The following is a 60,948-nucleotide window of genomic DNA, read 5'->3' on the forward strand; positions in this document are numbered from 1 at the left end:
GATTTTCACCTAGTTAAGAAACACACACACAAATAACATTGCCAAGACATTGTTTTGTTTAAGGGGAAAGGTAGGGCCTTTCTGAACTACCCAGACAGGGGTCCATATGGTGCTGTTCCGCGTTCCCATAACAACTTAAAGGGAAACTTTCACAATATCTGAAGCCCTTGATGTCCTGCAAATAAAGGAGGAGGATGTCCTCAAATTCCTTGCAGCAGGAACCCACTTAGGTGTCACCAACCTCGACTTCCAAATGGAACAGCACACCTACAAAAGGAATCTACACGGCATCTATATCATAAATCTGGAGAGAACTTGGGAGAAGGTCCTGTCGGCAGCTTGCACGATTGTTGCCATTGAAAACCCGGCTGATGTCAGTGTCATATCCTCTGGCCAGTGAGTTGTGCCGAAGCTTGCTGCTGCCATCGGAGCCACTCCTATAGTGGGTGCTCCATTCCTGGAACCTTCACTAACCAGATCCAGGCAGCCTTTGGGGAGCCAAGACTTCCGGTGGTTACTGATCCCAGGGCCGACACCAGCCTCTCACAGAGGAGTCTTACGTTAACCTGTCTACCATCGCTCCCTGTAACACAGACTCTCCTCTGTGCTATGTGGACATTGCCATCCTGTGTAGCAATAAGAGAGCCCACCCAGTGGGTCTGATGTGCTGGGTGCTGGCCTGGGAAGTTCTGCACATGCGTGGCACCACCTCCCGTGAACACCCGTCAGAGATCATGCCTGATCTCTGCTTCTACAGGGATCCTGAAGAGATTGAAAAGGAAGAGCAGGCCTCAGCTGAAAAGGCTGTGACCAAGAAGGGATTTCAGAGTGAATGGACTGCTCCAGCTCCCATGTTCACTGCTACTCGACCTGAGGTCGCAAACTGGTCTGAAGGAATAGGCCGATGGAAAATAAACAGTTGCTAATAAATAAATAAATAAATGGAAAAGTAGAAGGAAAGAAAAGTGGTAGAGGATGGGGTAAGCAGGGATCATTAAATAGAGAAGGGAAGAGGGAATAAAGTAACAGCAAGAAGAAATCTGTCTTAATTATCTACAACCAGTGCAATGGGAAAGTCTGGCTGGAAACCAGAAAGCCTGTTTAGCTTCTGTGACCTTGGAAATGGCACTTAAATTATTTGAGTTTTTGTAAAAAAAAAAATCTACACTACAGTGTTACCAGGAAAATACTATTATATAATAGATTAAAAATGACTATTACAATGCCTGTCACATAATAAAAAACAGAATAAATATTAATTCCTTCTCTCTGCCTAATCATTTATATGGTTCACAAATGAGCAGCTTCAATAGAAACCCTGTTTTAAAATGTAGGTTTTATTATTATTCAGGTATGATAAGGCCAACAGATCAGGAGACAATTGCCTTTGAGAGGACAATTCCAAGAGGAGGGGGTACACTGCACCAGGCAGGGCCGCACAGAGAAGCACCAGGGTCAGTGAGGAGGCAGGGAGAGTGGAAGGAAAACATGGGCCAGAGCCTTTATTTTCCTGTGAGAGGGAACAAGTGAGGCAGGGTAAGCAAGCTTAAGCATTTCTGGTTTAAATAATTTCAGCAGGTTCTGGGGTGTAGGGCCTGTCTCTGCTTGTCCCATACCTGACCCTGGGGTGATTAGGGCAGATGGATAGTGGTCCAGAGTGTGAGAGTTGGATAGAGGAGAAGGATGGGGTATGGGCTCTGGATTGGTTGGTTTGCCTATGAAGAGCATCGCTTGTGAGTCTTTACCATGTCTAGGAATTAGCTAGCCCTGAGGGGGGCATTCTCTCCTGGGGCAGCAAGGCCCCCAGATGTCAAAGCATTAGAAACGCAGAAAATAAAAAGGTATAATTAACTCAAACCCTGATCACTAAGATGGATTAATGGTGCTGTCCTTCTATGCCCAGAACTTGGCCTTCCCCTTCTGCAGCAACCATGGACACTATTGGTGAATTGCGGTGAGTAGATCTGGCTGTGGGCCAGAAGCCGAGGCCTTCCTTCCACACCTGTGTCTGCTCCACAGCCCGGAGTCTGAGCCCAGGCCAGGAGTGCCAGAGGCTGGTTCACCCTTAGGAAATAATGCCACCTGGTGTTAGTCCAAGTAATTAGCTTAACGCAGTATGCAGGGTGTTATCCAAGTGTTTCTTATAAATAGGTAATGAATTACTGATGATGACTCCCCAGATTAAAAACAACATTAAAGAAGAAACTTCCAGTCCCCAGAAGGTATTATTAGCCCGTCCATCCCTGCCCATGACTGGCCCTGAGTGTGATCCTTTGCACAGCCCAGGCAAGTGGAATCACCTTGGGAACACCTAGAAGCCCCAGAGCCATGTGTTCTGACTGGTGTCTCCATCAGGTTCTCTGCCCCAGCTTCTCTCCTTTTCACTGATAACAAGTGAAAAGGAAGGGTTGACTGAAGCCTTGGCAGCATCCTGCTTCTGAGATCTGAGCTCTACCTGACATTGCGCTGCCTCCCAGCTCCCCTGGTAATGAGAGCCTCTGGGCGTGGGAGTCAGCTGCCCACCCAGGCCTGTGGACCAGCGCGGATGCCAGGGCCTGGCCCCACTGGGGCGTTAGTGCACTTGGTCCATGGGTCATGGCTGCGTGTTTAGGTTCCCCTTTACACACAGCACATTTGCTTTCTTGTCCATAGACTACACTCCCGAGCCCAGGAAAGCTGTGGTATAGAAAGTCTCATCATTTCCTCTGCTTTTTCATGTTTCTATTTGGGCATCCCACTCTCACCTCAAACTCAACTCATTAAAGATAACAATTCTTAGACATGGAAGAGGCTGTAGAAAGGACAATGTCTGGGGTCCCTTAGAGGCCTTGAGTCTGTGAGTCCATTCAAATAGTTTGCAAAAATAAAGGGGAATGTGCATATTCTGTGATTTCCATCCCCGCGGCATCAGATGTTCAAAGGGCCCCTGAGAAGCCATCAGATATACCTCCTCTCTCTGGACTCCATCTCCTGGCCTCCCAGGCTCTGTTAGAGCCTCTTGCTTCCTACTTCATGGAGAATACTGAGATGCCCTTGACTCTCCATGCTCACATTAGGCTCACCTCTGTCTGTACCTCTACAAGGCTAGTCCTTCCACCCATCCCCCAAGTTACCCCTCCCATCCTAAATTGTGAAATTTAAGATTTCTTCTCCCTGGTCTATAAACAGGCTTCAGGATTTCCTATTTCGAAACAAAACAACTATGACACCCGTCACCTCTGCATGTCCCTGTCATATCTCTCTGCCTCACACGTTCTGCAGTTTTCTACCCACCTCTTGCTCTTTTCTCTACTTCATTGTCAACCACATGTAATCTCTGAAAACTGTATTCATTGTCAGTAGCCCGTCTCCTCCTGAGTTCTAAATGTACACTGCCAAGAAGCCGCACAGCTGATGGATTAAAGGCGGGGAGTCTGTGGTCAGCAAAACTTGGGTCAAAGCCTGGCGCCACCTGTCAGCGGCTGCATGATCTCCTGCCGTTTATTTAACCTTGCTATGCCTCAGTTTCCTTCTCTGTAAAATGGATATAGATGATATAATACCTAAAACATGGGTTGCTGTGAAGGATGAGTAAGACCTATAAAATACTCAGAACAGTGCTGGCATATAATAAATGCTCAATAAATGTGACCTCTTATTGTTTGCACCCGCACCTCCCAAAGATACACTCAACATACCTAAAACTGAACTTCCCTTTTCTCTTTGAACTTCTTCTTCCTCTCTGTTCCCTGTTTGTGATTGATACTTGCCTCCAAAGGCTGCAGTAACTCAGGCCCATTCATCACTTCAGGCTCCCTATGTCTCTCCTATTCGGTCCCTCTGCCTTCACTCTTTCCTCAAGAAGCCACTCTCCAAACCGCAAAGTCAGCTCATCTTATTCCTCTCCGTAAAAATCTTCAACGGCTCTCTATTGCCTACCAGATAAAACACATACTTTTTTTTTTTCCCCCGTACGCGGGCCTCTCACTGTTGTGGCCTCTCCCGTTGCGGAGCACAGGCTCCGGATGCGCAGGCCCAGCGGCCATGGCTCACGGGCCCAGCCGCTCCGCGGCATGTGGGATCTTCCCGGACCGGGGCACGAACCCGTATCCCCTGCATCGGCAGGCGGACTCTCAACCACTGTGCCACCAGGGAAGCCCAAAACCCACACTTTTAAGCTCACCACATAGAGCCCTGCGAGCTCCGGACTCTACCCCCTTTTTCCAGGTCGTGCTGCCCCCTCCCACCCATCCCAGACCTGTTTCCTCCCGTATGCTCTCCCCAGGCCAAACTGCTGGCAGGCCCCCGAGGAGCCGTGCTGCTTCAGAGCTTCCTTCCTGTCCTTCCGGACACCAGCGGCATTTTGGGGCCTCATACTTCCAGACCTGCAGCTCTGCACGGCCTCCTGTGCCACCCCGCCCCCACTCTCCTCCAGCGCATCAGCGCGGCACACCGTCTGACATGGCTTCCTGGGCGTACTCTGCCACGCTTCTGTGCCTGTACCCAGAATGCTTCCTCCCGTTTCCTCTGTCAAATACTCATCCTTCAAGTTTTGCTCCCAGGGTCATGGTCGGGTGAAGCCATGCCGCTTCTTCAGGCTAAGCTGGCCCCTTTCTCTGTGCTGCTCTGGTCCCAGTGCTCTCCTCTTCCTCTGTGAGGCTCTGTTGAAGCTGCAGTAAGACATCCTCCAGGACAGCGAGGGGCACACCCCACCCCCACCCCTGTCTCCCATCCCGCTTTGTTCTCTCCTGAGCACTTGTTAAACCATCTGACATGCTGCTCATTTGCCCATCTCCCCTCACTAGAATATAAACTCCATGAGGGCAGAAGCTTTTGTCTATTTTGATGTATCCCCAGAGCCTAGAATAGTGACTGGCACTAATAAGTGCTCAACAGGGACTTCCCTGGTGGTGCAGCGGTTAAGAATCCGCCTGCCAATGGAGGAGACACGGGTTCGATCCCTGGTCCAGGAAGATCCCACATGCCGTGGAGCAACTAAGCCCATGCACCACAACTACTGAGTCCACGTGCCACAGCTACTGAAGCCTGAGCGCGTAGAGCCCGTGCTCCGCAACAGGAGAAGCCACCACAGTGAGAAGCCCACGCACCAAAACAGAGTAGCTCCCTCTTGCTGCAACTAGAGAAAAGCCCACGTGCAGCAACAAAGAACCAATGTAGCCAAATATAAATTAATTAATTAATTTAAAAAAATAAGTGCTCAATAAATATTTGTTGACTAACTTGTCAAATCACGGATCAATATTACATTATCTACTTTTGTTTCTCCGTAGCTCATACATTGCCTGCCTCTAGTAGGTACTAAGTATGTGTTTTTGAATGAATGGCTGGGTGGACGAATACTTTACCACATTGCTAGCCCATTTTAAAAAGTTCAGATACTAATATTGGATTCCAAGTTCTCCATCTTCTAATCCTAGCCACTCAACTTGGAATCCTCTAGGTCTCAGCATGAGCCCTTTTCTCGAGCTTAACCACTCTGCTCACTGCCCTTGACTCTATCTCAGACACTGTTCTCTCCACACCCCCGCCCAGACTCCAAACAGACATACTATTTACCCATTTATTCAACTCATATTGATTAAGCAAGTACTTGAGATAAGCCAGTAACTGTTCCAGCCGCTGTCCTCCACCTGTGCCCATTCCACTTCTTTCTTTCCTCTTTTCCTTCTTTCCTTTTCTTGTCCTCATGGACAAGTTGACCTTGACCATTCAGACCCGTGTGACTCTCCCTGTGGGCACTAATAACCCATATTTTAGCACCTCATCACTGGCATTATTAACCTATAAGCAGATATTACACATACGTAGATTTTACAGAAAATGGACTTTTAAAGAACCAGCACTTAACATTTCAAACATTTTGGATGGAAATCTAATTTTTTTTTCAACATCTTCCCTGTCTTCTTAAATAGGGTACTATCTATAGAATATCCATCTGACTTTTATAACTCAGAGTCAGCAGTATTCTGTGATGTGATAATGTACCAAGAGGCGTAACTGGTAAAAGGAAAGGGCATGAGTTTTGGAGTTAAACAGTCTTTGCAATGATCCCCCTTTGTGGTCCCTGGGATCTCCTGAGGTCACCTCCTGCTCTCTTTTAATGTGTTTCTAACCTACAGTGGGCTTAGGAATCAGACGACAAAGTTTATAGAAATATTTGTAAACTATATGTAAACAGTGTCTTAAGTGAGGGCATGAGAGATTCTCCTATGTATAAAGTCTATTTGTTTTGGATTTTTTAAATTTTTATTTATTTGTTTTTGGCCGCATTGGGTCTTCATTGCTGCGCGCAGGCTTTCTCTAGTTGCAGCGAGCTGGGGCTACTCTTCATTGCAGTGCATGGGCTTCTCATTGCAGTGGCTTCTCTTGTGGTGGAGCACGGGCACTAGGCGCTCAGGCTTCAGTAGCTATGGCACGTGGGCTCAGTAGTTGTGATTCGCGGGCTCTAGAGCGAAGGCTCAGTAGATGTGGCACACGGGCTTAGTTGCTCCGCAGCATGTGGGATCTTCCCGGGTTCAAACCCCTGTGCCCTGCATTGGCAGGTGGATTCTTAACCACTGCACCACCAGGGAAGTCCCAAAGTCTATCTGTTTTAAAGCATAAATTTATGCAATCTATTCAGTTGATCAGAGGCCTTTCTCACTTAACTCCTGTTTTTCAGGTGTATTCAGAATTCTTGAGGCTGGATAAGTGACTTCGTAAAAAGTGTGCCGATTTAGCATTTTATATATTCTTTTGTTGTTAACTATCTTTATGTGCACATGTCATAACTTGCCAATTAGATTACTTTCCAATTAGATTATTTCCTGATTAGATTATTAATTTCCCAGGACAAGTGGTATTTTATAGCCATTCATTCATTTGCTAAGTGGTTTTCAAAATGGCTACTATGTGGAAAGACCTGTGATAGAAAAGAGATAAAGATTTAGCATTTACACATTATTGAGGAGACAAAATAACCAATACACGGTAGAAGGTGAACATAAAAATCCAGAGAATTCAAATGAGGAGAAGAGAATGTTTTCTCGTTGGGAGAACTGGAGAAGGCTTTATAGAGACAGCATTTGTGTTGGACCTTGGTAGCAGGAAGAACTTTAGTGGGTAGCATTTCAGGGTTTGGGAAATCTGCAAGAATGGGCAGGAAGGGAGAGAGATATAGGCATGAATTTGTGGAATTACAGTCACGCTGTTGTCTTGAGAGCACCCAGTACATAGTACCCCCTTTCCCCAACTGACTTTGGCACAAATGATAAGACCAAGGAGTGGCAGATGGAGCCCCCAATATTACCCTTTTTACTGATTAAGGTTAAGCCAGAGTCTAGGCAAGAGTTTGGTAAGCCTGCTAACCGAACCCTAGGTTAAGGCTGACCCACTTTGTGACAGGTAACGGGAGCCGGGTTATACCATCATTCAGTTCCTGAGAAGTTTTCCAACTCATCTTTTAAACTCGAATACTTGAGATTGTCGGATAAAAACAAACAGTAGATGGCATTTAAAGTAGATGGAATTGATTATCTTAAAAAAGGGTTTATTTTGCACTACCTCTCTTTCCCACAAAAGCACCACATGGTAAGGTAGACATAATACACTAAAGGGTACTAAGATCACTTTTCATGGAAATCCACTGAGGATCTATAGATCTCATGGGAGCTATTCAGTAATATCATAACTACAATTGGAAAACCCTGGCCTGTTATAACTTTGAAGGGTCTACACTTTAAAGATGAAAGAGACATGTTTTTATAAAACTCTACATTTCTGCACCCGAGCACTGATTCAGGTGGACAGACAATGGGCTTTAACCTTAGGAAGCTGGCTGCCCTCAGGAGACAGGTAAGAGGCTGGCGAGGGGGAGGGTCAGACGCCTTACACGGCCAAGAGTGAGCAGTAAGCCTGGTGGCCAGATGGGGCTGCATGAAGATCACCTACATTGAACATATAATGTCCTCAAGAAATAATATATATGGGAGAGAGAATGGGGACTAGGGAGGATGGGGAAGAGGGGGTGAGGGAAGAGTGAGGGCTTTGGGGGCAAAACTTCCGTAACTAAGGCTAGTTCAGCGTGGGTATGTTTCCCCACCCCACTGCCCACACTACTTCATTATACACCACCTCTACTGGGCAGCGCGGCCATGTAAGCTGCTTTGGGTCCCAGCCAGACTCCAGACTCTCCACATGGACCCCTAACCGTATTCACCCACACCAGACAACGAAGTAAGAAGAGTGTAAATATTCATATGAATAGTTGGCAACTGTTCAGTGTCTACTGGGCACCAGCCACTTTTCATAATCCTCACCGCTGTCCTGCAAAGGCTGGCTTTATCTTCCTCTCTGCTTTTCAGACGGGGAAACAAAGACTTAGAAGCAGACCTGGTTGAATCAGGATTGGAACCTGGGGCTGCCTGCCTGGGGGTGTGCTCTTCCAGTAGCTTCTAGGATACTGGGGTTGGGGGGCAGTGACCACGCTGTTAAAGGGAGGAGGAGGGGTAGGGTCGGCTTTGGGGGCCTATAGGGGGTCTGGGTGTGCATGGTTATATGTGGGGTCATTTCCTGAGCTGCATGTGAGTTTAAGTGTGAGTGTGTATGTGGGTTGAGGTATGGGTATATATGGACATTTGTGGGCTGGTTCTTGGAATATGTGTATTTGAGTGTGTGAGTGTGTGTGTGTGTGTGTGTGTGTGTGTGTGTGTGTGTAGGGGGTTAGTCCCTGGGCTGCTGGGCAACTGTGTTTTGGGGCTCCATTGGGGGCAGACAGGCTTGAATTTTGTGCATGATTGTGAGTCTGTGTGTGCATGAGTGTGTAAGTTTGAGCGTGCAAGTATGTTGGGGTGCTGGGGGGGTTAATCCCTGACCATGTGTTTGTGATGTGTGGATGTGTGTGTGTGTGTGTGGTCAGCCCCTAGGGTCTGTGTGGGTACGAGTGTGCCTGAATGGGTGTGTGAGTCGGTGTGTGTGTTTGAGTGTGTGTGCGTGTGTGTCCGGGGCGCGTTGAGCCTGGGGGTTGGGGGGAGACGCCGGCGGGCCCCGCCCTGCGCTGCAGGTGGGCCGGGCCCTCGGCTGGGCCGGCCGCGCTCGCTGCTCTTGGCTCGCGGCCGCGCCGGGCTCGCAGGGCTGGGCTCGGGCTGCGGGGCGGCGCCGGGACAGGAAGCGGAAAGCAGCAGTGCAGCGGCGGCGGCGGCGGGGCTCTGCCTCTACAGGAGCCCAGTGCAGGCCGCAGAGTCGGGGCCGCTGCGAGCCGAGACCGCGGGCCGCGGAGCCCGCACGGCCGGCGCGGAGGTGAGTCCCGCCGCAGGCCGGGCGCGGCGGGGCGGCGGGCGCGGGGTGCAGACCTCCCGCGGGGAGACGCCCCCACCCGGACCCGCGACCCCGCGAGCCCCTGGGTCCTCCTCCCGCAGCCCCACCCCGGACTCAGACCCCGGTTCACTGCCCTTCTCCCGCCTCTGGCCGGGAGCCTCCTTCCCTCCCGCGGTCCATAGCCCGAGCCGTGCTTCCCGGGACCCCACTCTTCTCCCATCCCCGCGAGGTGCGCCCCTCCCGCCCCGGGGCCGCACTCCCCGCGCACCCCACTTCCTCGGTCCGGGCATTTCCTCCCCACGCCTCGGACGCTCGCTGCTACCGTGGCTGCACTTTGGGGTGCGCGCCCCGGCCGGCAGGGAGTGGCCGAGCGTTCCTGCAGGCACCCGCGCTGAGGCACCGGCCCTGCGGGGCTGGGGCCGGACCGCCCTGTGCACCCCGGGAGCCGGGCGAGCTCCGTGGTTCCCACCCCGCCGTGGGGCTCGACCCGGGAACAGCCCGCGCCCGGGGACCCGCCCGACCCTGGGCCAGAAACCGGCACAGAGCTGGCCTGTGTTCCCACCTCGCTTACAGAAGGGAGCTGGCCCTGGAGGCGGGCGGGGGGCGAGTCCGGTTGCGCATCGGAGAGCGCAACAGGCAGGTAGGAGTTTACTTTCAAAAACGCCGGGGTGGAGCAGCAGGCGTCCGGCTAGTCTCTGCCCGAGGCGTCCCGGTTGGAGGCAATCTCACCGCCTCGGGGCAGCCTTCGCCACGGGCAGGACCTCATTTCCTCCTGCAGGCTTTAAACTGCCCCAAGCAAACGTGTCCGGGGAAGTGTGAAGCTTTATAAAAATTTAAACGCGTCGGTGGCGGAGGCAGGAGTGGGGCGGAGCCGCGGCCTGGCGGCCCGGAGATGAGCTAGTGAGACTTGGAGCCGAGAAACCTGTGGCTCAGTTTTCACAGCTTCAAACCAGGTATAAAGCCCACCCCGCGAAGGTGTTGTGAGCTCGTTTAGCCGCTTGTTAAGAGATGTTAGAGCTCTTTATTATGATGATTTTTGTGGCTGGCACGTGCATTTTGTTAAACCCCTTTTGGGGGGCTGTGATTGGAAATACATGTATTTTTAGACATCTATTCCAAAAGCTAGCGAGCTGTAAAGAATCTGGCATTTTCACTGATGTGTTTATAAATTTTACAGGGTTGCTGGAAAAATATTATAACTTGTGTCACCAATCAACAATGCTAATTAGCGTTCTCCTTCCAGTGGGTGGGTTGTTTGATTACACAGCTCCTAGGCTCTTTAAGTGAGATGGCAGAAACTGTCTGAATCCAGGGAGATGTAATTAGTCATTTTATGTAACCACTAATTAGAGTTTTTAGAGTTGGATTAAATCAATGTGATATAGTTGGGGTTTGATTTCTGGGAGGAAACTGTTTATTCTCCAGTTCAAGTAAATAACACTCTTCACCTCTCCGTAAGCATTTAGCATTCCCAGACTTTGGTGTCTCTCAATATAATTACTGAAACAGCTAGGGTGAAATTTTCACTGTTACAGTGTTGGCAGTGTGACTTGGTTGCAACTTAATTTGTAAGTAAAATGGGAGAATTTTGAGAACGGCATGTTTGTAAGGACTGCTTGCCAGGCAATACATTTTCATTGCCTTGTGTACTTGAGCAAAAGGATGAAACCGTAAAGGAAGGTTTCCTGACCAAGAAGCAATGCCAGGTCACCCTGGTCCACTGGAGAATAAACAGATGTTGAGTGAGGAAGGTATTCTCCCCTCCAGCCCCCAACGCACACAAACACACACCCTGTTTGTTATCCCAGACCTCAGCAGCATTTGGGTTGAGTGGGCACTTATCACATTGCATTTTAATAGGCAGGTTCTACCTTTAAGCTGTGAGCTCCTTGGAGTTAGAACTATTTCAGATTCATTTCTTTTCTTTTGGACTCCCCACAATGCTTGGGACACTGAACCTGTGAGTAGGAGTTGAAATTGCAGAATTCTTTGTGGGTTCTGTGTGGTTTGGGACAATTTGTGATGGTTGCCTCCCCTCCTCCCTGTAAATAAACGAGTTTGGTAATTGCTACATTGTTATATAGTTTCCATAGTCAAGAGCACAGGTTCTGGAATTAGACTCTCAGAGTTCAAGGCCCAGCTCCAGCACTTACCAGGTTTGCCACCTTGGTTTTCTTAACTGTAGCATGAAATTCATATTTTTTCTCCCATATAAGGCGTGTTCTGAGGATTAAGTGAGATATTATATGCAAATGACTTAAAACAGTTCCTAATACATATGAAGCACTCGATTAACTGTGAGCCATTAGATTATTATGGTCCTTCTCTCTCTATAAAGTGAACTAGCTGTGGCTAGGGGACTAGCTGTGTATGGGCATCGTGCTGTGCCATTTTCCAGAAGGTGGACGAGGCAGGATTAGGTGGACGTGGGGTTGGACCATGTTTCTAGTAGTGGCTTTGGTCTCACCTGAAGCCTGATGAAAAGGTGCATGTATGTTTAGCTGAGGTCTGTCTCCATTGGTGTCCTTCTGAATACCACTTTATTGGACAGCAGTCATTGGACCCTGCATCATGGAATTTACAGGGGAGGTAGTATTTTCGAAATTACTTTTCCGAAGCTTAAAAATCTGGCAGGGGACAAGGGGCGGGGGTCACTTGAGAACAAATATACATCATAAGAACTCCAGACACATTAACCATTCACAGCTTTTGGAAATCTATACCCAGCTGTTAAGGGTGTTTCAGAGGTAATTGATGACTGGAACCAAGAGGAGATATTCTGGGAAGGTGAGTTGAAATCATTGGTAAAATGAGGTTGACATTTTCTTTTCTTGTGAATAGTGGCCCGGAATCACTCATTTAGAAGGGCACTGTTGAAAGAATCACTGGGTTTGTTGCAAATGCCACAATCCTTCTGATCCCCACATCAGTGGCCTGGATGATGTGTTATGGTTTATAGACCACAAGTTCAGCAAAATACTTCTTCCCATCCTCCCTTACAGCCCTGAGGTCCTCCAGATAAACCCAATAAAACACACAGAGCTTTCTCTGATACTCACTTCTAACCTGGGGACGGTAAAAGAAGGCCTGCAAGGAAACGAATGGAAATCAATAAATTAATTAACTATAGCTAATGGGATTCATTAAAGTAGACTCACATAGACCCAAAAAAGTACATAAGTTTAATGAAAATGATACATAAGTCATGTGCCTTACAAAGGTATTCTTTCCAATGGAAGGAATTTAACTTTACTAAGTAGTAATAATGCTTACCGTGTGCTAGGCATTAGTCTGAATGATTATGAATGATCTCATTTAACCCACCTTGAGCCTATAAGGTAAGTAAAATATAATTCTGTTGTTATAATTAGGGAAACAGGCACAGAAGGGTTAAGTAATTAATCTGAGGTCACACAGCTGATAAGTAGCAGAGCCAGGATTTGAACAGTGACAATCTAACTTCAAAACCTGTGCTCATTGCTTGTCCCCTGTAGAAGAAAAGTTGACTAAACAAAATTATCTGAATTATCCTTTTCCCCTTGAGTGCCACGTAATTAAAAACGGGTACCTTGAGAAAAATGTTAGCTTGAAAACAATAAAAATAATGAATGGTGTAAACCCTTTAGAATTATATATATGATAAAAATCAAATATGCAAAGTGATGTGCTCAGTATATATAAACACAGTTGCTTCCCTTGGAAGTATATCCACTGCAGAAGGAGTAGAATGGCTCTTTAAATTCAGCGTGTGTCTCTGTACCCCTTGCAAGGTAACTTTCTACCCTCCAACCCAAGTTCACTTAATAGCTCTAGGCAGAGCTGTTGACATTTTTATAATTTCCTTTTCTGAGAAGGTTAGCTTACGTTTACCACTGTCATTACCATAACATATTATTTCCCTCATATGATTTTCTGAACACTGTGTTTTCCTTTCAAGTAGGAGTCAGGTATATTTTGTGAGTGATTGTGACTTTAGGGGCGGATTCTCTTCAAGGCCTCTGATCCCCACTTTGCTTTTAATAAAGGTGGGGGGGGGAGGAGTTTCTCTGACATTTTTGTTGGGGAATTCCAGATTTAAGATGCTGCCACTTGGTCAAAAGTGCTCTTGAACCTGTCTCAACACTGCCCTCTGACCTTCATGAGATGTGATTTGACAAGCTCTAGCCCTATCCTGGTGTTTGCTTGCAGCCCGGAAGGGATAAATGACAGGAGGACAGGGGGAGGCAGAGACTGATGCCAGTTCTTACTGTGTCTGGCATATAACCTTTGCCGCTGAGTAAGACTTGTGCAAGCAGCAGAGCAGCTCCACTCTTGGTGGTTCGGATGTCACTGTGGAATGTAATCTCTGCATCTTTTTCTTCGGTTGTAAAACCGAGGATTTAAAATAGACGACCTCTAAGGTTTCTTCCACAGTGAACCTATGGGCTCCACGTCCCGACATGTACCACCTAAACCCTTCCTTCATTCAGCACACATTTACAGAGAGCCTGTTGTGCTCCAGGAGCTGGAGAGAGAGTAATGAAAGAGGCCCCTGCCCTCGTGGAGCTTACTGTCTCTGCAGGAGCCAGTCCCTGTGTAATTGGAAATTGGGAGATCAAGAAGTACAGGGAGGTGGGAAAGGGCCAGGTGAGGCCGGAGGACCGGAAAGGCCCTTGAGAGAAGCTGTATTTCAGCTGAGAGGGATGAGTAGGAATTGGGCAAAATGAGGTGGGTGAAGAGTGAGTAGAGCAGATGTCCTGAGGCTGCAGAGAGCCGGGTGCCTTAGAGAACCTCGGGTAGAGAAGGAAAGCCCAGCTGGAGAGGTGGGCAGGGCCTGGCAGACCAAGTGAAGGATTTTGAGTTTTATTTGAAGTGCAGCGGAACACCGTGGAGGGGTTTTAAGCAGGGAAGTGACGTCCACGTTGTGATTTGAAAGATCACTCTGGCAGCTGCCCAACCAGAGCCAGGCACAGTCTGGGTCATGTCAGGGGTCAGTGTGATAGACAGATAGTTCCAGATTCCAGGATCCACATTACACCTTTATGTGACCCTATCCTATTCAAGCCAGTGCAGCAGCCTATCACTTTATTACCCAGAGAACCTGATTCCTTTTCTTTACTTTATTATCTTCCTGATAAGGCCTCCCTCTGACCTTATCTGAGTTCTGCTAATTTCTTGTGCATACAAGGGAACTATCTTGTAAAAGTACTGCTGCAATGATAAGCTTCAGGATGTGTTTTTCTGTTAACGATGTCGAAACCCTTCCATTGGCTTTTGAGATGAGTTCGCTCTGGATTTTGTCCGTCTGCCTCTGGTTGCTGCTTCTTAATCCTCACTGAGATCTGGGACAAGAATTGATAGCTCTGGTAGAGACAGTGTGACGCAGAAGGGGCCCGAACTCTCGAGAGACTGGATTCTGTGAGGAAACCTGCAGGCTTTGGAATAGTTTAGCCCTGTGTCCGTGGAGCCTGGAGGAAGTGGGTGGCCTGGGAACTGGGAGACTGAGGGGTGGATAACAGGGGACAGAGGGCACTTAGGGACAGTAGAATGTGTGGGCTGAAGCGGGGAGAGAGCTGTGAAAATGGTGCTGGGTTGGCTCTATAGGGTCAGTAGGATGTTTGCATGGCGCCAGTGGAGGAAATTGAAAAGAACAGTCCGGGGCACCGGAGAGCATCGTGGGAGTGATGGGAATCCCAAGCGGAGCAAGAGGCATCTGAGTAGGAAATGTGCATTGGGGATTTATCCTTTCAGTAAGTATTTGTTGGGTACCTCTTATGTTCCGTGTATCCTGGGGTAGGTAAACAGTAGCTTCTGTCTCCATGGAGCTTATCCTAGAGTAAATCCATGGACGGAGGAGAATAATGGGTGAGTTTTGAGTCTTAAAAGATAACTTGATGGGGGAGAGGGAGAGGACTGTTGGAGGAGGAGTAGCACAAACACCATCAAATCGGAGGAGGACAGACAGCAGAGAGCTCCGCGAGGGCAGCCGTGTGCTGTGTGCCATTGTCATTGCTGTAACCTAGCATCGCCTAGCAGGTCTCTCATAGCCCCACTAAACGTGGAGGCGGATGAATGCATACATGGGTTAAGAAGGTCTGGAGGGGAGGAGGACAAGGGTGGGAACTTTGGATTTGGCTCCTGGCAATCTCTGGCCAACTTAGCGCTGTTTCAATGGAGCATCAAAGATGGAGGATTGGGGTGACAAGAGGGAGGGAATGGCAGCATATGCAAACCACCCCTTTGATAAATATAGTTAGGAATTGTGAGAGAGAAACCAGACAAGGGCAGCTGGAGAGTAGAGGTAAAGCTTTCCCCCAAACAGCACTTGGGAGCCCATGATTTCCTTTGAGAGGCATGCCTGGAGTTGCCTTAACGGATGGCCGGAGGTTTTAATGAGGACTAAGGATGACGTCCTCTTGCAGTAGGGGAATGAAATTTGCATTAGCATGTGCCAGAGGCTTTATTTTGGGAGCTTCCTTTAACGCTTAACAGCAACCCTAGGAAGAGATCATATTAAATGGCCTCATTTTACAGAGGTGTCGGGGGCGATGGTGGGAGGGTGGGGAGATAAGCTCAGAGAGGTAAGTGTCTGCCCTGCGGTGTCACGGCCCCGGGAGCGTGAATAGGATCAACCCAGGTCTTCGGGGCCTGGGCCACCTGCCTCTGAGACAACCCAGCAGCATTTAGCCGGAAATAGATAGAAGCTGGGATGGAAAAGAGAATCGAGAGTTAATGGGTTGGAGGGCAGAAAAAAGTATAGACGTTGTGGTTGGTCAATTCTGGGTGTAGAAGACAGCAGTCAGGTTTCTGGGCCAGGCAGCCAGGTGTTGGAACCTGCAGGTCAGCAGAGAGCTGGGTGAAGGACCTTTGGGGAAAGAGGCTCATTCGGGGCAGGTCTGGAGATCTTGGCTCACCTCCTGAGGCTGGCGTCTGCCAGGTATGGAGAAGAACAAGCAGCATAGCCCAGCGCAGAAAGGAAGTGAGAGTCTAAGGTGCTGAAAGCTCATTGAAATTGCTAGTGAACATGCTGGGAGGAAGAGTAGGGAGAAAAAAAAAAAGATGAGCTTGTTCTTAAAGTCTTCTAGAAAAGTGGGGGAAGGTCCAAGAGCAAAACTAACACGTTTTTAAAATGCCCACAGTGGGTTTTTTTCCACATTTGATGCTTTACAGTCACCCCACGAAATAGGCTGCCTTATTTCCATTTTACGGATGAGGACACCGGAGGCTCCGAGGGGAATGCAGCTAGTTAGCAAGCCCTGGACTGCACTGGGATGCAAGCCCAGCGCTGTCTGGCCGCAGGTGAGCCTCAGGTGGGAAGGTGAGCACGGGCACCCACTCTGTCTTGCTCCTTTCCGTGTCTTTCTCTTACTGAGAGAGACAAGGAGAGCCTCTAGGTTGGGGACTGGTCGCGGGAGTCTTGATAACCCCAAATGCCCCTTATCCAGCGTATCGGAGCCGGTGCTGGGAGTGGTCACGGTTGTAGCTTGTTTGTTTCTCGCATGAGCCCTTTTATTCACCTTTTACAGATGTGGGTTCAGAGAGGTTTAATAATTTGACTGAGGTCATATAGCTAACAGGTGAGTAAAGCCTGGGATTGGAAGCCAGCTCCTAATACTGTATCAGCTTATATCTACAGATCAACCCTGTGAAGTCCGTGGCTGGTGGGTTTATCCCCATTTGACAAATGAGGAAATCGAGGCTCAAGAAGGCAGGTGACTTATCCCAGGTTGTACTTGACAGTGAGCAGCCCTAGCTAGACCCCGGGTCTCCCCACTGCTCACCTTGGGTTCATGCAGGAGAGCAGACATGAAATAATGAGTCAGGACATCAGGAAAAGGGAGGCTAGCTAGCCCTAGGTGACAGACCCTAGGGAATGAATGATAAGGGCAAACAACCTAGGTGGTACTGAGGCTTGGACTGTGTTGGCCAGTGGTGGTTTGTGGGTGATTCCCTCCAGGCTGGCGGGTCATTCATTGCTCAGGAGCCTTGGCCTTCTCCCAGTGGGGGTAGAGGTATGGCATCTGCGGCTTCTTTGTTTTTTCTTCACACTGATCTCCCTGGCTCTGTTTGCAGTGTCAGCTTCCAGGGGCGCTGGAAGGAGGAGCCCTGTGGGGTGGAGACCAGCTCCGGGGTGAGGGGTGTAGAACTCCTTTCTCTCCAAGTAAAGGTTTAGCATGTGGGGCTCAGGAATGTACTTGGAAACATTTCCAATTTATTTTTATTGCATAGCAATATTTAATGAAAATGTGGGAAAAGACCCAGGAACCTGCAGCTGATAAATCACCTGCTTTCATTTTCTGATGTTCTGTCATCCTTGTCCTTACGTAAGTGATTGTAACTGGAATGTAGATTTCAGCGTCTATCTGCAGTGCTGTATGTAGCCTGCTTTTTAAATTTATCACTATATCATACAGATTTCTGTTCTTCGTAATTATCATTTTAAACAGCTCTATGATATTTCTTTGGGTGAATGAATCATGTTTCCCTGACCTAGTCCTCTGTTTGGGGGGCATTGAGAGTGTTTCTTGCTCTTCACTATTTTAGACAATGTGCTAATAGTAGTTTTTCGTTTAAAAAAGGAGATTAGTTCCCTGAGATAAATTCTCAGGAGTTTGGATTCCTGGATTAAAGAGATTGAGAACCTTTTTTTTTTTTTTTTCCCAGTGGTTTCGGAAACTCTGAGCAAATCCCTGAAAAGCTGCTTCCCTGGGTATTGTTTTGTAACCAGCACACTGGCAGTGGGAGCTGGGCACGGTGTCTAGGACTGGGATGCCAGGAAGGCCGGCTGTGTCTGGGAGATGGCCAAGGGCCAGGTCTCTCCCACCTCCGGTTTCCCCGCTGCTGCGGGGCGGGGGTTGGGCTTTGCCCGGCACCCACCCGTCCCCCTCCCAGACACCTGGGCAAGCTGCCTGCTGCCTGAGTGGAGCACTTAGCACTCAGGAGCCTCACCCTTGCTCACTTGTTCCATCATAGAGACCCCAGAGAGGAGGTTGCTACTGTCGCTTATCTTCTCGCCCCTCGGGTTTGGCTTTGAAGGTTGATATCCTTTTTTTTTCCTGTTTTCCCAGAATTCGTTCCTGCCGAAGAGTAAGTCCTCGATTCCCAGGCCCTTTGAGGTCTGAGGAGGAGTCCAGTAGGTGAGATTCTCTACCTCTAAGGAGAAACAGTACCTGCTCCTTCAGCAAGAGCAAGCTCTCCGTTGCTATGGATACCGAATCCACGTATTCTGGATACTCTTACTATTCTAGTCATTCGAAAAAATCTCACAGACAAGGGTATGTAAGCTACTGCTTGTTCCACTTTTCCTTTGGGGGAAACTTGCAGGTTGCTCAGGCTGCCTGGGCTCACTTTCAAACAGTCCCCCTGCAGGGCAGTTGACGCCTGAGGTTCAGTCCAAGAGCATTTAACAGGCATTGGGAGGAACTACACCACCAATTTACATTTTATAGCCACCATTACAGTTGGTGACTTTAAGTTCTCACAACTGATTTTAAATTAAAGTTTCTCCCTTCAGTGGAAATGTTTTTCATTTCTAAGTACTTTTCATAGATGACAGTTCTCTCAAAGCTTTACCAAGAATGCAAGTGAAAGTTCCAAAATAAAAAAAGTGTTAATTTGTTGCTTCTCACCCAAAGCTGCTGACTCATCCATTATGCATTTGCCTGAGGCGTATCCACTGAAGTGGCAGGATTGGCCTAGTGCCTTATTTATTTCTCTCTGACTAGTCTTCCCAGTGCGCAGGCCTGGGTTTTGAAAACTCCGACCTCGGTGATGGGGCCAAATTTCCTCTCCTCTGTGAGGAATGAACAGGTCTGCACTGGTATTCATAAGGCCTGCAGTATTACAGACCTCCAGAACGGTCAGGAGAGAAACGAGGAAATGAATGAATGAAGAGGTGGTACTGTACTGGTGAAGAGTGCAGTTGATAAAATTGCAATGCTGCCTCTTCCTTAGAGCCCTCATTTGTAAAATGGGTATAGCAGGGCTGTTGAGAGGATTAAATGAGATTATGCTTGTGAAGCATTTAACACAGCACATAGTAGGTCACTAACCAGTGGCTGTATTAATGCTATCAATGGCCTTGGCATTTCAGCACCACACTCAAAGGCCCACCTGTGGTCACAGCCCTGCCATGGCTGGGAATGGTGATTATAGTGGTGTTTCCCTGACTGAGCAGTTCCCCATACAAGCAGCTGAATGCAGAGCAGGATTTTGTTTTGTAAAACAGCAGTAAGATACGGATATCTAATTGATTTATTCGTTTGTTAGCATGTACGGATGTACACACGCAGAAAGGGGTCTGGAAGGATAGTGTCGGAGCTGCCCAGAGCGGTCATCCACCGGGAAGGGGTCCACACAGGATGGTGACTGATGGGAACTTTCATTTGTGCTTTATCTTTCTGCACTTGTTCAGTCTTTTACAAGTGTATATTTTGTGATTAAAAGTAGAAATGGAATGAGTGTAAAAGAAGGACTTTCAAAGATTATTTAATGACATGAGAAAATACATATGATGCCGTGTTACTAAAACACAAGATTCAAAACTTTGTACTTATAATGGTTATATAGTCTTATGATACAATGAATGGTAACAGATGGACCGTGCCTATCTCTAGGTGTGCAACTATTGGGATTATAGTTGTGTGTGTGTGTGTGTGTGTGTGTGTTTAACTTTCCTTATTTTCTAAATTTCATGTATTGCTCGTATAATCATAACAATCTGGGGGAAAGAGGTAAATGAGCTTGTGCTGGAGCCCAGGCAAGGCTTTCTAGTCAGCATGGGAAACAGCAAGGAGGGCTGCTGAGTGAGGCGTAAAGTGACATGCCAGAACCCAGATCCTGAGAAAGTCAGGAACCCTCTAGTGAGAAACATTTAATCACAAATTTCAATCAGTGGGTAAACATATCAGATTTGTTCTAAAATACTAGAAACAGCTGTGTAAAAATGTCCAATCTTTGAACTTAACTGGAAAAAGCAATTCCCTTGTCAGTGTGCCAAGCTTCCCCATCCTACACTGTGATGAGTGGAGTGGGAATTTGGGGGTTCTCTTGGTGCTTGGGGATGAGTAGAGAGGGACGCCTTGCAGTGTTCAGAGGAGGAACCATCTCTGGCCTCCTTTATCTAGACTCGTGTCCCGACTGTCATTGCTCTGCACTGCTGTTTCCTCAGGCCCCTTGGGGCCCCGAGAAATTGATACTGCAGTGCTCTCGTGGTAACTTTAGGAGACTGTAACTTTCAATGAAAACAGCATGCAGAACTCTGAGGGCCTTCTTGGACCCCTGCGGAAAGTACTTGGCAAGTAATACAAGCTGAGACCTTTAATAATTTAACCAAGGGTGTTGCTGAATGCCTACTCAGAAGAGCTCGGGGTGAGAGATTCAAGATTTATAGGTGAACTTCCTGGCATCTTTTAGAAAAGTTGGATTCCCTGACAGGCAGCCCTCTAGGGCATAGTGACTGTGGGGCAGAGGTTGTAATCCATAGAGAGTAGGTGCCGGGAGTCCTTTGTCGGGGTGGGTGCCCTGGACCCAGCAGAGGGTCTCTATCACCCGGGAGTGTCCCTGTGAGGGCTGCTTTGCTCAGGGATTTGTTGGGAATTTGAGTGGCAGAGTAGGAAAGGAGAGGGAGCTTGTTTGCTCTTTAGGAATCTTGGTAGAACTGTCAGCGGGGAATAACGAAGGGCAGCAAACTTGATATTCCTGATGACACCGAGATCATCTTTGGAGGACTGGCTGGGTTCTAAGCAGATGACAAGTGACTCTTTTCTAACAAAGAGGTTAGTGGTCTGGTTTTGTGATACCTGCCATCTCCAGAGGGTATCCAGTTAACTTGCTGGGAAAACGGCACAGACTCCAGCCGACCTCGCCTAACCTTTGGGTTTTGGAGTACCAGTTCCCCGAGTTCAATACAGCGGCTGCCAGTACTGTTCATGACCAGTTTGAGAGTGCCTGTTAGGACCCTTGGTCATTATCCCCCATCCTCACAGCAGTCCCAGAACGGTGGGAGGTGGGACCCCCGTTCAACAGGTGATACAATTGAGACTCAGAGAGAGCACTATTTGCCTGAAGTTATGAGGTTGGTAGAGACCCTCAGGTTTAAGGCCCCATTTAGTCCTCCTCTGGAAGCCGTGCTTTCCTCCCTGGGCTGTGCTGGGTGGAGAGCGGCAGAGTAACTGATAGGGAAGAAAGGGAGTAGAGGGTAAGCCATGTGACTAAGGTACTATAAAATGCATTGTCCACAAGAGGCTGCCTGAGCGGTAGGGCGATCTGTGCTTTTGTTCCGAGGCCGCTTCCAAGTCAGTTTGTCCTGTGCCCAGCCCTCGCACCCGAGGCAGTGCCGAGAGGAAGCAGCCAGGCCCCGGCAGTCGCCGTTGGTGGAGAAAGGACAGGTGGTGGGTGGTGGTAGAGAAGGAAAGGGAAGAGTAACCGGTGGGGCTGGCTTTCCCCAAGTAGAAATAGACAAACAACAGAAAGAGGGCAAAATCATCTTCCCAGGAAATGCTGACTGTAAGTGGGAACGGTCTAGGAATCGACGGGGATTCTGGTCAGAGTGAGACGGGCTTTACAGCAGCACCCCCAGGGCTCAGCTCTGGAATCGCCTGAATACAAGCATTTACACACTCACACACGTGCGGGTACAGACACGTGCCCAGGCCTCCAGCATGTTACTGCTTGCCCCGACCCCTGACTTATCTTTACTCATACGGGCACATGATGCATGGAGACAGGCTCAGAGATAAAGATACGAGGATTCCTGAGGCTGACACACCTGCCCAGCAAAGATGCCTAGGTGATCCAGACGACTCGGGTGGAGTTGGAGAAACACCAAGTGCGCGTGTGTTTGAAAAATCCTTTCAGTGGTTTGGTAGCCTACTCCCTGTCTCCTGTTTCTCTTAGACACCGTGGACTGGTGGTCTTCACCACCGGCGGGCCCTCTCCTGGAGGGTACTTAGCACGTCCTTGACATCACGGCAGTTGGAGCTCTGGGGATGAACGTTTGGGTACCGATGCAGTGAAGCGACAGCCATGCTGGGCTCATAGCTCTGCATGCTGGAAAGCACTTGGAAGGCAGCCTTTTTTGTTGGACTTCTCTATGTAGTCCGGGCTCAGACAGTAATTCAGAGCAGTAATTCAGGACCAGTGATTTTTATAAAAGCTGTACAACAGGTCTTTCTCCCTTGACAAGGACCAGCACGACATGCAGCCCACGTTGAGTTGATAGGGTGAGCTTTCCTTCGGCCCCTTACTTGACAGTGAATGGAAAACTTTCCCCAATTGCTTATTGTTTCTCACAGTGAGTCCTTTTGAAGTGGTTGTCTTTGGCAGCCCAGAGTGTTGGGTGCACTGCTTTGTGTTCTCCAAGGTCAGGGTCAAGTCATGACTTCTAGCAGTAGCTTCAAAGGCAGATCTGGGCCTGATGCACACTGTCCTGAGTCCTGCTCCCAGCCTCATGCACTTAATGCTGTTTTAGTATAGAAGCCACGCTGTACACTGCAACATTGTGTAGCTGAGCGCTGCACTCACAGCTCCCATTATCGAGCCCCCGCTGTATACAGGGCGTTTTACAAACAGGGAAACTTCTGAGTAGTCGCTCCAACAACCTCCTCCCCCAGGAGCATTTGGGTGGGAGAGCCTTGGGCAGAGTTTCCTGGACCACCTGCCTTCGAATCACCTGGGGTGCTGATGAAAAGGGCGGATTCCTGGTGTCTCTCCTCTCCAGACTATTTCTCTGGGGATGGGGCCAGTGAATCTGTACTTCATCTGCACCCCAGGTGGCTTGTCTGCGCATTCACGTGTGAGAAGCAGTGGTTTAGGGTTTTGAGCTTGGAGGATGAGAAACCTTCCTGGAGTTGTCAGGTAATGGGCTCTTATCTGGTTTACCTCTGATGTTACCAGGGGAACTGTAGAGATCGCGTCTCCTTTGGGGACTGTCGGGCCCTTTAAGGGCCAGGCTGGGCCAGTTGGGGTCGGGTCGAGGAAGGGCTGGCCCCTGAGAGACTGTTTCCAGCCCTGGGTGGTTCCCTACCCGCTCCGGCCCTGGTAGTGTTCAGCCTGCAGGAATTGGCACTCGGTGGAAGAATTTTGATTTCCAGTGGAATTTGTGCTGTCACAGGATTTGACCCGTGGGACTAGTGAAGAGATTGATGGGTTAGGGGAGCACGTGACTTGGCAGACGGCAGGACAGTGATAGATGTGAGAGCAGTTGGGGAAAGTGGAAACACAGTAAGAGGAGCAGTGCCTCGGTCTGGCCTGGCCAAGGTGGGGGTCCTGGGGAACAGTGATTCCAGACTTAGTCTAAACAGCTAAGACTGATCAGACACATGGGAAAACTTTCCCCCATTGCTTATTGTTTCTCACAGTGAGTCCTTTTGAAGTGGTTGTCTTTGGCAGCCCAGAGTGTTGGGTGCACTGCTTTGTGTTCTCCAAGGTCAGGGTCAAGTCATGACTTCTAGCAGTAGCTTCAAAGGCAGATTCCATAGCTCTGGTAAGTTCATCAAGTTCGGGGTGTGGGAATGAGCATAAGGAATACTTATGCTACAAAATCTTCCAGTTGCTCTTCAAATCAGTGCCGCAGAGCGGGTCTGAATCGAGGCAGTCGGTTCACATCCTGATCTGCCACTTGCTATGACTTTGGGGAGTCACTTAACTTCTGTGAGCCTCCGTTTCCTCATTTATAAAATGCAGACAATAATACCACATAGGGTTATTGTTAGGATTGAACAAGATTAATATAAGAAAGCACTTGGTAAAGTGCTCTTTAAATTGGGGTGGGCAGTGGAGTGATTGGCAGTGAGACACACCCCTGGATAAACAAACAACATCTCTTTGCTGTTTCCTTAGTTGCCCAGTTAAAATAAGACACCAGAGTTGACCCGAACACATCTATTTCTGGACTCTAATTTAACAATAGATTGTAGTGATAAATTACGCTACAGGGATTAGAGATGGTATCACTGAAAGCGTCTTTGGGACAACTGAAGCCTCCCTGCCCTTTGAAGGAATTAACCAGGGCTTATCCTAGGGAGATATTGATAAAGCAGAAGTTTGACCACAGAAAGTCTGCATGTGGTTTTGTTAGCTAAGTAGTAGGTTAATAGGAGGGATGCTGTGCAGGGAGAGGGGGTTTGATTGTGTGTTAAAAGCTTCTTTTTCATCTGTCTCCGAGGAACACGTACTCTGCTTCACCAAGTCAAGCCACCATTCTTTGCCGTGTGTGGATAGTAATAGCAGTAATAGCCACAGTGTATTATTTCACATCCCTGTGTCTATGTGGTGAGATCGTTATCCCCATTGCATAGATGATGAAACTGAGGTTTTTCAGAGGTTTGTCAACTGAAATAAAACACAACATGAGAGCTGAGAGGTCACTTTTATTTGGGGCTTCCTGAAGACTAAAGCCTGGGAGACAGCCTCTCACATGGCTCTGAGGAACTGCTCTGAAGAGGTAGTGGGGGAGGTCAGCATATATACGACTTGACGAAAGGGGTACATGCAAGCAGGCACACATCTTGGTAGAAGGTTGCTGCTGGTCACGAGGAGCAGACGTCTCCTTTAATGATTTTAGTGCTTTTCTAGGTGTGAGAAGATGCGAGCAATTGGGTTCATAACATTTTCTCCTGAAAATGTCTAACTGTCTGAAAGGCTGTTCTGCCAGTGTTCCCAGAGCACAGAGTGCCTCCTTCCTGATCTCTGCCCTGAACTCCTTTCAGGGTGTGTCGAAGGTCAGCAACAGCAGGGGCTAGCAACTTCATCCTTTTAGAGCCACTGGTGAGCGACAGTCTTTAATTGGCAGGTTCAGTAACGTGTGCAGGCTCACACATCAGGTAGGGGCAGAACCCAAATGTCTCTGCAGTGTGTGTGTGCGACGCTTCTGTCCTGCCTGGGAGACCTTGGGGAGGAGGGCGTGTGGGTGAAGGAAGGAGGACTGATGTCAGGGCGGCCTGCGGGACGGAGTTTGAGGGAACTTATTCTTGGCCACTGAGGGGCTCCTTTGGAGGGGCTCCTGGGTTGACTCTTCACAGTTGGGGGTAGGGGTGCCAGTCTCCATAGGTGGTTAATGGCCAGGTCATGACCCCTGGGCTTTGCACAGTGGTTGATTCCTAATTTCAGCATTGACCCACAGCAGGGTGCGCTCATCGTCACCCTGGAAGACCACCCAGGAAGTTCATCTGGGGTAAAATGGTGCAACAGCCTGCTTTCCTTAGGGGGCCTGAAAACGTACACACATGCACACACACACACACCCATGTGTGTACCTCTTGGGGTCATTTGCTCTCACTTTTGCCTGTTTCTGTGGGTGCTTTAAGTTCATCTAGAATCTATGGGAATGACTTTTAGTTTTGAATTTGTAGTAATGGGAAGTAACTGATTCTCTGTATTGGTTTAGGGTTTCCTTTCTTCTCTTCTTGTCCAAAGGTGTAGGATGACAGTGTGTCCCAGATTTTTTTGGACAGACCAAAGCTTAAGTATTTTGCTGTGTCGTCCCAATAGAAAAAAGTCCTAGAAAATAAGTTTAGGCGAATTATGATCAACTCAAGTCAGTGATTTTACAATGAAATGTGCCTTAGCTACAGAAATTCTAAAGTTCACAGTATTAGGCTTTGAAAAAATATGATCACTGTTGATAGAGAAGAAGTGACAGTCTTTTTTTGGGTCTTGGAGTGGCAGAAAGAAAATAGTAAGTAGGGAGTAAAGATCAGCTTACTCTTTGCCGGGGGGTGGGATGGGTGTGTGTGTGTGTGTGTGTGTAGAAGTTTCTTAAATTCAAAATGAAATTTATAACATGTTTTTTTTAACAATTTTTTTTTAATTTAATTAATTTATTTTTGGCTGCGTTGGGTCTTCATTGTTGCACACGGGCTTTCTCTACTTGCGGCGAGCAGGGGTACACTTTGTTGCAGTGCGCAGGCTTTTCATTGCGGTGGCTTCTCGTTGCAGAGCACAGGCTCTAGGTGCACGGGCTTCAGTAGTTGTGGCACGTAGTCTCAGTAGTTGTGGTGCACGGGCTTAGTTGCTCAGCGGTATGTGGGATCTTCCCGGACCAGGGCTTGAACCCGTGTCCCCTGTGTTGGTGGGTGGATTCTTAACCACTGCACCACCAAGGAAGTCCTATAACATGTTTTGATGGGGGTTAATTAACGTGGCATAAATGTGCTAGCGGATTTATCTTTTATTATTTTTTTTCAGGGAAAGAAATAGAGAGAGGCACAAATCACCCCGGAATAAAGATGGCAGAGGGTCAGAAAAATCTGTCACCATTCAAGCTCCCACCGGAGAGCCCTTGTTGGCAAATGATTCTACTCGGACAGAGGAAGCTCAGGTGAGGATCAAAGGCAGTCTGTAAGTACACTGGTACTTGATCAAGCCTCTTTTCTGTAAATGTTTTCCTAAGTCTTGTTGTAATAGGTTCTCTTGGGTTTTTATCTTTATTTTTCTAGCATGTTAATTAGTTTATCTATATCCTGTGGTTTCTTGTTGGTCTAAGGACAGCCTGACCTACCATTGGCTAGCTTGAGGATTCTTCTGAAGTGTGATTGGTTCGCCTCCTTTGAATGGTGTTGAAAAGAAGCCAGCAAGGCTGACGACAGAGCAGAGAAGGGAAAGTTGCAGGCTGCAGGCTCTGGAGACTCATTCCAAAGTAGAACAGTGTAAGAGAGAAGGAAACTCACTCTCCAGAGACCCTAAGTCATGTAGGGAAGAAGAGCTGAGAGGTTAGGACAGCCCAGACGAAGCCTCACTAAACCTGGAGCTGTACACTTAGATGCCTGCTAGGGAAACATAGGTGAGTGAAATAGACCCTGGGTTACACAGAAGAGGCAAAAATATATCAGGCTAGCTTGGGAGTAAATAGCAATCTGTGTGGCATGTCAGTGTCAGGGCTGTGGCATGGAGTGATGGAATCTGGCACCTGGAGAATGCATTTCCTCTGTCAAGGAAGCAACAGGAATGCAGGAATTAAGTGTTCCTGGGTCTTGCAATATTTAAGAAAAGCTGGAAGTTAGGATTTTATGTGAAATCACCCAATTTTAAAATATGGACTATTAATTTTTTTAAAATATCGTGTGTGTTCTTCTCTCTGGGTCCCAGCTGTCTCACAGTCTACTTGATTTGAATAAACATCTGAGCTATACTCAGAAACATGTTTGCACAGCCCCTTGAAGTATATGCATGTCTAGCCTTAGCCCCAAATAAACTGATGTGTGCCCACACAGCTGTAAAGATATAGATAAGCATGCATCTGTGTGTACCTATGGGTACAGACAGATGTGCATTTATAAGCAGATGTATGGACTGAAATTGGAATTCCTCAGAGCATGCAAGATGCTCGTAGAAGCCAAAGCTGCAGTTGTGGCTGAATGTGGGGTTTGTTCAGTGGTAAGTAAATGCCTTTAGTCCTTACTGTTGCACAGCCTGCCTTGGCTCTGGGGCAGTCATAGGGATGGAGAGCCAGAGGGCCAGAGGAATGGTTGGATGGATGGGGCCAGTCCTAAGACTGGGCCACCCTTAAGTGCTGCAGGGGTCAGTTTCCTCCTGGATGTGAATTCAGAGGTGCTGGTGGCCCACTGTGAAGGCATTTCGTCTGTCATCTTCTCTACATCTTGTAGCTCACTAGGAAGCTACGTTAGGAAGCTGTTGGTGTTTACACCAGGGAAAAGCATTGAAGTGGGCATCTGGAGGCTGTACTTCTCAGCGGCTGTGTGACTTGACTTTGGGCATTCACAACCTTGGTGGGCCTCAGTTTCTTCATTGAAAATCCAGGGGATTGAGATAGAGGATCTAAGATCCTTTCTCTTCTAAGAACCTCAGTCTTGGGAAGATTGTTGGACATCTTCATTTTTTAGGCACAGATGTGCACATATTCTTAAAATGGACAGGGGATTTAGTTAGCAACTCTTTGGCAGGAAAAAGGGTGAGTAGCTATATCAGCTACATAACAAAATGACCATAATACTAGTGATCATTATTTCAACACTGCTCATCAACTGAATATCAGGCCCCATACAAAACATGGAATCCAATATTTGCCTTCACGAAGAGTGTTACAAAGTAACTTTACTGATCTGTAAACTCACCTTATGTTAAAGCAAGTTGTCCATCTTCGAATGTGTGGCTGTTTCTTCTCGTGCTTATGTTTTTTTCTTTTTCAAAATTGAAGTAAATTCGCACAGAGAAATGAACAGATCTTAAGTGTACAGTTTGAAAAGTTGTAATAGCTGAATAAACCCATATAACCCACACTCCTATCAAGATATATTTCTTTCACTCTAGAAAGTTCTCTGATGCTTTCCCAGTCAATCCCTGCCCCCAAACCCCTGCCCTCTAAGGCAAGCCCTGCTTTGATTTCTATCACTGTAGATTAGTTTTGCCTGTTTTAGAATTTAATATAATTGGAATCATATTCTTTTGTTTTGGACTTTTTTTCACTCAGCATAATAACTTTGAGATTCATCCATGTTTTGCTGTGTTTCAGCAATTCATTCTTTTTTATTTTTGCTGAGTAGTGTTCTAGTGTATGAATATACCACAATTTGTTATCCATTCTCCCGGTGGATAGACATTTGGGTTGCATCGTTTTGGGCATGAAAATAAAGATGTTAAGAACATTCTGGTTCAAATCTTTTTGTGGACATATGTTTTCATTTATTTGGGGTAAAAATCTGGGAGTAGAATTGCTGGGCCATACAGTTAAGTGTAAATCTACATTTATATGAAACTACCAGACCAGTTTTCAAGAGTGATTGTACCATTTTAAACTTCTACCAGCAGTGAGAGTAGCGGTTGCTTCTGGCTGTTATCTTAACTAGTAACTTCCCTCATAGTACTTGATACTTGTAACTTTCCGAGTTGAAGAACTATTGTTCGCAGGTCGAGACCTTCCCTGCCGCCACCACTATTTCTTGCCATAGCTTATACGTTTCATGAATCCTAATTTTTTTGATTGTTACTAGATTTGAGGTTATCGTTTGGCTGTGAGATCTCTATCTTGCTGATTCAGCTATTAACTTAGATTTTTCTAAATTGGTATCTTACGCATTAATTGCACCCAACTTACCACCGTGACTGACTGTTTTTTCCGAGTTAAGTCATGTACACAAATTTCTGAGGCAAAAACCTCTTTGGACCCAATGTGGCTTTTCATTGTCTTCTCGGTCTGTTGTTGCTTTGGAACGACATCATAGTTGCTAGAGAAGTAGAGAAATTGTTTAAAACACTGGCAACCGGATCATGTTAAATGAAGAGACAATCACTCCAAACTACCTCAGACTTTAAAAAGCAAGAGAAAGTGAGACAGTGAAAGTAAGAAAGTAAAAGGCACACATTTTAGTAATCTCAGTGGTTTTGTTTGTTTGTTTGAGGTACACGGGCCTCTCACTGTTGTGGCCTCTCCCGTTGCGGAGCACAGGCTCCGGACGCGCAGGCTCAGCGGCCATGGCTCACAGGCCCAGCCGCTCCGCGGCATGTGGGATCTTCCCGGACCGGGGCACGAACCCGTGTCCCCTGCATCGGCAGGCGGACTCTCAACCACTGCACCACCAGGGAAGTCCAATCTCAGTATTTTTATGCTCTTGATGTTTAGTTTGCCATGAGAACATGTGTTTAGGGAGGAATGTTTGAGCTGTCCTGGCCAGAGATACTTGCATCTTCTTAGCTTGTTCAATGAGAAATGTTGTCAGATTGCTTGATACTTACGGAAAACATCATGGAGTTTTACAAAATGTGCGTACCAACTACAGGTGGCTTTGATATGTATGTAGCCATGTAAGTTTCCCTCCTGTGCAAGATCTTCCCTCCTCAGAGCTCCTGGAGGGCGTAGTAATGCTCCCCACTCAGGGGTTGGGCTTTAAAGTAAGCCTTTATCGCCCAGCCATGAATCAAGAAGGAAGTGCAGAGGGTTCTCTCCTTAGGCGGTAGGTGCGCTTGCACACGTTAGTCTGACAGCAGGATTTGTCTATCCCCGAGCCTCTCAGGGACGCCAACACAGTGGATGATAATCACTGTTGTAGTCACGAATCACCCAAACACACAAACAGGTCAAATTATGTTTTCTCTGTTTGAAAAGGTAGATATATAATACATTTTGAAAAATGTCAATGAAAATTGTTAAAGTTAAAAAATTCCTCTATTTGAAGAGCTAAGCCTCCATTTCCCAGGAAGCCCACTCATGTGGGTTGGTTGAAGGAGGTGGGCCCTCCCTGTCCCCCGTGCCCCCGCGGGCTTTGTGGCTTTTACACGTGACCTGCCATGTGGCTCTTCATCCTCACTGTTCTCTCCCTGTCAGGATGACAACTGGGGGGAGACCACCACGGCCATCACAGGCACATCGGAGCACAGCATCTCACAGGAGGACATCGCCCGCATCAGCAAGGACATGGAGGACAGCGTGGGGCTGGACTGCAGGCGCTACCTGGGCCTCACCGTCGCCACGGTGCTCGGACTCCTGGTCTTCCTCACCCCCATCGCCTTCATCCTGCTGCCGCCCATCCTGTGGCGGGAGGAGCTGGAGCCTTGTGGCACCATCTGCGAGGGACTCTTCATCTCCATGGCGTTCAAGCTGCTGATTCTGCTCATCGGGACCTGGGCGCTGTTCTTCCGCAAGCAGAGAGCCGACGTGCCGCGGATCCTCGTGTTCCGTGCGCTCTTGCTGGTCCTCATCTTTCTCTTCGTGGTCTCCTATTGGCTTTTTTACGGGGTCCGCATTTTGGACTCTCGGGACCGAAATTACCAGGGCATCGTGCAATACGCCGTCTCCCTCGTGGACGCCCTCCTCTTCATCCACTACCTGGCCGTTGTCCTGCTGGAGCTCAGACAGCTGCAGCCCATGTTCACACTGCAGGTGGTCCGCTCCACTGACGGCGAGTCCCGCTTCTACAGCTTTGGACACCTGAGGTGAGGGGGATTGTCTCGGGGCAGAAGGACCCCGGATGTCTTGCTAGAAGACAGCTAGTCTTCAACAAGTGAGGGGTGACGGCAGGTGCCAAGAGCCAGGACCGGGCTCTGAGTCTTTTTTTTCAGGTTTTGGGAGGGGTGTGTGTGTGTGTGTGTGTGTGTGTGTCTGTGTGTGTGTGTGTGTGTGTGTGTCTGTGTGTGTGTGTCTGTGTGTCTGTGTCTGTGTGTGGCTGTGTGTCTGTGTGTATGGCAGGGTGGAGGTGGGGTTGTTTGTGTGCATTGACTTTCCTGATGTTTAGATGGGGTGGCACAGGTACTGGCTCTCTTCCAGCTTGGAGTTTTGTTGGGCCTATTTCCAAAGTTGTTGGCAGCTCTTAAAAATGATGGAGAAAGGAAGCCTTAGTGACGGCTGCTGACCTTGCCCCGGAAATTGGCCTGTGAACGATAGAGTCATCAGCGGTTCCATTTTGTTCATAATGGTACATCTGGTTTACCCCATTGTCCCAGTGGAATTATTAATCGTTCCTTTTCTCCCCACTCTCAGAAGTGTCCTGGTTTGGGCAATAACTTACATGGTCACCTTAGTGATCCTCCAGGAAAGACTCAAAGTACAAACTTGGAAGAGTTGAGTGTTTTAAAAATGTATGCGTGTGAGAAGAAGTTAGAAATACGTTAAGATGTCATATTTTAAATCTGTGCATAAAATCAATTATTTTGTGGTTAACTAAAAGAGTGATCATCATTATTTATTTTATTTTGTTTTTATTTACCCCGAGGTAAGCACTTTGTATAGATTGTCTTCACAGAACTCTTTGGTGTGGGTACTATTAATCCCTATATTACAGATGAAGAGATGGGGGTTTAGGGAATTTAAGTCATTTATACAAAAGAACATGACTAGCTTTGTTCAGGATCCACTAGATGCCATGAAGCCAGACCTAAGTTAATGCCCCCATTATGGCATCTCTCACTTGGTGTCATTGGCCTATTTTTCTGTGTTTTCTTCCACAAACTGTGGGCTCCCTGAGGACAGGTGCTGTGTCTTACTCTTCTTTGCATCTTCAGTGCCTGGCCTAGAGCATAGCACATGGTGGGCACTCAGATGGTTACCGGATGAGAGAATGATCTGGGATGTGTGACATTGTCCTCTCCTAGGGCTCTCCTCCCTCCTCTGCATCAACATGTATGTCGACGTGTGTAACCTGCTTGGCGTATGGTAAGCACTTTGTTGGTTGTAGCTATTACTGCTGTGATACTGCAAAGCAGCCAGGATGGCAAGGGCACCTTAGTGGAGATCAGAACAGTGGGCTGTGTCATATTTTTGGCTGGGGCCCGGGGAGGTGGCCCAACCCCGGTTTGGAGTCAGTGATGCTGCCAGACCATCTCGGTGTTGGCACGAATCTTCTTTCATTCCTCTGGCTCAGATGTACCGCCTGAGGACTGGGTGGTTTAGCATTCAAGGCCTGTGCCACTTTGACCGATCCTTGGAGGGAATCGGCATCTGATTCACAGGCTCTAGGCAGTACAGTCAGATGTATTGAGTCCTTTGCAGAGATGCCAGAGGGGCTGTGAAGGCAGGTAAGTCTCTGCTGCTTATTCATCTCTGGCAGCTTTCTTTCCCCATATTTGACATTGGAGAATGACCAGCAGACTTGTATTAAACGTCTGCTGCGTACAGAGCCCGGACCTGGGGGCTCCAGAGACACAGCGTGGCTGCCTCCAAAGCTGTATCCCAGAACTCCTTGCGGGGGGACCATGGCCACACTGTGCAGTGCACAGTTGCAGACACAGGCCTTGGAATGGGCGACGGGAACACAGGAGGACGGGGTGGACTTCAGGCAGTGACAGAGATAAAGCCCGGCCACACATCTATCTCAGGACTGGACAGGTTTTGCTAAAGGTCAGGAGGGTGGAGAGAAATCCAGCTCTGGTCACGGAGAGATGAGTGACATTTGGGACTCAGTAAATGTAAGTAGTTAATACACTGGCCCGTAGCGAGGCCTGCCGTGGTTTTGTGTTTTGGCTCAGCTCTAGTTGTGTGAATCCCACCTGCAGAAGTGGAAAAGGGAAGGGAGTCTTCCCACTTTAGGTAGTCCAGGCAGTGGGGCTGACTCCCTCCGTGGGCTCCCGTGTCCCTCCTCCCTCTAGGACTGCTTGCTCCGCGTGCTGGATCAGGGTGGAGGTGGGGAGGGGACACACAAAACAGCCCCAGGGCAGTGTGCCACGGTATGTTCAGAAAACTATGGGTCGTCCCGGTTCCTCACCACATGGCTGCGCCAGCCAGGGGTAGACCTGGGCAGGAGACGCAGGGCCCACAGTGCCGTGTGGCCCAGGGCTTGCCGCGGACCCCTCGGGGTTGTCCTCACCGTGACCAAACAGCTGCGTAGTCCTTAACTTGCTGTCCCTGAAGCCACTCACCCTAGCTCCCCAGGGAGACAGAAGGCGGCCCGGGGGTGGCCCCATCTCTTCCTTCCAGCCCCTCTGCAGGACCATTTGTTTTCCTCCTCTCCTGCCTTCATAAGGCCCCTCTTGCCCCTCACATGGAGACCCTGGTTGTGGGATGGAAAGATGGCCAGGGAAGGAGAGGTGTCTTTACTCCCAGAGCCCTCGGGCAGGGCCAGCCACCCATGCGACAGCCAGGCTGCGAGATCTGGGACGGGCTCGGGATCCACCTCTCCCTGCTGGCCCCCGTAGGCCTGTCGCCCGCCGAGCCTTGGGCTAATTCTGGTCTAAATCCATCGGTGACTGGAAGAGTCGCTGGATCGGAAATAGAACTTCTAAGCCCTTTTGTAAAATTGGAATAGACACAAAGCAGGTCCCGGGGATCAGAAGAGCAGGTCATCCCCAGACCCTCCCAGAATCAGGCCAGTCTACTCTCCCGTTATGTAAGGCCCTCCCCGGAGCAGCAGCCTACTGGGCTGAGATGCAGAGCGATGGCGAGTTCTTTTGTTGTTTTGTTTTCAAAGGTGATTTTATAAAGTCAACTGAGCTATTTTTGAGAATAGTCAGAAAAATATCTATTCTTTAGTGTCTTAAAATATGTTTTTCCTTAGCTCTCATAAAAGGTACTTGCAGGGACCTTGCTTGTTGGCAGGAATGGGAGTTTGGGCTTATTTGAAAACTTTCAGAAATGTAAAAGGTTCCAGTTGTACAAAGTGAGACCCCAAAGTAGATTAAGATACATCCTAACCTTTGCCCAGTGCCGTAGGGATTACCAGGGCTCTTAGGGATGTCTCCCTTTCCCCTCCTCGCTGCTGTCAGGGGTGGGGGCAGGTGCTGTAGTGGTGTCGCCCCTTTACCATTGAGGGCCCCGAGCCATAGGTTCAGGGACCTGCTTGAGACCGCAAGGAACCAGCGCCTTCCTGTGCATCACACTCCGTCCCTGTGTTCTCCGCAGCATCCTGGGGTCTAGGCACATTGGGTTCGTAATTCTCCACACATACCTCACGTGTCACTTTTCTTGGCCAAGTTCTCACAATGAGTTGTTAACTTTTCCAGGATTTCACCAAGCACTAGGTTTTGATCTGATTGTATCTGGGGAGAAACCCAGAAGAAAAAAGAGACTTAAAATGACATTTAATGATCCTCATTAATAATTTCTCAGTTTTGAAATCTTTAAAGGTAAATCCTGTAAATATTGGAGCATAGCAGCCAGTGTAATTGACTGACTGAATCCAAGATGCAGAACAAAGCAACAACAATGGAAACCTTACCAGTTAACACTGACATAGACCTTAACACGTGCCAGGCACCTTCTAAGCTCTTAGTATGTAGCTCATTGAATCATCACAGCAATCCTGTGAGGTAGGCACTGTTACCTTCATTTTCAGGTGAGGAAACTGAGGCTTGGAGGAGTTATGTAGGTTGTCTATGGCCACACAGTTTGTAATTGTGGGAGCCAGGATCTGAGCCCAGGCTGGTTCCAGAATGATCTTAACCGTTTCACCATGGTGCCCCTGAACAGATGTGTTCATGTTCATGTCACTGCTTTTAAGAACGCATGAGTGGACTTGTGAGCAATTTTTGAGCGCTTACCATGAACCAGGCTGTGTGCTAGATATTTTTGTACACTTTATTCTATCTCATTTAAATCATAGCTTCAGGGCTGGAAAGGAGTGTGTGAAGAGGATTTTCAGAGATGGCTGGCTCCCACTCTACGGTCGTTCCTTAGCTCCATTGGCTCTTTTATTCAGTCGCTCAGCAAACAAAGCCTCTGCCTTATAACCACAGTAGTAAGTAGGTTTGAGCCTTTGTCTGGTCAAACTTTTTTTTTCTTAATTTATTTTTGGCTGCGTTGGGTCTTCATTGCTGCACGCAGGCTTTCTCTAGTTGCGGCGAGCGGGGGCTAGTCTTTGTTGCGGTGCAGGGGCTTCCTGTTGCAGTGGCTTCTCTTGTGGAGCACGGACTCTAGGCACACAGGCTTCAGTAGTTGTGGCGCGCGGGCTTAGTAGTTGTGGCTCGCGGGCTCTAGAGCGCAGGCTCAGTAGTTGTGGCGCATGGGCTGAGTTGCTCTGTGGCATGTGGGATCTTCCCATACCAGGGCTTGAACCCGTGTCCCCTGCATTGGCAGGCGGATTCTTAACCACTGTGCCACCAGGGAAGTCCCCTGGTAAAACATTTTTAAGTTTCTGTTTGTCACATGTCCTGAAGAATAGTCGTCCCCAACCTTTTTGGCACCGGGGACCGGTTTCATGGAGGACAATTTTTCCACGGATGTGAGCAGTGGGGTGGTGGGGGGGGTCAGGAGGTAATGTGAACAATGGGGAGCGATGGGGAGCGGCAGATGAAGCTTTGCTCGTTCGTCCGCTGCTCACCTCCTGCTGTGTGGCCCGGTTCCTAACAGGCCAAGGACCGCTACTGGTCCGTGGCCTGGGGGTTGGGGGCCCCTGCCAAAGAAGACCTCTTTTAACTATGGCTGTTAAAACCACCCCAAAACTTAGTAGTCAGGGCAACATTATTATCATTTCTCATAGTTCTGTGGGCTGGGCTCAGCTGGGAGGTTCTTTGGCTGGTCTGGCCAGTGGTCCCTGTGCAGTCATGTGAATCCACTGGGATTTCGCTGCTTTCTTGTCCAAGGTATTCTGTGGTTCTCTCCTTCCCCAGAGGGCCTTCCCTCTGGGCGAGTAGTGTCTTCATTAGTGTAGCTAGACAACTTCTCAGGGCTCCTAAGAACACACAAGCAGAGCTCTCTAAGCTCTCTTTTAAGGCTTAGGCCTGGAACTCGCCCAGTACTACTTGCACTGCATCCTCTTCTTAGAGCAAGTCAGAGCCCCAGCCCAGATTTAAGGGGCAAAGACTGCACCAGTTGGGGGATATTGGAAGCATTGGTTCATTGGGGTTCACTGTGTGGCAGGCTCCCACAACAACCTCAGGCCCTCATTCTCAGAGCCTGCATATTCTTATAGTTCTAAAAAATTTAATTATTGACTTTGAGATCTCCAAGAGTCCAGAAGTAACATATTTCAAGTCAGGGAAAGAGCTGCTATAAGGAGGTACATGAACATCAATGAAGGGTGATAGCTGGTAGTCATCAGCAAGGACACAAACCACAAAAGCAGATTTAACTCTCCTCTCAGTCCTCTGGGAAACTTGTCTATTCACAGTGACCCATTCTGTAAGATATTCATATTGCCGAAGGTCCACTGTACCTAAGTCAACCAGCAGGTTTTTTAACTCAATGCTTCATTCATTCATTGAGACTAAAAGTATCTTACAAATTGGCATTGACTGTGGACCATTTAATCAAAGTTCTGATTACTGATCACAGAACCACCCATGCTTTAGAAGAAATGATTCTTGGATTGCTTTTCAAACAGTGGAAATTTATGATCATGTATGATTGTAGCATTGTGTTGAAAAGGAACTAATACAGACTAAATGTGTTCCTTGAAAAATTCATAGCTAGAAATGAGGAAACAAGGAACATGTTATTAGATGATGGAGAAAAGGTGACCTTTGTAATAAAATGGCAAAGAACTTGGTGGGATTATGTTTTGCAGGAAGGACATGAATTTTGGGGAAACCAGAGGTGGAATGTGACCCCCAAATTCATTGGTTGAAGCTCTAAACCCCAGTGTGGCGATGTTTGGATATAGGACCTCTAAAGAAGTAATTAAGGTTAAGGGAGTTCATAGATCTTCTAAAATTAGTGGCCTTGGAAGGAGAGACACCAGAGAGCTTGCCTGCACGCTCTCTCCCCTGGTGCACATGCACTGGGGAAATACCATGTGAGGGCACAGTGAGAAGGCAGCCGTCTGCAAGCCAGGGAGAGAGTCCTCAGCAGAAACTGAGTTGGCCAGACCTTGAGCTTGGACTTCTAGGCTCCAGAACTGTAGGAAAAGTCGCTTCTGTTGTTTAAACCACTCAGTCTCTGGTATTTTGTTATGGCAGCCCGAGCTAAGACAGGAACGTTAGGCACCCTGGTGACCTTTGACCCCGAAGCCCCAGGAAACCACGGATCAATGAGCGGAGCTTAACCCTATGAAACAGAGCTCCTATTGTCCTGTCTCCAGCTCTGGCCTGCACCTTCCCAGCTTGAGTGGGGGCCTTGTTTCTCTCAATGGCACTTTGGTTTCCTAGTTAGAAGTGAGAAAAGGAGAGTCTCCTGGGGAGGTTAAGGTTACTCCAGTAACGCCAAGATATATCCAGCTCCACTGGAAATCTTGCGTCTGTGATTCTGGGTCAAATGATATCAAAGCTGGTGATTACCCCACTGATCAGGCTTGGCTGTCACGCTGGGCTGTGGGCCCCTCCCTCCCACGTTCAAGACCGGCACCAACTGTCGCGGGAGGGCCTGGCTCCATCGCCTGTGAAGTGAGGGCGTGTTTTAAAATGACCGCCAAAGGTCTCGGTTCATGTTTTTTATGATCGTGGTTTCCCATGCATTCTCAGCTTTGGAAATGTGCCTTCTTGCGTAGCTGCTTTTCAGTAAAGATATTAGCAGTCCCCACCCCCACTCCCTAAGGAAACAAAGGATGAAAATGAGTAAGAGCTAAAGAGGAGCGTGTGCAGAGTTTTGCTCAGGCTCTGCTCTCCTGTGGGAGAATTTCGAAGGCGGGCTCAGAGCTGCCGTTTGTGGTTTGGCCCCGTGGTGCCTGTTAAAAGTGGCTTTAATGAGAGTGGAAGGTGCCGGACACTGCGGGCCTGTGTTTGCTCAGCTGCCTACTGGCAGCAGCCACAGCTGGGAAGGCTGCCCTCGCACGGCGTCTGCCCACAGATCCTCTCTCCGAGGCGGAGAGTACGGGACGGAGCCCTGGACGTGAACCTGGTTTCCATGGTGCCGTCCCCACACCCCCACCCCTGGCGGCGGGCGGGTGGTGGATCCGCAAAGGAGTGGTGTGTGGTCTGTTTTCCCAAGGACTCGCCCCTCAGCCTGCCTGGCTTTCTGCACGCTCCCGCACGGATTGATGGGTGTGATTTGGTTCAGTGTGTGTGGTACACTAACACTCAAGAGGGCAAGTGAACAGGGTCCCCTTTCCCTGTCCTGCCCCGTATTGGCCTCACTTGGTCTCTGTGAGCAGAGATCCGTTGGCCAGACTGGTTGCCCTTGGCCTCCAGACCTTTCCGTTTGGGTGCCTGCGGTTCCTCCCAGGGCCAGAGGTACCCGTGTCGAGAGGATGTGAGGCTGGATAAGAGCAGGCCAGCCGAGCATCTTGGGTGGGTCTGGGGCTGCTCTTGGTCCTGATCTAAATCTGCTTTTCAAGGCACCCAGAGCAGGTGGTCGTCTCTGATGTTCATCTGGTGTGATTTAGTTCAGTGATTTAAAGCTTGGAAGGCCGATTTCCCATTGCAGGCATGGCAGGTGCAGCCCAGGTTGGATCCTGTGGGAGGGGCCCGTGCCCTGGCCTGGAAGTGGGCTGCGAGCTCTCTGGGCAGATGTGGCCGTAGCCAAACCTGCCACTTGAGGGGAAGCACATCTCGTAGGTCCCCCCAGTGCAAGGGGTCTGCCAGCTATGACTGGATCATCCCCTAGGTGGGGGCTTTCTCATCAGTGTCGTCAGCACGCTCAGAACCACCCAGTGGTCTCTCCGTGTTGCAGCCTAGAGGAATGACACACCTCTCGTTGTTCAGTTGCTGCGACCAGGAGGACCAGGGCGTTGCATGTAGCTGCTGGCCACTTCTGTGCTCACAGACTCCTGGTGCTGGCAACGTGGTCTCCTCCCAGTGTGACTTTGCTTGTTTTATTAGAGAGGGTGTTTCCCAGGTTACACTTTCTTAGCAGGAACTTAAAGCGGGACAGCAAAGGGCTTGGCGAAGTGCCCTGTGTGCCCCGCCAGACAGCACATTTCACCTCCTTCCCCCATAGGACTATGCGGCTTCTGGTCTCAGTTTGCTATCTTTCAATGGGGATCCCCTGCAGCGCTTGTCTGCAGCGGGTGTTCAAAGCCTCGTCCAGGGAGACCTGCCAGTTTTCGAATCTCGATTCAGAGAACTTGTTCGCTGAAGCTGAGGAGCCGGCACGCCTGGGTCCCTGGAGAATCCATGTGGCCTGGAGAAGGGCCTCCCCAGCAGGACAGGGACGCTGGCCACTGTCGCCTCTCAGGATGGGCGTCGCATCTCAAGATCTCAGGCAGCCACGTGTGTCCCCCCCCTCCCCGGTCTGTCAGGAGAAGGTCCCAGAACATCCTGCCTTCCTCCCAGATCTTCCTGCATCCTAACCAGACCTGTCAGTAAACAGGAGCCGATTCCAGTTTTTGCCACTCCCTGTCCTCAGGTTCCCAGGTGATCACTGCCTGTTATCTGTGCAGGACTTGTGTAAGCTACTGCCCCCAGTGCAGCTGTGAGACAAACATTTTGATTGAAGGACAGGAGGGCCAGGAGGTACGAACACTCGTGTGTCCGGTTCTCAGCAGAGGAGGTGGCAGCAACGTTCAGGGGCTAATGATATGTGCGTCTCTGGGACTCACACGCACGTTACTGCAAATGCTCCTGACTCTCGGTCACAAAGTCAGTTTATCTCCAAGTCCAGGGAGCAGTGAAGCCCACACATTCAGGAAGATGTAACCCTTGTTGACTCTCCTGGGGAGAAGTAGCAGTCAGGTGAAACCTAGGGCATCAAGCTCTCTCCCAGGGTGGGAATTTTCCCAAGAAGCTGAGTCAACTTTCATTTTGGATCCTGCATTTTCAAGTTGTCTCAAAGACCTGGGTTCCAGCCTAAAATTCACCTACTGGGTAGGCATGCCTTAAAGAGCAAGAGATGCGGTGGCCGTGGTACCCCGGCTCCTTTACGGCCGTTGTCCTCTGGGTCTTCTCAGCTGGCTCACCCTCTCTGCTACCCCCCATGCCCCCACCGACCTTTCCCTCCCTGGTCCTCTCTCCTCACCCTCTCCCCTTTGCCATTCATGCAGTGCCTCGGCCACCTAACCTTAGCTCAGCCTTGCCCTCTACCTGCCTCCATCCTGTTTTCCCTAAATACAAGTGTATTCTCTTCCTGCAGCTGCTGGCAAAGGACCACAAACTGAGTGACTTGAACCAATTTTCTGAGTTTTGAAGGTTAGAAGTCTGAAATCTAGGGCTTCCCTGGTGGCGCAGTGGTTGAGAGTCCACCTGCCGATGCAGGGGACATGGGTTCGTGCCCCGGTCCGGGAAGATCCCTCATGCCGCGGAGCAGCTGGGCCCGTGAGCCGTGGCCGCTGAGCCTGCGCGTCCGGAGCCTGTGCTCCGCAACGGGAGAGGCTGCAAGAGCGAGAGGCCCGCGTACCGCAAAGAAGTCTGAAATCTAGGTGTTGGTAGGGCCGTGTTCCCTCTGCACCAGGGAAGAGCCCTCCCTGGCTCCTCCTTGCTTCTGGCCACTGCCTGCAATCCTTGGGGCTCCTTGGCTTGTAGCTACATCCCTCCAGTCTCAGCTCCGTCATCACACAGCCTTCTCTGTGTGTCCTATTTTCTTCTTATATAGACACCAGTATGACCTTATCTTATTAACTAATTGTAATTACATCTGCAAAGACCAATAAGGTCACATTCTGAGTTTCTGGGTAGATGCGGATTTTGGGGAGATGCTCTTCAACCCACCCCATCAGGGTTCTCAGAGCTGTCCTAGGACTCAGCACTGTGACCCCCGTTGCTCTCGTTGTAACCATTTAGGTGGATTGTTGAACACCAGCCTGTGTCTGCCTACGTTGCTTCCTCTGCCTGGAATTGGCTTTATAGGCTGTCGTCCACATGGTGTGACCATCATTCATCTTTTGAGACTCAGCTTTGCCTCCTCTTTGGGTGTTCCCCACCCCCACTCACATGCTCTGTCTTGGCCCCCAGGTCACTCAGCTGTACTTCCCTGTTTGGGTGGTTGTCACCGACGGGAGTCTGAGCCCCTTGAGGTGTCGTTCACATCCATCCCAACACTTGGGACTTAGCAGGACTTAGCAGATGCTCCTAATTCCTACTTGCCTTTGGATGGAGTGGTCAAGGCTGGTCATTAGAATCTTTCTGAATGTTGGCATCCTTAGTTGACTGGCAGGATAATGAACACTAACCCTGAAGGGGGGCCTTTGCAGATTTCATTCTGTGACCAGCACACGGTCTCTCCAGAGCTTTCCTGTCAGCACATACCCAGGCAGTCAGAATAAAGGCAACTAGCTAGTGTTTCTGTGGGGCTTTGGTATGTAGGAAATGCTCGCTCATTTTTCACACAGTGGGAAAGCTGTTTTTGTTGACAGAGCTCAAGGGCTCAATTAACATTTGAAAAGAAGTGGCTAAAACCTGAACAAGGCTTCCCCACCTGGCCCTATCTCACCTTTTCTCCCTGCTCTGGGAGAACTTAAAGCTGCAGAGTGTGAGGCCTCTGACTGGGTGAGCTCTTACAGCCTTAATATTTCTGATTTTAATAGCATGTGCTAGTTTAATTGCAGAAGCCACAATCAGATCCGAGGAAAGTGAATGAATAGGAAATAAACAACTCTGTATGGAGGGGCGGGGGGGCGTGCACATACTTTTTTAGGCCTCGGGGCTCTTATCTGCAAAATAGGAAGGTTAAAAGGGAGGAGGTTTATGTCCACAGTTGTTTTCTTCAAGTATATGATGGGCTTTCACAAGAAAGAGGGGCTTGGTGCGGAAGGAAGCTGTGGGTGGACCAATGGGTAGAACTTAAAATAAGGTCATTTCAGTACAAAGTGAGAGCATATTTTCTTTTCAAGCAGAGGCTGAATGATTTCTGGGGTGTTTTAAAGAGTTGGTGCTTGGATTGCGAGTTGAGACCAGATGGACTCTGATTTCTTCTTGAGTCTATGCTTGGGAGAACCCTAAAACTGTCTTCATTTCAAGAATTTTCTGATTTAATATAAGTGAAGGGACTTCCCTGGTGGCACAGTGGTTAAGAATCCGCCTGCCGATGCAGGGGACTCGGGTTCGAGCCCTGGTCCGGGAAGATCCCACATGCCACGGGGCAGCCAAGCCCGTGCGCCACAACTACTGAGCCTGCGCTGTAGAGCCCGCAAGCCACAGCTACTGAGCCTGTGTGCCACAACTACTGAAGCCTGCACGCCTAGAGCCCATGCTCTGCAACAAGAGAAGCCACCCAGTGAGGAGCCTGCACATCGCAACGAAGAGTAGCCCCTGCTTTCCGCAACCAGAGAAGAGTCCGTGCGCAGCAACGAAGACCCAACGCAGCCAAAAATAAAATAAATTAATTAAAAATATATATATATATATATATAAGTGGAGATTGGGTCATGCTTTTAAGTCCAGGAACTGTGTGAATATCTTAGCCAGCAACCAACCCCATCCCTTGCTACAAAATGCTCAGACGCGTTAGTAATGTGATACTATTTTATATTTGTATAATCCTGTAAGTTTATAAATGTTTTCACTGGCAGTATTTCATTTGCTCTTCTCGACAACCAAATGCAGTAGTTGGTATTCCCTCTCTATCATCAGCCAAAAGACAGGGCCCAGAAAGGGGAAGTAACTTATATGGTTTGCAGAGTAGCAGGAATCCAGGCCTTCTGACTCCAAGGCAGTGCTTTTTCTACTTTTTGTACCACAGATGCCTCTCGGTAGCTACAGGTTTGATTTTTCAGGAGGCTGAGAGTTGGCAGCAAATACTGCATAAAAACAGAGAGTAGCATGACTTTATGGTCTAAGTCCCTAAGGAAAGCAATGATCCTGGCTCATTTCCTGTAGTTCCCTCGTGGTAGCCCTTGGTGGGGAGGGCAGTACAGGTACACATAGGGAACAGATTGGCCTCCCCAACAAACACAGATGCGTAAGCTCACGGTGCTGCCATTCATAAGCCATTTGCTTTGGGTCAGGCACTTTAAAATATATTACCTCATTTAATCTTTAACAAAAACCTAAACCAGGCAGGCAGCTTCTCCTTGGGAAATAGGAAAGTGGAGGGTGGACTCCTGAGTCTCCAGTATTTTTCCTGGCTTCAGTGCCAACTGTTGAAGTCTCAGAACGTCATTGAATTTGGAATTGTCCCCATTAACATTTAAGCTCATGAGACAACTACCACGGGTGACTCCAGACCTCAGCCCAAACCTGTATATTTGGGTCTTGCAGGCTGTCACTAGATTTTCTGACCAGCTACGTGCACCGGGCTGGCCCAAGTCACTTCATTAAGCTTTTAGTAATACATTTATACAGTTGACTCTTTTGAAGCCCACTTACCGTGTTATAGCAGGGTTTTCTGCGTGGTTATATTCTCATCTTACAGATGAAGAATCTGAGCTTTGGAGAAATGAGTTAACTCGTTCAAGGTCAGAGAATAAATGGAAGAGTCAAGGGTCATGCTCTCTGAGCCCTGAGCCTGCACCATTTACAATGTGCATCCTAAACCCACAGTCAGAGAGAGTGGAGAGGCTGTGGGGGTCCAGATACGTAGGGCATTAGTTTGGTTTTGTTTTTCAGAATTTATTTTTCAAAGACACGTCTTTCAGAGTTTTATGAACTAAAATTTGAACTGTGTTCAGAGGTGCTTCTCTCCAAATGTGTTTTAGAAATGTAGCACGAGGGTGAGCCCTCTCCTCCATTGCCATGGCAGTTTTGTATGACAGTTGTCACTGACCCTGGAAGATGTTTTGTAGCTGATTAGACGTAGCATTTCACATTGCACCCTCTTTGTCCTGAAAAGAAAATAGACCAGTAAGGCAACATGGTCAAGGGTGAGTTTCAGATTCAGCAGTGGCTGTTGAATTCCCTCAGACATTTGTGCTGATTCATTGCTGCCCTGTCTCATCCACGAGCTCAAGTTTGGACCAAGTAGAGTTGAGGGGGTTACTTTCCCACTGGGAACAGCATCAACTTCTTCCGGTCCTGATCGTGGCTAGTCCATCATCCATGTTGTCCTTTTCTAGGCGTATCTGGGATTCCTATACTTGTGTTTTTATGTGCAGGTCTCAAGGGAATTTCTGTTATGAGCTATGCGTATCCGTGCGCTGTTTTCCACAAATATATGTGGTCTGTGAAAAGGGCTATTTCCCTGGGAGGGTGTAATTATTGAGCTCAGAGTTCCGTATCTTGGGAAAGTGCTCCTCGCATGGGTTTTTGGTGTGGCCATGTCCACAATCGGTCTGGACATCAGGCTCCGCCTGCCTGTATACGGGGTTTCTGCGTGAGGATCGTTTAGTCAGGTTACTGTCTTTTGTCTATGACTGTGGTAGTCATAAGAGAGGCAGCAACTGTCTCACCAGCTCAGTTTTTCTTGCCTCCCTCCTTCCCCAGAGGCAGTCTGGTCCGGAGACTGGGGCTAGTTGAAGGGTTTGCTTTTGTTCATCTCTGAGGCCCCTCTGCCTCTGAAACTCCGTGGTTTTAGGAAATACATGCTCAGAACTGATCCTATACCTGTGACAATTACTAGGGTTTCCTAAATGTGCAGGTTGAGCCAACGAGTACCGTGCACCGTGGTAAGCCACCGCAGGTGTCCCCGTGCGTGGGGGACTTTCCCGGGGCTTGTTAGCGAGCGAGCCTCGCCCGTGTGACTCCCCTGACAGGTCAGTGGGGACCGGAGGGTTGGAAAAGGCTTCCTGAAAGAAATCAACCCTGCTTTGGCCCTGTGAGATGCCGTATTTGGAAGATGCCAAGGAGCAGAGGCAAGGGGCTTCTGAACCCCAACACTGGCTGAGGACAGGGGTGCTCCTGCGTCCTGGCATTGTGGAGGCATAACTTAGGCGGATGCTAGGGTGCCCTGCAGGGTGGGGTCCCCTCAGTAGATGCCAAATGATATAGTAGTTGTAGATTTCTTTTATCCTGAAGTTATCTAACAAACTCAGCCAGTCCAGAGCATGAATCAGGAGCCAGAACGGAAATGAGAAAGCCCTTAGACTTGGGATTGAAATCGACATCGGACTGCCGTACTGGAGCGGATATCACTTAGCCCGAGCAGAGCGCCTCACTCCGGTGCCGCAAAGCCCATTTTCTCTATTTATACCAAGGTTGAAGATGTACAAGAACAGAGGATCATTGCCTGAGGCAGCGAGGTTGACAGCAGCTAGGAATGACTTCGGTAGCCAGTAGTGAGAGAGAACATGGTGAAGAATGAGAAGAAACGGCTGTGAGTACCCAAGGTGACTGCAGCACGGGCACCAGGAGGAAGCCCGGCCGCCTAAGGGCTCTGACACCCCCCTCTGATGCATGCGAAGCACAGCGCAGTACCTCATTGGGGCTGGTGATCACCCTGACTCACCAACAAGACTTACGTCATATATTACAGTCTGCTGTCTTCCAAAAGGAGAAGAGGGGCTTCCCTGGTGGCGCAGTGGTTGAGAGTCCGCCTGCCGATGCAGGGGACACGGGTTCGTGCCCCGGTCCGGGAGGATCCCACGTGCCGCGGAGCAGCTGGGCCCGTGAGCCATGGCCGCTGAGCCTGCGCGTCTGGAGCCTGTGCTCCGCAACGGGAGAGGCCACAGCAGTGAGAGGCCCGCGTACCGCAAAAAAAAAAAAAGGTGAAGAAAGGCAGATTGGATTTTAATCCAAATCTCAACCTTTTTTTTTTTTTTTTAGCTCCTGTGTTAGCTTGTCAGCCTGTGGAGGCGGGCAGGTCCACAGCTGATTCTGGGGCTTTCTGGTGCCTCTCTGTTGAGACGGGGCTGAAGGAAGAAAACATCACCCGAGCCCTGCCCCTTGTTTGGTTTTCTGAGCAAAGGCTCCTGAGCCTGGGGAGGCTCCTGTCCAGTCCTTGAGCCCTCCCCAGGCCGCCCAGGGCTCTGGCGTAATGCTGACTGTGGACTTGCCCAGTTTGGAGAGCAAGGCTCCTGCCAGAGCTGGGTGTGGACAGACACCCCTTCTCTGGGCAGCATGGTGGCTTTGGGGGTAGAGAGGTTGGGAAACAGGGCCGCCAGGCTCCAGTCCAGCCGTTCCCTCTCTGCCTTGCAGGCCCCGGCCGAGGTAGTGTGGTGCCCTGGGCCCCTCCTTGCGGGCTGGCTGAACAGAAAAGCCAAACCCCACAACCACAAGAGGGTTTGCTTTGAAGATGGGCTTGAGCATAACCTCTGAGTTGCCTTTTTAAGTTTTAAATCTTGATCAGGGAAATACTTCTCTGCTGGAATCCAGGCCCCTTGAGATGTGTCCATGTCAGCACAGGAGCCTGGGATGAAGTAGCCTCCGTGCGGCAAGTCTGTGCACATGAACAGACCTCCTTCTGTGTAGAGGGGCTTCTCATCTCCAAGAAGCCCAGAGACTTTGGAAAAGCAGTGCCTGGGCAGGTGCGTGGAGGTGCGTAGGAGGGAGTGTTCGTGTGTGATCAGCGAGCAGGCAGAGGCCGCCCTCAGCCTCAGGATGGAGCAGGAGGTGGAGAAGCAGCACGTGCCCCGCCCGTGCGAGAATGTTACGGACACAGGGACAGAGCCGAGGCTGGCCATGCTGAGCCGGGGATCCGCCGGGCAGGGTGTCTGCGGAAGCCAAGAGGACTTCTGCACAAAGATCTGTGACACACAGACCTCAACTCAAGGGCCACTTCACTTCCTCAGGAAGCTGCTCTTATGCCTAGCCAAGTCCTAGATGCTTAGAAGCCCCCCTCTGCGCTTCCTCAGCCCGTGTATTCCAGTTCGTGGTCACAGAGCTTCTGTTCCACATAACGCCGGCAAGGAGAAGCTCCTCCCACCCTGTCTTTGCATTCCCAGAGCTTGGCTGACATAGGTTCTTAAATATGAGAGTGGTGAGTGGGCGACTGGAAGACTAAATGACTAGGGCTTTTGAATGTGAATTTGCTCTTAGGAATCTTATACTTCTGTTATTGGAAGTTGGTCTTCCCAGATTTCCCCAGCCCCGCATGAGTGTGCATATCTAGGTTGATACTAAGCCCCAACTGAATGCGGATCACGGATCGAGGCACTGCGGGGATATGAGTAAGAAAGCATTGCCATGACTCTGCTCTCAAGGAGATGAGCTGATTGACTTCTAGATTGTTTTTCGACTCCATGTTAAACTCTGGGGGCACAGCTGCAAGGGGAGCTGAGGACTGGGTTGGCAGAGTGTCAAGCTGATGGGTTAGGGGCTGTCTTGTCTTGGTGTGAAGAACCCTGAGCCACTCGGAGAGCTGTAGAAGGCAGTGTGGTCATCCAGGAATTGAAGGCAGCCCTATCCTGGTGCCCAGGCTATTGTAAATAATCCATATAAGCTCACCTACTTAGCAGGAAACAGGAAGAAAAATATAAAGGGCAAGATACAAATAACTATATGGAGTTTAGCCCACTGGTGGTTGGTGAACAGCTAAGAGACCTGGAGAGGTCGGTGCATACGTACACTGTCTTACAGTGGCCACATATCTGGGAGGAGGAACAGATTGGAGTTCCAGCTCTGCTGTTTGGTAGATGTGTCCTGTTTGCAGGTCATAGATTTTTGAGCCTTGGTTTTCTTCCCTTGAACGGTCAGGTGAGGGTCAGATGAGATGAGGTATGTAAAATCCCTGGCTGTGTTATGACAGGTCACTCTTTGAAGTGGTGAGTGTCCCGTATCTGTGCCCAAGAGCATGTTCTTTTGCGACCAATACTGAGTATGGGTGCCCCCTTCACCCACCCTGCTACCTCTTCTCTGCTCCTCTGCTGCTCTCAGAGGGGCCAAGCTGGTGACAGGTTAAAGATCGTAGGACACTGGCAAGTGGAGTCCTCTTCACACACCCCTGCGGAGGACTGGAAACAGCAACCCACGGAGCAGGATGCCTTGTAGACCGAGAAAGAGTGAGGTCTCAGCTGAGGCCTCAGGGGGCTCAGGGAAAAGGATCTTGTTTCCTCTGAAAGAGGGAGCTCTCGCTGGCCTGGGATGGATGGGATGAAGAGTAGGAATCAGGATTAACTAGTGTTTGCAGCCAGTATTTTTCCAGTGCACTTTGCCCCGTGTGGGTGTTGTTTTGACCTACAGAAAACTGAAAACCCTACATTCCTTCCATCAGGGGCAATGAGGTGTAGGTAGAAACGCTGCTCTAGGACCTGACAAACCTGAATCTACACTTCGTTGTTTCACTCAGTAGCTCTGCAGCCATCTGTTAGTCCTTGACCTTTTTGGGGTCCTCAATTTGCTCTTCCGTAAACTGAGAAAACGAGGAACGTTCTGTGTAGCCTAAGCAAATCTAAATTAGAAGGTATAACATTCCTTTCTCGCGTATTGGCTAGATGGGATGTGGCTAATGATGTAGCCTGGGAGAAGGCACAGAAGCCACTGAACGATGGGACCTGAGTTTCATCTTTAAATTCTTGTTCTGGAGACAAAAGATGTGGTGAAACCCAGGAGCCTTCTATGTGCGGTTATCCTTGGTGACCCGTTATTTTACCTGACTCCAAAAGAGGATTTTTTTCACATAGAACCTGCTTGGAAAAACTGCATTAATTTTGCCTTCTTTTCTCAGTATCCAGCGAGCAGCATTGGTGGTTCTGGAAAATTACTATAAAGATTTCACCATCTATAACCCCAACCTCCTAACAGCCTCCAAATTCCGAGCAGCCAAGCACATGGCCGGGCTGAAAGTCTACAACGTAGATGGTACGTGCCTTGAAGTGGTGTCTCTGGTGGGTGCAGGGAGCAGTTGGCCAACCCAGTACTTAGATTAAACTGTATGTTCCATTTGGTTCTGCCCCTCTCAGGGTCTGCCTTTATGGTACATTCTCATTTCAGAACAATTTTTCCTTTTTTCTTTTTCTTTTGTCTTTTCTTCCTTTCTTTCCTTTCCTTTTTTTTTTTTTTTCCTGACAAAGATATTTTTAGAGAAATGTTGATTGATCGTCTGCATATGTGGGAGACTCATTCATTTGAGGATTTTATGAAAACTACATGAAACAGGAGTGATGTGGGTTTCCTGCCTCCCGTTGTGAACATCTTACATTGAAAGCTCATAGGAAAAGGCTGCTTTTCAAAATTTGGATAAATTACCGAAGATTCAGCTACCCCAATCCATTAAGTCTATAATTCAGGCCTCTGGTGAGATTCTTACAGGCATTTGTCAGTCCTGGCTAAGAACCAGAGTTGAGTGGGTGGCTGGAGGCCGGAGGCCAGGCTGGGGACATCAGAGCTGTGTTTCGGGCTATCAGATGGTTAAGTGCAAGAAACAGGACACGGTGTCATTTCTTGCCAGGTACCTTGGGTCAGGGCAAGAGCTTTGCAAAGCCTAGAAGAGGATCATATTGTTAACAAGTCGAGTGATTTATAGGCGGTGTCAGTTTTAGTGACAATATCCTCCCCCTTTTTTTGGTTTTTGGCTCTATGAGATGTGCAGTCGCTTGTGAATCCTAAAGGATTGGTAAATTTCACAAACCTAGTGCAGAATCCCAGTAGCAAGCCAGGCCATTAAGTAGATGCTACGTAAGAAAGCGTACAGTCCGCCTCGTCCTTCTAAAAAGTTAAGGCAGTCATGGTCAGGGGAACGAGACCAGGAGTTCTAGATGTGTATTAATAAACATGACATTTTGCAAGACCCCAAGCATGGGTATTTTCTGTAAAAGTTGTGGCTACCGTGACCCTCCAGCACGTGTGTGGTTAATGTCTCCGTGGCCATTGACTCTCTTTTTCCTCTGTCCCATTCCCCCCATCCCTCTCATTCTCTCCCATTGTCTTGTCGCTGAAATGAATGTTCCAGCTGCCCTTATGGCCAAAATGGAACTTTATGTAACAGATGGTAAGTAACATCTTCAGCACAGTCTGTGCTATTTTTGGCCAGCATTTTAATTGTCAAGCATTCTTCATCTCCTTCGGAGTTCTTTTTCCATTTCCACTCATCAAGTTGGGGTTTTGGGAGATACCCTCCTTTGTGTGAGCATTTTGAACGCAGAGCAGGGGTCCTGTTCACCCTTCTGGGAAGTTACTTTTGGGATTTGTGTATGTGCTTCACAGGGGATGGGCAGACGGTACTGACAGACTGTGGACTAGTTTTCTGTTCTGTTTCGCTGCCCCAAGGCATTAAAACTGTCCTTCCTCCATCGTCCTTTCCCCCAAAGGCCCCAGTAATAACGCCACTGGTCAGTCCCGGGCAATGATCGCCGCAGCTGCTCGGCGCAGGGACTCGAGCCACAACGAGTTGTATTATGAGGAGGCGGAACATGAACGGCGGGTGAAGAAGCGGAGAGCAAGGTACACTGCCCACCCCCCAACACTAGCATGCCTGTAACACACTTTTCTTTTGAATGGCATACTAACACTCTTTTTCAAAAATTTATTTTATCGAAGTGTAGTTGATTTACAATGTGTTCATTTCTACTATACAGCAAAGTGACTCAGTTATACATATACATACATTCTTTTTCGTATTCTTTTCCATTATGGTTTATTACAGGATATTGAATACAGTTCCCTGTGCTATACAGTAGGATCTTGTTGTTTATCCATCTTATGTATATAACAGCTTGCATCTGCTAATCCCAAACTCCCACTCCTTCCCTCCCCCAACACCCTCCCCCTTGGCAACCCACAGTCTGTTCTCTGTAAGACTTTTTTTTTAACCAGAATGAAATTTCAGTTTATAAACATGACCTGCTTGGGCCTTTGGAGGGAATCTTGCTCCAGTGTTTCTCAAACTTTAGCATTCAAAAGCATCACCAGGAGGACTTGTTAAAACACAGATCTCAGCTTCTGGGCCCTACCGGCAACGATACTTAACTTTTCAGAAGGTCTAGAGTGGGGCCCACCCAAGAATTTGCATTTCTTTAAAATTCCCAACTGATGATGAAGCTGCTGGCCAGCAGCCCGCACTTTGAGTGGCCCGCCCTATAGCCCCAGGCTCTTGCTGATTTTCAAGATCGGATCACATTAGCGGGAGTGGACAGAGATGGTTTTCATCATGTGTGCTGCGCCCCTTCCTTCTTTTCTCCCAGGGGCTGCTGGTATGGGCGGCTGGATCCGGGGATACAGCTCTGGCTCTGTAAGGCTGCTTCCGCACCACCAGCCACCTCTCAGTGCAAGCAGAGCCTTTTGTAGCCAGAGTCTGAGGGGCCTTAAAACTCTTTTCATCTAACCCTTCATTGTAAAGATGAAAGGGACTGAACTGAGTCTCCCGAGTAAATTAGTGGCAGAATTGAGAACAGAAGTCATCTCCGACCCCCAGCCTCCTTCCTCCTCACCCTGGAGCCCCCATTCCACGTATTATTTTTGCCTTTGCCTTCCTTTCCCCTTTCCCTCCTCTCCCAACCATCTGGAGTGTCAGCTAAGGACTGGAGCCTTGGGTGAGCTGGTGGCAGACTGGGAGGAGTCATCCCACATTCAGTGTGACTCTGTTCTCAAGCCCTGCACCACGGTCCTGACTGCTGCGTTTCACCGCCTGCAGGCTGGTGGTTGCAGTGGAGGAGGCCTTCGTCCACATCCAGCGTCTCCAGGCTGAGGAGCAGCAGAAAGCCCCAGGGGAGGTGATGGACCCCAGGGAGGCCGCCCAGGCCATCTTCCCCTCCATGGCCCGGGCTCTGCAGAAGTACCTGCGCACCACCCGGCAGCAGCACTACCACAGCATGGAGAGCATCCTGCAGCACCTGGCCTTCTGCATCACCAACAGCATGACCCCAAAGGTGCGACTTGTCACCGAGCTTGGAAAGTCCCATTTTAGGGTATTACCGGGAATGATAAAATCAAAGGCTTCTCTAAAGCACCAACTAATAAGAATTAATGATTCTCACTTATTTTATGTTGTTTTGATACCGTCGTTTTTAAAATGTGCCTTTGAAGGCCTCTAGATTCAAGCAGAGGAAAGACTTTCACTTAGAGACAGTCCAGGTAGTAGTTCAGGTTACTCTGCGGATTCTGGGGCCAAGTTGACTTACTCTAACCTGGCACCTCCACCGACTAGTGGGAAACCTTGGGCCAAGAGCCTAATGGCTCTGTGCCTCAGTTTGCTAGTCTGTAAATTGGGGATAATACTAATATCTACCTCATTGGGTTGTCATGAGAACTAAGAGAGTCCATTCTTATGAAGTGCTTAAAACAGCGTCTGTCATAATATAAGGACCAAATAAATAGCCATTATTATCAACCATAGAAAACGTGCCATCACTTTGGTGTTTTGGCTCTTAGGGGGTTAGTTTTACTGAATGCTCTCTGGGATTATGACATGAGCACACTTTTGGGGCTGTTACAAGAAACAACCATGCATCTAATAGAGGGGCTGTGGCCAAGGAGGCAAAGTAGAGGAAGGGTTCAGCAAAGGACCTCTCTTCAAACAGAAGTGGGTTCAGATCCTGGCTCCACCACCTAATTGGTTTGTGACTTGGCCTAAGTTACTCTTCACTTGTTTCCTCTTTTATAAAATGGGGATAATAGTAGTATCTACCTGATAGGATTGTTGTATGAGAATTCTATTAAATATGGCAGCATGACATGTAAATCATGAGGCAGAAAGTAAATGAGCTTGCATATAGCACACAGATAACACACGGTAGTGATACTATTAGTATAAGGACCTGTGTTCATACATTGCCTTGTAATATACAACTGCTGGTTGCATTGTCACTAACCAGTAACGATCCTTAGAAAAGCAATATGGAAATATTCATTAAGAAGCCATAATGTTTCCCATATTCTTTGACTCACTAATCCCTCTCCTAGAAAAAGTACTCAGCACAGTCAGCTATACTCATGAATATATATGCACGTGATTTTTGCAAAATAATCTGTATTAACTCCAAACTGGAGTTAAAAATAGGACAGTGGCTTACATAGTACAGTATCTCACCTGTTAAAACATGGAAGAATCTTTGTTAGAATATTAAGTTACAAAAAACAGAATGCAAAAAGCTTTGAACACTGTGGTTACAAGTGAGTACAATATGTCTGCATGTGCAAACTGATAGCTCGTACCACATAGAATGGAAGTGGTGGTTTTCCTTTTTCAAGGTTTTTTTCTTTTTTTTTAAGTTTCCCGGTTGCTTTCTTTTTCATTTAAAAAAAGTATACTTTTCTGAATTAAAACTAATAATCTTTGTATAAAAATCCGAACATTAAAGTATAATGTACAAAGCGAAGTTTTCATTCCCCTAACCCAGACAGTTCTTACTGATATAAAGAGTAGGGGTATATTCTTTCAGGTGTTTGTGGGTGTGTGTTTTTAAAGCAGAAATGGATAAAAAAAAGAAAAACAGAAATGGGATCTCATACCATATAAGTAAAGTTTGGACACTTGCTTTTTTCACTTAAAGCTGTCTCTTGGCTATATTTCCATGTCAGTACTTCGCAATCTCCGTTATACAGATCTGACTCATTCCCTGTAATAGCTGCGTCTTATTCCACTGAATACCATGGTTTGTTTAATGGATTGCCTACTGAGGCACATAGATTAAGATCTTTCATTAGTCTAAACCAGGGCTTGGTGGTTTTTGTTAATCGAGTTTTATTGGGACACAGCTACACCCTTCTGTTTACAGATTGTCTACGGCTGCTTTCTCTCTACTACAGCAGAGTTGAGTAGTTGTGACAGTGTGTGCCTTTGCAACACCAAAACTATTTATATTTAAAGAAAAGTTTGCCAATCCCTGGTCTAAACAGTGTTGCAGTGAATATCTCTTTTTTACATATGTGTTTGTACGTTTATGCAAGTATTTCTGAAGGATAAATTTCTAGTAGAGGAACAGCTGGATCAAAGGTACGGATCCTGCCAAATTGTCCTTCTAAGGGGTGTTACTGTTTTACACTTTTGCCTTTAGGATATGAGACCGTTTATTTCCCCCTTACCCTTGCCAGCATTGGGTGTTATCATTCTTTTTGATCATTGCCCATCTAAGAGGAGGGAAATAGATTTTTATTATTTGAAGTCATATTTAACTATTAATGTGATAGAACATCTTTTCATATCTTAATTTTCTATTCTTTTATAAATTGTCTTATTAATTTCATTTATCTAACTATTGAGCTGTTTCTTTTCCTTATGATTCATAAGAGTTGTATTTTTTTTTTTTTTTTTTGGCCATGCCTCGTGGCTTGCAGGGTCTTAATTCCCCAATCAGGGATTGAACCTGGGCCCCAGCAGTGAAAGCGCTGAGTCCTAACCATTGGGCCGCCAGGAATTGCCCACATAAGAGTTATTTTTATATGAGTGAGTGGTAGAGGCACAACTCTCCCTTCTGCCTTAGAATATATGCTTATAGATGAGAAATAATGTACCTGGCAGCAGCAGTGAGGTGTGGTTGGAGGATACCACTTAGAGGTTTATCTGTGACCTGTGTTTAGGACCAGGATGTTTTATCCTAATATTTTCTATCTGGATCCCTGGTTCATTCTTTCTTCTTCTTTCTCAAAGCTAAATCGATGTATTTATTGATGTAACACACACGCTGTTGAGCCCCCCAGCATATGCCAGGCACATGGAAAATCCGAATTTAAAAAGTAGTTCCTGGGCTCCCCTGGTGGCGCAGTGATTGAGAGTCCGCCTGCCGATGCAGGGGACACACGGGTTCGTGCCCCGGTCCGGGAAGATCCCACATGCCGCGGAGCAGCTGGGCCCGTGAGCCATGGCCGCTGAGCCTGCGCATCTGGAGCCTGTGCTCCGCAACGGGAGAGGCCACAACAGTGAGAGGCCTGCATACCGCAAAAAAAAAAAAAAAAAAAAAAAGTAGTTCCTGCCTTCCAGGAGAGTATAGTGTAGTATAGGCCTCAGACAAGCAAGTTGGCAGTAATTGTTCAGAAAGTAAAATGTCACACGGGAGTCATGCCATGATTAGAGGCCCTTAAAGGAGGACATGTTCGCCTGTCTGAGAGGTTCAGGGAGTGGTGTGAGAAGATTGAAAGGGCCAGGAGGAGTTTGCTGAAGGACGACATCCAGCAGGAGGAACAGCACATGTCGAGGGGAATGTCGAGGAACCCACGGAGCTCAGCCCTGCTAGAGCCGAGAGAGAGGGAGGTGGACGTGGGGCCCGGCTATCCCCCGGACTTGCCACGCGCACACCCCATCCCCCATAAAACAGCCTTGCACCGTGAGACGGTTAGAGTCAACCACTTCGTCCTCACAGCAGCCCTGTGCTTTAGCGCTGTCATCTCCTCCACCCGCAGAGAGGTTAAGCGGCTCATCCAGAGGCACACAGCAGCAAGGGCAGAGCATGCGTTTTTGTGTGTGCAGGTATATCCCTGTGTTTCTTCTGCTCACATTCCCAGAGTGCTTTTCCATGCTTGGCACTTGCCCCGAGGAGCTCTCGGGATGGGAGGAGGCCGACCTATGAACAGGTACAAGCCGTGGCCTGGGCCATGGAACCCAGGCCCTTAGAGGCGGCTGGTGCCTCAGCCATGGCTTCTGGGCAGACGTGGGTACCAGCCACCCTGCCTTCCTCGCCTCTCTGCTTACCACCGTTGGCACCCTCTGGTTGGAGAGTGAGAAAGTAGGGGAGCCTTCCCTCCCCAGCAGGGACTCCGTGGGGCAGTCCTGATGGAATTGGGTGTGATCTGCGGGCCCATCCTGGTTTGTTGGGAGGACATGTTTTCCCAGGAGTGAGAGCAGGCAGCCCCCAGCAGCACCGCCTGGAGCGGGTGCTCCCTCCCTAATAGCATCTCCGCTTGTCCTTGCAGGCCTTCCTCGAGCGGTACCTCAGCACGGGTCCCACGCTGCAGTACGACCGGGAGCGCTGGCTCGCCATGCAGTGGCGGCTCGTCAGTGATGAGGCCGTGACCAGCGGGCTGCGGGATGGACTCGTTTTTGTCCTCAAATGCTTGGACTTCAGCCTCGTAGTCAATGTGAAGAAAATTCCGTTCATCATGCTCTCGGAAGAGTTCATAGACCCCAAGTCTCACAAATTTGTCCTTCGCTTACAGTCTGAGACGTCAGTTTAAAAGTTCTATGCTTTATTAAAAAAAAAAAGAATATATAGAGAGATATATATGTATACCAGAGGGGCATCTTTGTTTTTATTATTCTTCATTGCTGACTGAACTGGCAGATGAGAGTCCAGGGTCCTTTGACCATCTGCACTTTATTTGGAAGGAAGCAGAAGATGTCCGTCCTGGAAAAAAGTGACTGATGACATCTGACTTGGGGATGGGACGTCTCTCGAGAAGCCGTTCCCTGGCGTTTCTGTGACAGCTGCAAACCAAAGCGGAGCTGGAGGTTCTTGGGAACCTCGCCTTACGACTCGTCCCTGCCTTTCGTCCAGCACCCAGCCCTGCCCTGGCTTCTGGCCATCCCACTCGTGGGCCTCTGGGGACACGTCTTTGTCCTGTTTCAGGGAACCAGACAGGACATGTCCACACGTGTTTGTATATGTAAACATCCGGCACCATGGGAGCCACGGGCCATTCACGAAACGCCTGCCTTCGTCTTTGTTCTCTGTTGCCTTAGGTTCTGCAGAGAAAGATCACAACGACAAACGTGCACTGTCAGTTTACAGCTCTTAATGATTTTATTTTTTTCCCCAAAGAGAGAATCTACCTGCCCCGGTTTTGACCTGCTTGCCTACCAGCTTGAGCAGGTAGCTCTTTCCTAACCCAGTGATGGCCTACCTGACCCCGCTCCATCCCACCCCCACCCTCCCAAAACACACCACACCCTACCTGGCTGGCAGCCCCGGCCAGGGAGCCCAGCCTTCAGAGCCGCCCAGGACCTGGCTCTTCACGTGTGCCCTCGGGCTCCATGCACAGCCTCAGGTCCGCCCCACGGATTGTTTGTTTACGTAGGGCAGGGTGAAGTACCCCCCAGGGAGGTTCCAGGGAGGGCATGTCCCTTTCAGGCTGCGGCAGGAGCCCCTCCCCCCACTGCTCCACACCCACCAGGGGGAGACCCACGCTGTGACTCGGGGACTGGCAAGTTCAGCTCGGAGCCTCCATTTCCCTGGAGGTACGTCCTCACAAAGCTCTATAGCAAGCTGTCCTGCCAAGGGACAACTGCGGCGTCCAGCCCCTGACTCTGACCACCGTCACTGTGCGCTCATCACCTCCGCCCCTTACCACCCGTGCAGGGGCTCCTTTAGGCCCTGGTGCTAAATCACTCCTAGTTGGCAGTAAAGTGAGGAGAGGGAATGGGCAAGCTGCAGCATCTGGGGAAAGGAAAGTAGGGAGCCGAGCTTGCGATCCAGAATGATGCCAGCCTGGTCTGTTTCTTAGATGGTTTCAGTGGGCTTGCCTGGGCCCGGGCCCAGGGGAGCAGCCGGGCCGGGTGAGCGGAGGCGCCAACGGGCAGAACCCTGCAGCGGCCTTCAGTTCCTCCATCTGCCTTCCTGTATCCACAGCAAACCTTTGCAAAGTGTTCACTCTCGCTTTTCCCCAGTGTTTAGGGTAACCAGTCACCTTGCTATAGCCGAGGATGACACTGTCACATGCTCTTTGTGTATGTGTTCGCATGTACCCTTTCTGGCTTATGCATTCCACATGTGGTGCAGTGTTTGTTATTACTGTCTTAAACCGAAATTGGCTTTTGATGTTTGTCACACACCTGTACCTGAAAAAGTAAAACAGCGTCCTTGAATCCACAGCCTTCAGGTCAACAAGAAGATGTGTTGGAAAAGCAGGAAGGAGAAACCAGTCGGTATGGTGTGAAGCCAAGACATACTATTTAACTACATGGTTTCCGTTTATGAAAAACACATACCATGTAACCATGGTGCTTTTGTTCTTCTTAGTTTTTGCCTTTAGGTCCCTTCAAGCCGGACATTCCTTTTGATGTCTTTCTCAGGAATATATTTTGGGAGACTGGGCAAGGGATGGTGAATGTATAAGAGACTTTGGCTGCATAAAGGTTATACTGTCCCAGACTAAATGTATCAGAGGCTGCTGCATCAGAAACGCAGCAACAGAAGTACCACACGTGTATATTCATATGGTTAATCATGACACTATCCATCAGCATTCTAAGAAACTGTGCTTACAACCCTGTCTTCAATTACCAGTCCAGAAGGGGTTAAGTTGGATTCATGGCTTTGGTGCCTGCCTTCCCAGCAAGGTGAAGAAAGGTTTAAATTAAGGAATTTCTTTTCTCTCTCTCCCAGTCTTTGCATAGGAGAATGTCAGACTTTGTGAAATTATTGTTTCTGTTTTAAATTGAATATTGATTTTTTTACACTGACTTTGTATTGAGTCCTTTTCGAAAGAACAACGTAATAAAATGCAGGATCTTTGTATCAAGGCTTTGCACTTGCAAACTCTTAATAGCTTGAGTTACTGGTGCAGTGGGAACAATGTAAATGGCATTTTTTGAAAAATGTAAGTTTTCAGAAAAGCTGTATCATACAATCGAACACAGTCCTTTTCAGTTCTTGCGGTCAATAAGCTCTTCTTTTGAAAAGGAGTAAACTGTGCCCTGGGCTAGTAGAATTAGAAGATAAGTTCACATTACAGGATACAAGATTTTGTTTGCCTGAAATGTTTATAGATTTTCTATAACTTTCAACCTGTTATTAAAATGTGAACGTTAAACAGTAAGGAGTAGAAAAACTTAATGAGGAGTATATGTCTGAGGTTGTTCTCTTCCCTGGTGATGTTTTAACCAGTAGATAGTTTCTGTTCTTAAGTGTGTACTTTTGAAGATAATGACCATTTTTAATCGTCCATGAACTAAACATTGAAGTCTGCATTCTTAGAGCTGGAAGGGATTTTAAGGTTTTGTGATCGATCCATCCTTTGCATTATCAGTTAAGTCAAAACGTGTAACGGTTTTGCGAAAGTTTTTAAAGTAAGCCCTGGAGAAAATGCTTGACCATTTTTTGCCCAGCTGTCATCATCTCCCTTCCTTCCTCTCTGTCCTCTGTCTACGCACAGGACAAATTCTGTACAGCCAATGGATAGAGGAAAGTGGCCGCAGTATATGTGTATGTGTGTGCTGTGCTGCGGCTCATTGCCAGAGCTCGGACCTCCTTTGCAGTGGGGAGATGGTGGCTGTCCGGGTGTGTGTTGGGTGGGCATGAGGTGCTCCGCTGTCTTCACCATAGTTGGTGGTAGTCGAGTACTCTCTTTCTTGTGTCTCCTGGTCACTTTGGTGTGCATGTATATAGATAAGGCTGTAGCCCTGTGGGAAGCCATGAGCCTGTTAGGCTGACAGAAACTGATGACCCTGCCCCTCCTTACTTTTTCCCGGGAGAGTGAGTGTAGCAGCCGCTCAATGAAATCAGCAAAATCAAGTCCTTGTTTACTCTCGTCTCTGTGAACCCTGCTATGGAAGGCTCCGTACACTGGGACGCACATTTGTTTGTGGGTGTGTGTTTCTATATATGTGAGCATTTCTCTGAGTGTAATTACCAGATGGACGGCATGTTTATGTTAGCCATCTGAACATCTGTGTTATCTGTAACAGATGGGTGTGTATCTCAGCAAATAACTTGTGGATGTGTTTATATAGATGAGTGTGTGAAAGTCCATGTGTTTCTACGTATGCCCTGTGTTTGAGAGATACCCTAACAGCACCCATCTTCTGGGAGGTTACTCTAAAGCCAGATACTTCTCCCTCCCCTCCTTTACTCCTTCCCCTGGGTTACACTGGCTTCTCCCCAGGAGTAAACGGCTTCAGCACAGCAGTGTCTTCTGGAGAGCCTGCTGTCCTGTAGGCAAGTCCATTAGACTTTCTTGCTTCAGGACCTTATGACCTGAAAACAGCAAGAAACAAAGAAAGAAAGGTCAAGCTCCATGATAATGACTGCTCCAACTTCACTACCCCGGAAGCCTTACCATAGATTTCTCAATATAACTTAAAAATTGAGCTTCATTTTAAAAAAAAGTTTGATTACCAAAAGCAGCACAGAAGTGGTGCCGTGATATTCAAAGAGTCCAGCAGAGACCCTGCAGTTGTAAAGTGGTGTAAGTATTTCTGGGTAGTGTTTGTGCTTTGCGAGTCTTGTTTTACAAAAAATAAATCACTACTGTGAATTTACTGCTATGTAACCTTGTGGTCATAATCCATTATAAATAAAGTAAGAGTTATTCTTAAGCCCATAGCACAGTTTTTGAATGGTATTCAGTGCAGCAGTGAATAAGATACCTTAGGCACTACATTGAAATCTCCATACTGAGCTTTAACCAAGTGGATGCCTAGAAAATGAGATTTGGGGTCACATTTTTGACAAAATATATTTTGGTCAAAGAAGGAAGAGAAGGGTAATAAGATGTATCTATCAGGTATCGAATGTTAGGCGTTGTCTTAGAACGTGAATTCCTTTAAGGTAGGCGCTATCTGAATTTTACAGGTAAGAAAAGGGATGAGCAGAGAGGGAGGAACTTGCTTCAAGTCTCATGGCTAATAAATGAAATTTCAAATCTAATGTTTGATTCCAATCCCTCAGTCGCTACCTTGAAGTATTACCTAAATAATCGGGCATTTTCTGGATGTGGAGGAGAGACCTGAGGATACTTAGCCTTGAATCAAAAGCTGGGATTGGGGGTTCGTTGGAGGTGGAATCACATCTGTTCTTTGACCTCGGGTTTGCACCGGAGCTGTGGCTCCAGGGAAGGCTGCTCTGCCGTGCTAGCAGATTTCTCAGGAAT

General features: G+C 48.3%; 1 protein-coding gene across 2 annotated transcripts; it reads left to right on the forward strand.

Moving 5' to 3' along the window:
- The first annotated feature begins 9,204 nt into the window (after positions 1 to 9,204).
- VANGL1 (VANGL planar cell polarity protein 1) lies at positions 9,205 to 60,362 on the forward strand. Of its 2 annotated transcripts, none has more exons than XM_079934277.1 (8): positions 9,205 to 9,276; positions 18,342 to 18,548; positions 26,461 to 26,593; positions 30,554 to 31,161; positions 48,938 to 49,071; positions 50,520 to 50,652; positions 51,842 to 52,076; positions 56,056 to 60,362. In XM_079934277.1, the coding sequence occupies exons 2-8, from the start codon at positions 18,478 to 18,480 to the stop codon at positions 56,314 to 56,316; spliced, it is 1,575 nt and encodes a 524-aa protein (XP_079790403.1). In that variant the 5' UTR covers positions 9,205 to 9,276; positions 18,342 to 18,477; the 3' UTR covers positions 56,317 to 60,362. The 2 variants fall into 2 exon arrangements, with proteins under 2 accessions (XP_079790403.1, XP_079790404.1); XM_079934278.1 differs by lacking the exon at positions 9,205 to 9,276 and adding an exon at positions 16,459 to 16,572.
- The last annotated feature ends 586 nt before the right edge of the window (positions 60,363 to 60,948 follow it).

Source organism: Stenella coeruleoalba (genome assembly GCF_951394435.1).
Source record: "Stenella coeruleoalba genome assembly, chromosome: 1".
Taxonomy (NCBI): Eukaryota; Metazoa; Chordata; class Mammalia; order Artiodactyla; family Delphinidae; genus Stenella; species Stenella coeruleoalba.

Coding starts and splice junctions, on each gene's coding strand:
- VANGL1 (XM_079934277.1), top strand. CDS start 18,478: ATGGATACCGAATCCACGTATTCTGGATACTCTTACTATTCTAGTCAT. Junction 31,162..48,937: donor TACAGCTTTGGACACCTGAG/GTGAGGGGGATT, acceptor TTCTTTTCTCAG/TATCCAGCGAGCAGCATTGG. Junction 52,077..56,055: donor CCAACAGCATGACCCCAAAG/GTGCGACTTGTC, acceptor TTGTCCTTGCAG/GCCTTCCTCGAGCGGTACCT.